The 61,655-nt window shown below is 43.1% G+C and overlaps 1 protein-coding gene across 1 annotated transcript; it reads right to left on the bottom strand.

Moving 5' to 3' along the window:
- Window positions 1-8,621: 8,621 nt before the first annotated feature.
- Window positions 8,622-60,291, bottom strand: shisa9a (shisa family member 9a). The gene is made up of 4 exons (XM_069691293.1): window positions 59,386-60,291; window positions 58,580-58,686; window positions 21,712-21,876; window positions 8,622-10,776 (listed from the first exon to the last, which is right to left on the bottom strand). The coding sequence occupies exons 1-4, from the start codon at window positions 59,898-59,900 to the stop codon at window positions 9,809-9,811; spliced, it is 1,755 nt and encodes a 584-aa protein (XP_069547394.1). The 5' UTR covers window positions 59,901-60,291; the 3' UTR covers window positions 8,622-9,808.
- Window positions 60,292-61,655: the final 1,364 nt, after the last annotated feature.

Consider the following 61,655-nt stretch of genomic DNA (forward strand, 5'->3'; position numbering starts at 1 on the left):
TGCAAAAACACTTTTCTGTTCCTTATATACTGTCAGGACTCGGGAACAAAAGAGGTGAATGTGACCATATTTCACATTTGGTCTTAATTAGTGACACCAATCTTGGTTGTCCACCTTAAAACTGCTGATTGTGTTGATCTTCTGTGCTGTCGGGTGGAAGATGTTTGTGAACCATCCACGTTTGTTCCTTCCTTTGCAGCAACGTCAATATATTTCAATCAGAACCAGCTTTATGGGCACGTACAAGGAATTTTTGTTTTGAATAAATTCACATAAATACTAATAGATTCCAGATCCACTGTCTTTCAGAGTTATTTTAGGGGGTGCCCGTTGCTATTAGGAAGCTTTAGCATGAGCCCAGGCATAGACTGACTAGGTAGTAAAAAGCTTTTACACAGCCTTTCAGAGGATACAAATCTACACCAGGAAAAGCTGAAAATCATTTATGAAGCAATATCTTCCTTCCATTTTTGGCTAGTGGTGCTAAAACTAACGAAGTGACCTCTTAGTGTAATGGAAAACGTTACTTTTACTTTGTTAGGTAACTTGGACACGATCTTACCTTTCTGAAGCACCTTGCTGAAGTCTCAACTTTCCAACAGCTGACTGTTCAGATTTCCAGAGTAGAATCAGACTCTGGTTCATGAAACAATATACGCTACATATGGTCCCGTGTCTCCAGCCATTGCTCGCCTTAAAGATGTGGGGCAAGGAAATCTGTTTTATTCACCAGGTAGTGAAACTGAGGCCACACCTCTTGCCAGTTGGAGCAGGTAATCATGAATAATGCAGATTGTATGTAAATCGGTTCCAAACTGTCGATGCTGGTGGACAGAGGACAATCTGGGCTTTAAAGACAGATGGGTTCAGAGAAATCGAAACAACTTTTAGCAAATAATGTCACAGTTATGTTTGAAAAAGACTCGGTATTTATATAAATAACTCCAAATGAGTCGTGATACCAGATAATTAAATGTCAATTTTGTGTCACATCATCATCCGTCAAATTCTCACTGTGAAAGAAATACAGAAAAACTGCTAATCAAGCAACTTTGAATTGACAGGAAGAGGAAAAACAGATTTGGTATTGTTTTTCAATTGATATCGGTGATACATATAAGTTGTTAACCTCTGAAACAAAGCAGGAAGCAGCTGATGTACACTATGACTGTTGCTTCAACTTTGACTTTGCTGCTATACATAAACATGGTTCCAAAGTTTGTCCAATCCGTCATCGCAACGTCTATTTAACATCAAATGTTTTCTGGGAAGTAGAGAGCCAAGGGAAACAGAGAAGAGGAAAGTGGGAGGGGAGACAGGAATAAAGACGAGCTGAAGGACTGTACAGTATCTCTCCCTGAGGACAAAAGGACAAGGAAAGAAAAGAGAATAATAAGACACACCAAAGGAAGGCAAAAAGACGAGCGCTTTTACAGAAGTCATCTTTTATTGCCACGTAAGAAAGTCGTATATAGAACAATGGTGATATATTGTCAGATGGCAAATCAACAACAAAAGAAGAACAAAAATATCCCTATCATCCCTCCCCAAAATAAGGAAAACAGACAGTCATAGCAACACTATGGTAATATATTTCTCGGACAAAACGTCAGCTATATTTCTTTTTTTGAACAATATTTGAATAGTACCAAAATACACTTTTTTCATAACTTAATCTCACAAATTATAAAGTCAGTAACCAGTAAAGGACGATGGGGGCATCACGGTGCATATTATACGCTACTGTGCAAACAATAGTGAGAAATGGGTTCTACCATAGAAAATATGCTTTACTAGTCACGTATAAATGCAGTGTCTGGGCTATATGTATCCATATACACATATGCATAAATACCACAAACTGGTCTGGACATCAAAAAAATAGAAAAATTGGATCTCCATATAAGTTTGTATGTAATGCATGATTAACACCAAAATGAGTTAATCAATGAGTTATTCTATAAAAGGATATGCTTGCTAATGGATAATAGTTATATCGCAAATAGCTTATTGACTCTTCAAAAGTAATGGGAAATCCCTTGGCCCCGGACCGTAGAGGCCAATAACCAGAGTGCTTTTCACATCCGCTGTGATTGAAACCCTTCCATTAATTATAACAGCAAGTATATTTAATATGGGCTTGTGACAAAAATCATACATATAAAGTACAGCATAGGAGCGAAACCTTATTAGAAACGGATGTTGAGCGTTCCTGGACAACAAACACTGCTTCTCCTCTGCCGCCGTGTGCATAAGTAGACCGCTCCGGATCGGTGGAAACATTGTGCATAAAGATCGATGCTATACAAGGTCGTAAACGAAGCTGATGAGAACACCTTTGATAATATAGTGGTAGAGGGAATTTTTTTTTTTTTTTCATCGTACAGACGCTGCTCTTTATCGGCTGTAACGTTTACAACGCTGTCAAGTGCAGCGAACGGCAACAGGAAAGGACAGAAAAGAAATGAGAGGAGGAAAATCTACAGAAAAATGTAACCTGTGTTTGAGCCCTTTAGTTTCATTCCGATGAGCTGTACGTATCCCATTCTCCAATCACGATAATGCTCTTACTCTGCTCTGTCTTTTCTTCAATGAAAAGAGTATGCTGCCTTTTATCTGTAGTCGTTAAGTGAAAAAGACTCTCACTCCTCGTTCCCCGCCAAGAAATTCATATTTACAGACAACTGCATTTTCCTGACATCCATGCTTCACATCTTGAGCTTAAATAAAAAATACCAATCTGTCTGCTTCAATCAGAATTTGATTTGAGAATTTATTAAACTCCTTTAATAAATATAACCAGTAACCAATAATAACCAGTAGTCTGAGATTCTGCATATTATCATCCCAATATTTTACCAACATGGAATAACTGGACTGAGGAGTGTGCGTGTGTGTGTGTGTGTGTGTGTGTGTGTGTGTGTGTGTGCATGTGCGTGTGCGTGTGCGGGCGTGTGTGCGTGTGCGTGTGTGTGTGTGTGTGTGTGTGTGTGTGTGTGTGTGTGTGTGTGTGTGTGTGTGTGTGTGTGTGTGTGTGTGTGTGCGTGTGCGTGTGTGTTGTGTGTGTGAGCCAACAGTCGTCTCTGATTCACATCTTTCCAAGTGGAGCTGTTCTCGCTCTCGTGTCGCGCACCATCAACACTTTGCAGTATCAATAATTCAAAAACCTCTTCCCAAACGTTGACATGAACTTCCATCTCCGTCTTTGTGCACCACTACGGACTGCGGAGTCCCTGTTGTAACACCAAAGCTGTATTCTCTGGCTTTTGGTGATTAAAAGACCACAGTGAAAACTCATAAAGCCCTCTGGCCACCGGCCCCAGCGCAGCTCCCCGTTTCTGTCTCTAACTGAATATTCCTTGTAGATATTCCACCGTGCAGCTCTTTCCCAAACGGCTCGCTGCTCTTCTGAACAAGAGAGCCTGATTTCAGGGCAACTTTTTTTCTATTAATGGGCCTCTCGGTGCCAAGCCAAGAGAGAGGAAGCCGGGCCGCAATCCCTATTTCCACATCCCACTCTCTCTCTCTCTCTCTCTCTCTCTGTTACCTCTGTTGCCTCTTTCTCTCTCAGTGAAGTTAGTGGGAGTACAAGCTTTTGTAATTCTCAGTTTTGTGAGTGCTTGCACATGCCTGTGTATTTTGTGAGTGGGTAGGTGGGGAGTTTGTTAGGTATTTGCTTTGCAGCTTTTCCTCAGTCTTGTTTAGAGGCTTTTCATTAATGTCAAAATCTCTCTCGCTCATCTGTCACTCATGCTGTTTGCTTTTCCTTGTGCCCTTGTTAATCAGACAGGAGAGACTCAGGCCCACCAAGTGGTCACTAGCTCAACATCAGTTCCATGAATTTATTTCACAATGTTTTACTATGATAATGGCTGTCTGCTTTATACTGCAGTGAGGGATCATGGTTAATGCATTTTTAACTCTTACTCATTGATTGCTCAACCTAGCGAGGTTGTACCACCAAGGGTTTTGGGAGAGGTTTGCCTTCAGGGCTTTCTGCCAGACAGGGTTAGGCTGGAAATATATTTGCTTTCCACGACACATTTGCATGATGGCGGCCTCGCGTATTCTGCATCTGTCTGGAGCATTAGTCGAGCACGTCTTCAGAAATTAGAGCAACACATCTGCAAGATGCATGACCGGTAAGGGCGGCGTCTAAATGGAAACAAGTCCCAGACTGTTGGTCTAAGACTTGTCTGAGTGCGGACGATGCTGATGGTGTTTTGTCCCCCTGTGATCTCCAAATCAGCAAAGTAAGGCCTCCCTCGATTGTAGCCGTGTTGAATATTTACATCTGGGTGTTCTAATGCTATCCTTGTTTCTCTGGCGTGCCCTCTATAGAGTCCTCCAGTAACAAGTGGGTGAGCAATAACACTCACAACACAAACAGATGTCAACGCGAATACGTGGTTCAAAAGCAACTGCTGTATATCTCTGGCCTTAAGGTTTGGGAAGGGATTTGGATTTCAATTGAAAAAAAACCCTGAAGGCCAACCTGTCTTGCATGTGTCAACCAACTATCTGATCTGTAACCTTTCATGGAAAAGTACATCAAACATACAAAGGATGAAACGTATCAAAGCCTGTGTGCTGATTGCAGTTTATCTTTCAATTTGTCTCTTACATTGGATATGCAACGTTTTCATGCCAGACAGCAGAATTTACTTTGATTAAATAAAGTGACAGGAGAGAGAGGCTTTGTTTGTCTTTTTGTGGGGCACCTTGTTAATTCAAATAGAAATAATGGCTCTAAAGATAGACAAAAATAATGCATCTGTAAACAGCATAATATAATATTACTCATGGCCAAAGCATATTCAGCAACACCACATGAGTTGGGGCTGCATGCTCGACTGGCCGGACTCCTGCTGCTGCCTTTGTTGCTGATCAACGCACCAGTGAAGCGCCGCGCCCTCTAACTCCGGGCCCGGTCACTATAATTAGGTCAATCGCAGCTCCACTCCTGAACTGGCTTCCATTCAGCCACGCAGAAGACAAAAATATTAAATAGAATCCTCTGAGCCGTGGCAGGCAGAGAACCCTCGGGACAATCAGGACTTAGGTGGTTTGGAGCAATGAGTTCCCACTTATTGGTCGTCAGGAAATTTGGATCTCATTTGTCAGCATGATAGTTGTTGGATGGTAGTGAGACACTCGCAGGTGAAGGCGATCACTGACACTCTGCAAAATATGTTGTTCTAGAAGTTTAGGAATGCAATGATCACTCTGAAGGCTGGCGAGTAAACTACCATGGCTAGTCAGCTAGAAATATGCTGGTGATGGACAGCCACAATTGCTCTCTAAGCTTCTTACTGTTTTATCTGCATGGGCCTGTTTGCTCCCTTCTGGCAGTTTGTTCTCAGGGCTGTACGTCAATTCAGCGGCGTTATTGAAGGAGCTAATAGCTTGTTGGTAAGCTTGATCGCTGAAGGGATCAGCTCCTGTCATGTACAGTAAATGTCTGCAAACCCTTCCTATTCTGTGGAGCAGTTTGTAGTCCAGCACGAGGTTAAAATAAAAGTCAACAGTTATAATCTACAGTAGTTTCCTCTATTTTGGACTTTACGGATTTAAGGGCTTTGTGTAGGTCTCAAGCGCAAATTCACACGTCGGACTTCTCCAAAGTTAAAGACGGCTTGAAAAATGTGTTTACTTTGCTGCTTGAGTGAATCCACTTGCTGTCTTTATTTTTACATTTCTCCAGTACTGACAGTAAATTCAAACATTTATCACCAAATTATTTGCAGCAAACACACGTCTCACAGAGGATCTTTTCAATAAATGATGAGCAGAAAATGCTCCGTGCTCCAGAGTCCCAGCTAGCTCTGTAACTGTGTCCTTTTCTCTCTGCTGTGGCATTTTCTTTTCAGTCTGCCTGACTCGTCTGATGACAAAATGTCAAACATGGCTGCCTCCTGAACTCAGTCATGTGTGCTCCTGACCCCATCAGCCGTGACACCAGCCAGCGCAGCCAATTCCTCTCTTTCTATCTGGTTTATTTTGGTTGTTATAGTGAGTGAGAAGGTTTTTTGTTTGTTTTGTTGTTTACCTTCTGTCCTGCCTGCTCACCAATTGTTTCAGTGACTGATTTTTCAGGGGGAATGGGCTTTAAGGAAGGGTGTGACAGGGAGGATTCATATTTTCACATTTCCGCCTTGCTGGATTAAGTCAATTGGGTCCGATAATGCACATCCAACAAACATTGACCTGCTTCTCAACTCTTTCAAAAAAACAAAACCACCATCTGTCAGGAAGGAGAAAATAGATAACAGAAGGAGGAACGTGAAAAAAAAAAGTCTGCAAAGGATTTTCATCGCATGCAAATATGGGCGGTTTATGGGATTGTGAATCCCATTTATATATGATTGACTTTGTTTTGTTTGTTTGAGTTTCGACTTCTTCAGAGACAATAATCATACGCTGAGGTCGGATTCACACACACAGACACACACATTTACTGTATAAACAGTGGAAATGCATGCAGTGTTCAAAAGGGCAGACAATGGTACGAAATTGCAAAGTGAATTACACTTTTTTTTTGGGGGGCTGACAGAATCAATGACTTCTATTTCCTGCTAGAACAGTGCACACAGGGAAACCAATCATGTCTTTAGAGGTGGGGATGAATTACTATTATTCACTGTCTCATCATAACTGTACTCTACTATCGCAGAAACGATTCATCACAGCCCCGTTTTTTTGTTTCTCTCAGACACGGAGGGAGCGATGGCGAAGAAAAGGGTGAAAAGAAGTGTAGAAGAATGAAAAGAAATAGATCAACAGCGAAAGGCGCTATGTATATTTATATATATATATATATATATATATATAAAAAGCATAATATCAGTTATCGCTACAAAGGGCCAAGGTCTGGAGTTTCACAGTCTTTCATGTACAACAGGCGCAGGAACAGTACTGACTCTTTGTCTCTCTGCTGTGATGACACCTGCCGCTCGGCACTGTGGGAGCACAAGAAAAGCAAAGTCCACCCTGTAATATATTCTGTGTATGTAAGTGTGTTAGGTGTGGGTGTATTGGTGACACATTTTTAATGCTCTGTTGATTTCCTAAATCCTGTTCCATGCCTTCAATCTGGTCTCCGGGTCCCCAGTCATGTGACCCTAAAGGCAGCAGGGGTTCCACAGCATGAGGGGAAAAATATCCCCCTTATAGACTCCCTTATCTTACACTGAGCTGGATTAGTTGTTTCATCTGGCTTTTGATTTAGGAGCTGTAGTATTAGGCGCCCCTTTGCGCCTCAAATCTACATTCAGCCTGGATTCAAAATGTGTGAAGCTCTGCTGGCACTAGCAAAACAATGTTTCTCTGGCATACGCACTTAAAATCAACGTCCTTTTCTCTCACCAGATTGTCATGTGCACCTCTTCCTCTTATATTCTCATGCTTTAAATGGACTATAAAACACTGAACCACTTTTTTTTTTTTTTGCTAGTTCTTTATCCACAAATGTCCTCACAATCTGTCCTTGTTAGTGTGACGATATCTGAGCCACTCGGTTTGTGCTTCTGTTTGTTCTACACACAAATTTTCTAAGAAATAACTGCATTTACACTGAAATGGTTGTCATTTTTATTACAATCTGATCACTTGAAATGCATCTTAATGCACACTTAATTAATAGAGGAGGAAGCAGTGCTTTATTTGCTAAAAATAATAACAGTGGCTGCACCTGCTAACATCTCTCATTAAAGGAAAAGAAAAACAAGCAAACAGGCTTAGAAGATGTGGCCTATTTGGCAGACTTACGGATTTATTTTTACGTTTGAGTCATGTAACCCAGATTATCTTTTTTCCAGTTGGTTGTGATGTTATTTTTTTCAGCTAGAGCTTTAGTACAGTGAGTTATCTAATCAAGCCCAGTTTCTTGTGGCAGTGTTTTATCACCTTAAAAAAAAAATGGTGTTCTTTATTATTCCTGTTACACCCATGTTTTCACAGCGGTTTCATGTTTTTGGTCACAAACCCCAGAAGTATAACATCCTATGCAAAGTCTGTGGAGAAACAACATGTTGATAAGTCAAAACTTACATTTGGTCCACATAATAATAAAATATAGTCGGCATACAGTATACTTGCACATATCTTATTAGTGCCATTTGTGTTCACCTTAAACTGATAAATATATCAAACACACTTTTGATTAAATGAGTCATTTTGCCCACTTCCAGCATGATCAAACCTCTTTCTAACCACAGCTATGCAGCTTTATTTTTTGCACAATTTATTTAATCTTTAAGAGAGGAATAGTTCAACAGTTTGTTGCCTGGCAACCTTGTGTGAAGTTACTTCACAGTTAGTCTGGCACATAACCCTCTTTAAAGCAACAGGACGTCCTTTGTAAACTTAGCTTTTTGTTCAGATTAAACAAACTAAATATAATATATTAATTATGTACTATTGCACAGAACCAGGTTTACTGTTTCCCTCCTGTTTCCAGTGTTTGTTCTAAACTCAGTAAATGATCTGCTGCCTGTAGCATCATATTTAACCTACAGAGCTGAAGTGGCACCAATCTTCTCATCGAACACTTTGCAAGGAAGCATATATCCCAAAATCAAACAGAGTTTTGAAATTTAAAAGTAGCCATGTATCCCAAACTGTCCTCTGTCAGTGAATGGCTAAGTTCGGCCATTCTGACTTAAGCTGCCATTTTTACAAGTTAAATTTTTTTATGGTCTTGTAAGAGAATTTTACAAGAAATAATTATTTAAATTCACCGACGAGATTAACATTTTGGGGAAACACTCCGCTGAATTTTTGGAGTGCAAACAAATTCCCAAATTATTGGTATCGATCTTCAAAAAACCCTTATCAGTCCGACCCTGGTGGATGGCGTTTCTACAGTATATATTTATCTATGTGTGAGAATGTGTCTGCGTGTGTTTATTTCTGAATGTGTGCATTTGTGTGTGCATGAGCATGACGCTCCGACGTCACCCAGATGCTGTCCCCCCCCCCGTCTTTGCCTCCTTATCCCTCCTCTGGGCCAGCTGTCTCCGCACAGACGATATCAGAACGGAACAATGCCGGTGCGACAGGCTCCATTCTCTGTGCTGGAGCCTCGTAGAGAACGGCGACCTTCAGCTGCACAGCTTATGAAGGCGCTTCTGAATAGCCACAGTACAAAGCCCCTGTGTGTCTGCAGTCCAAAGCCCAGCGCCCTCATCATGTGTGTCTGCTTCAAAGCTCTCGGGAGATCTGGGTGTGAATCAGGAGGGAATGGTATTTCTTCCAAACCATTCACCGCTTTGTTGGGCAGATGAGCGCACCTCGTGTCGCGAGGTTTGTGGGTAAACTTGCTGCGTTTCTCCTTTGTCATGACGCTTCAGTGCTTTACACTTGATCCCTTATATTGCTTCTCAGGTTTGGTTCGTAAAGCCAATCAATTTTATTACCAGCAGTTTCCCACTGCAACATCTGTGTGTAGTCGCACTGCAATACTTACATGTTGTCGTCATTACAGAGTGGATATTAGCTGTGAGACAGCACTCTAATATCACCACACGTGTACAGACATCCCTGCTCGCTAGGCTCTCAGAATGGATTCAGATGCCACCAACTCGGGCGCCATCCTCTTGGCAACAATGGTCTGTTGAGTGATTTGACCGGTGAGCTCTGTTTGTGAAACGAGGACCACTCAGACACATACCAACAAGCCTCATCTTCTTCGCACAAACACACATGTAGATCTGCACCCCAGGAGTTGGTGTCTCCACTCAAGAGATTACTTGTACCACCAGTCCACATGCAACCTTTCACCCTCTTTTTTTCTCCCTTTCTTCCTCTCTCACACAGTCACCTCGGTCTTGCTGTTGGTCACAAAGTAGGGCTGTGTGGGGAGGAAGTGTTGGCTGTGGCTGTGCCCTCTGGTGCTGTGGAGCTGGTTGGTCTCCAGCACGGTACACTGAGGCCTCTTGTGCCCGTAGGTCTTCCTCCGGCCCACTGTCTCAGTCCCGTCCCAGCCCTTCAGCCCCAGCCCCATCGCATGCCCAGCCGCGATTGTATTGGAACTGTACGCCAATGGGCGGCCCATCGTAGCTGAGCTCAGGCCAATGGCGGTCTCGGCAGCCCTGGAGATGCCCAGGGACATGCCACCTGGCATGGTCCCCGCCATGTGTGCCAGGGAGGTAGCCCCGTGTCCTGGCGGCTTGCTACTGTGGCTGTGAGCATGAGTGTGAGAGCTGTGGGAGCTGTGGGAGCTGTGGGCAGCGTGACTGTGGCTGCCTTTGGGTTTCTGGCCATTCGGCCTGAGTCCCCCTCCTCCTCCACCGGCTATGTGCCGTTCTGTCGGGAGGGTCGACACTGAAGAGATGCTGGGCATCTCTGTGATGTAGGTGGCCACCGGCTCTGGAGTCAGTGGACCCAAGGAGGTCATTGGAGTCATAGAGGTCATCTGGGTGAGCGAGGTCATAGGTGTCATAGAGGTCATGGGTGTCATCGACGTCATGGGTGCCATCGACGTCATGGGTGTCATCGACGTCATGGGTGTCATCGACGTCATGGGTGTCATCGACGTCATCTGGGTCATTGAAGTCATCTGGGTCATTGAAGTCATCTGGGTGATGTTGGGGTTCATGGGATTGGAGGTCATATGGTTTGAAGCCATGGGATTGGTGGTCATTGGCGGTGACATTGAAGACATGTTGCCCATGGAGGGTCTGGAGTTGCCCATGGGCTGCAGTGGAAGGCCACCTTTTGTTGGCAGCTCGACCATCAGTCGACGCTTGTTGTAGATTTCACCATTGTATTTGGCAGCTAACAGAAGAAGATGACAGAGAAACAGAAATAAATAAAATGTTAGGTGGACACAATCTGAAATCTTAGATGTTAAACTCTGTATGAATTTCCCTCTACTAATTTGGTTTGTAGAACAGAAAGAAAATACAGCTGTCATTTAGAGTGACTCAATAAATAAGACTTTCAGTAGTTTACAGATCAACTGCAAACTAAGAGTTGCACGTCAGCTCGAACACGCGCGCGCGCACACACAGGGCAGAAATTTAGGATGGGCTATTAAAAAATACCATCCTTTTTCTTTTACTCCCACAATCTGAAAAGGTCATTTAACAAACCCCATATACTTTAACTTTGTTAGTCAGCCTCCCCTCATCGAACTGACCAGGCAGGGTGTCATGGCTACTGTTAACGCCTGCATGAAGAGGCCTTTCGTGCCACTGGAGGAGTGAAATCAAAAGGAAAGCCCAGAATGTCTCCTCCACCTCGCTGCTTCTTCCTCCCTTTTATAAAGCCAAGAAAACATCTTATTTCTGTGTGGTGGGAAGGTGTTCAATATGATGAGAAAAAAAGGGAAGCATTTCTGGGAAAAAGATGTGAGACCGTGAAGCATAAATGACAGTGGTGATTTTGCTATCCTGATCCTTTTTTTTTAATCCCCTGTTATAGAATATAATAAATAGAAGATTTCAAGAAAACCTTGTTGAATCCACCCTAGGGAGTAAATTAAAGATGGTGCAGAGCGAGAATGCCTTCTGATACAAAGTCATGGGTCTATGTGTTTTGGATATTTTCGAATGAGACAAAAAAATGTTGGAAAAAAACCCAATGCAACACGCACCGTAGCGGTGATTCTTTCATGCCTGCTGATTGTCCCTTGTTTATCTAACTGTCCCTAGGTCCAGCAAACAAATACAAATTTCCGGTTTCATATATTCCATATAGGCAAAGACCTTGTGGACTGCGTTTTTTTTTTTTTTTTTTTTTAGACAAGCATGTGGTCTTGTGTGTGTGTGTGTGTGTGTGTGTGTGTGTGTGTGTGTGTGTGTGTGTGTGTGTGTGTGTGTGTGTGTGTGTGTGTGTGTGTGTGTGTGTGTGTGTGTGTGTGTGTGTGTGTGTGTGTGTGTGTGTGTGTGCAACAATGTTTTCCCTCAAATTGTATACACGAAGAGTGCTGTACATTTGGCTCAGGGGTGTCGTCCTCCTGGCGGAAAATAACTGTAATTAACTGTGTAATTACGCCAGTTCATGGGCGACGTACTCCAGGTAAGTTACAGAGCTCAGCGTTCTGTACAAATGCATCAAATTCATATCAAAATGTTCCCCATGTGTCAGCTGTGCGACCCATAAATCAACAAGTGCATACAATGCATTTACAGAGCTGCATCAGTCATATAACATGAAGTAGGGTAGTTAGTAACACCTTTGCCCAAATTAGTGTGACCAATTACTTACAAGGGGCAAAGAGAATAAAGAAATACATGCATCTACAGTACAACCAAACATAGATCTGTCCCTGCAGGATATTGCAATCGCAATAACAAATGCATATTCAAGCAATCTCGGCAATATTTGCAGGAGCTTGCAATTTTGCAAAATTACTGTCCTACGATTTCTCTGCATTCATTGATACTCAATATAAGCTCTGCTGAAGGCATCATGGCACAAAGTAAACCTCTCCAAACAAAATGTCCTTTATCTACAAAAATAACTCCTCATTTACCGTCAGCAAAGCTCTTCAGCATCTTATCATCAAAACAAACCACATGCCGGTTGTCCAGAAAAAAATGGAATAACCGAAAGGGACAATGTTTCTGTTGCACTTCCCTGCGTTCGGTCTCATCACGTTCAATGTTCAATTATAGAGTGTACAGTTGTGTTTTTTACTTTTATTGTGTTTTTGTGTATACAGTTTGTGTTGAATTTATATTTTAAAAGAATTTAAAGCCCTTGGTTTTCATAGTTCTATCTTGCAGTTGGAGACTGTTTTGTAAAGCTACATACATTTTATGACTCAAGAATTCTTTGTAACCTTGAACCTATAGTTCAGATAGAAATCTAACATTTGTCCTGCTATTTCTGTGATGTACAGTTTGCTTACGATTACAGGAAAGGATTTCTAACTGTCAAAAATGGAAGTTTTTGCCAATGGTGGCAATATTTCTGCGAATAAACCCAATAAACTTTGCAAATTGCGTCTCAGTTTTTAGGAACAGCCGCTGCCAAATCAAACATTTGTGATCGCAACCTTCACAAAAACACCTTGAAACCCTGGAGGGACTGATGGAAGTCACCGACATGTAGCTGTCTACTGACTGTGCTGTGTGTTGATGCAAGCATCTTCGCTATCTCTGTATACCTGTGTGTTTGTGTGTGTGTGTCGTCAGCCTGGGAGCAGTCAGCTTTAATGCCTCACATTTATTCCTCACTCTGTCAGTCAGTGTCACCAAGCTACAGTCGCTCTTATCGCTGCAAAATGTGTTCTGTTTTTTTTTCCCCCTCTCTCTCTGTCGGATCCGCGTTCACAGTCGAGTCATTACTCTTTAGCCTCTTGTTGCCTCCGTGTCCTTGAAGATAAAGTTAACACACTCAGCGAGTTTGCTTTGCCGCTGTAACTATAAATCTAGTTTATCGCTCTGTGAATGGTGGAGAGAAATGAGGAAGCGGCCCTGTGAAGGGATGGCGGTGGGGGTGGGGGTGGAGGGGCCTGTCTCACCCGCCAAGTCGCCGCTAGGCCACCCCTGGGGATCAAACTTGCTCAGGCGACAGGTGAATCAATCCGGTGGTAGTCAGCTCGACAGTGCACACATCCAGCGGCGTACGTGAGTGGAAACGGAAAACGCCGCTTTTACGCGGTGTGGGCTCGGCATGCCTCTGCCTGAGAGAGCCAACGTCCCACTGAGACCAACACACATTATGCACCGGGAGAAGAAAAAACTGAGCTCTGCTTGTCTGAAGTCCCTCGGTGATAGTAACATTATTAGGGTTACATCTCTATGTCAGCTTACTTTTTATTAGCCAATCGGGCTGTCTACTCCCTCGGTGCTGCAGGGTTTATTGTTTCCAGAAGTCTTTAAAAAGGTTTGATAGTATTCTTTCCAATTCAAAGACCTAATGTTTTCCTCAGTGTTTTTTAATATCTACTATGAGTGAGTGGATCTCGCTGTTGTATTTCTGCCACCTTAACAAAAACAACCATTAGTCGGGGTTTCAGTGGACAGTTTTATCATCTTATTGCAAAGTAAATGCTATCCAAAGACTCATTACAGCTGCACGGTTGTTTTCTTGGGCAGGAAAATGCTCGACTATAAAGATATTCATTACTGAATCAGGTTAAGAGATGTAATCACAACCTGCTCTCTATAGTAGGTCACCTACTCTCTCTGTTGTGGAAATGTCAGACAGACAGGCTGAGCTGTTGGTGGTGGTAGCACATAAAGGCTGGTAGAGACTCATGAAAAGTACTTTGTTAAAAAATGATAACGAATATCACATTTTATGGTCATATGCATTTCCGCCTTATTGGTTTATCTAAAAAAACCGAATGGATTTCCATGAAATTCTGTTCAAACACTCATGATGCCCAAAACATGTCTCAAACTGACTTTTGTGATACCGTGACTTTCGTTAGTGCCCCATGTGGTTGACATTAGAAGATCTCAAAAGCTTTAAAGTGGATTAATGAAATTTGGCACAAATATGTTTGGTATCCAGACGATGCATCCGAACGTCTCTGGTGATGCCCCGACTCATCTTTTTTGTGTGTGTGTGTGTCACCAGCAGTTTGACTTTGTAATGTATCTTGATTTATGGTGAACATGGTAAACATTTCACCTGCTAAACATCAGTATTACCAAGAGAATGTCGTGACACTAGCAGTAGCATTAAACTCTAACCACAAAGTGGTATAGATGGGACATGATTTTCTAATATTTGAACAGTCGTTAGGATTAAAAAAGACGATTAATATATGCGACTTCGGTTCTTCCTTATTTCCCGTTTTTGTTAGCCGATTAATTATTGTATAGCTCCGAGTGAATTTTGAATAGTATTTTTGCTTGTGATGCTTCTCCCTACTGAGTAAAGCCTCACAGTAATGTGGCTGAAGACGTCAATTTCCTTTTTTCACTAAATTACTAAACCGAAAAGGCTGAACATTCATCCCGTCTTTGTTTTATTTTTTACATTTATTTGCATGCAAAGAGGATTATAGAGGATTAAACCGAGGTGTGAGGATATATGCTTATAATCTACAAGATTATTAGTAATTTCATACGGATTAAGATCTTTTCCTATGAGGTGTTCGAACAACATTAGCTATGTGAAAGCCTAAAATCCCCTCCAAAAATCTGGCCTATAACTTGTTTGTTAGTAGTTTTATTCCCTCATCCAAACGTACTAAAACTCATTCCGCCAAGAGGCCAGCTGAGAGGTGGTATGATTGTGATGTAGAAATTTGCAAGACAAGTTTAAGCATAATAAAAAAAGAAAAAGTAAAATTGAACAATTCCAACCCCAATTACTGAGGACCATGTGTGGAAAACGAACTTATTAACAGGCACGTCGGAACAAGGGCCGCCTCTGCTGGGTTTATGGCTGTTCTTGGATTTAGTGGAGCATTTGTACATGAGACATGGGCCATAATTGGTCATTTGTACTTGTAGAAGACTCCGTCCGCCTCCGTCTGGGCTGTTACAGGTTGGCTTCAAGGGACCTTTATTAGTTGGTTTTTGCCTTAGTTGCTGCTAGAATTCGATAGTGACATTATATAAATGCACAGGGGGACAATGGAGATGGCTATTGATTGACAGAAGTGGGACTTATCAGCTGGATGGTCTACTATTGGGAAAGTGGCAGAGGCAATTAAAAACTGCAAAAAGAGGCAGTCAAAGGGCGCCGGGAAAAAGGTGTTGATCGTAGATTTGGTTTCAAATCTCATGGGGTCGACAGGCAGCGGAAACACCAGACTCTGTAGCAGAGGAGAAGAAAAGGCATCTTGTATGCTGCCATTTATCCCCTCCTTCCCTCCCTCTTCTCTCTCTCTCTCTGACTCCACACACACATTTTTCAAAGCATGTGTGTGATATTGAACTCACAGTAAAGGCAGTTTGCCTCCTGGAATCCCAGGCTCCTACGGTGTGTATCTCTCGACCGGTTTTCAATCATTTCGTAGGTGCCTCTTTGAATACCACTTGTGGAATGGAAATCTGTCAGTCAAGTGTGAGCCAGAGGGCGGGGAGGCCTCCCTTCAATTACAGAAATGGAATCAGATATGGGCTGCTATAAGGGAGGATCGAGATTAGCAGCCCAATGATTCTTTAAGGGGGCGATAGGGAGCGTGATGGATTGAGGTCGGAGGGAGGAGGTGGTCAGGGGCCGATGAGCAGACGGTGCATGTGGGGAGGGCAAGACAAAAGCAGCAAAAAGAAAAGGTGAGTGGAAAATGAAGGCAGGGGGTGGATGATAAATACGAAGGAAGGAAAAAGAGAAAATGGGAAATGGGGAGAGGTGGGAGGGACGGAGCGGAAGAGGAGGTGAGAGGGGATTAAGAAAAGCAGAGAAGGGAGGGACTGGTGGAGGAGGATGAGGGAGGGGGGGGGAAACAAGCCAAGAAATTAAAGGTTAGAGGAGCAAACGGGAGGTAGGAAGACGGTCTTGGGGGAGTTGTGAAAGGGAAGACGAGGACCATTTTAGACATAAAGAGGCAGCGATAACGGAGTTCGAAAGGAGCTGAAGAGAGAAAGAGGAAGAGGGGAAGAATACGTGCCCAAAGGTTTGAATGTAGTTTCTACATCTCTGCCTGGACTCATTTTAATCTTTGTAAGAGGAGCCTTGTAAAAACTCCAAAATCCACATTGGCATCATTGTCAATGAACCACGCTGGTAGTTTTGCACATTTTATCTCATTAACTTCAAATCATGGACACTTTTGATTCCCTCCAGCCTTTTTCAGAGCGTGAGGCCAGTTTTCTGGGTTGGTTTTATGGCCTACAGGCCAACTTGCAGACACAACTTGCAGAGACTTAATACTGCTTCAGAATTACAATCAATCACAGTCACCATTGAGGGTTATATTTTAACAATCTAAGCACATGTCTAAGGTGCGTGACGCAAGTGCATTTAAGATGTTCCCAAATCCACTTTATTGAGTTTAGCTGCGGAAAGCTGAACACGAAGTAACGTGCATTGTTCAAAGGGGATGGACCGAAATTCAATACTTTTGTGGCACCGACCAAACTGGTTCTGTGGTATCTATTATTAAACAGCGCCTCGTCATTTGGTACCAAATTATGATCCCTACATTATATCCACACTAACAGGTTGTTGTTTTTAAAATGCATAACTTTTGCTCTGATTACAAAGGAGTAAATCTCATTAGTGTCAGTCAGCTAATTCAGTGATTTACAATATGCAGGTTCTCCTCTGGTGGCTCTTCTCACGGCGGTAAAATCACTCCGTTTCAACTTTGGTAAATCTTATTAATGCATGAAAACTAAAGATTTGTAATGCAATTTTGATCATTTGCATATTTGTGCACTGCCACATGTCCCTGTTGGTGTAACAAGCACAGTGTATATGAACTGTGCACCCATCTATGTACATGCAAACTTTAAAGGTTGCATCTTAATAATGCGCCCTTTAAAAATAACAGTAACATATTGATTTAAGATCAGGATTTTGTTGGTCAGTCGTGCGGTCGCTTTCTGCCTCCTCAAGATAGCAGAGCTCCAACAATGCACCAGAGCATACCTCACTTAAAGACCCACATGCCTGTGAGCGCCTCATGGGAAATAGATGCTGAAACCAGCAAAGATGCTTGCGTTGCGCTCGGCGCTGCTCTGCATCGGATGTACGGGAACTTCCTCTGGTACATTATTTTGGAAGTCACAGCTGGATAGTTATACGGGGGGAGGAGGGGGGGGTTGTGTGTGTGAAGCAGGTTCACTGTTTATGTGGCACATAAATTTCAAGCCTCCACTCATAGATTTAGATTTTTGTTACCAGGGTGGGAACGTTTGGAAACGTCACTATTGGCTCGGACTCTCGGTGCCAGAATTTGTTCCAGAACTGATTCTAATTCAAAACTACTCGATTCTTGATTCAACAACTAGAAAAAGATTGTTTTAGGTGTTTACTGCATGACTGACAGTTGGGGGCAGCTTTTTTTTAAATTTTATTTGTTTTAAGTTGACTGCATTAATTTGAAAGCTTCCAGCAATGTAATAAAGTCTGATTTACTGACCTACGTCATCGTTCATCGTCTTTTGTAAACTAGGAGTTGGTCTGTGTGCTCTGGATTACTGTAGAAAACAAGAAATCAGTGTGCTCCGCTGTGGTGTCATCAACAACCGTTCGTGCTCCGACAGAAAGAGCCATCGTTATCAACAGAACTGCACCGGCAAATGTCTTTGCAACAAACAAAGTTATTTATTTTGGAGTGAGCGGAGTTGGCTGGAATTTTTTTTTTTTTTTTTAGATGCTGCAGTGTGTGTCGGTCCGCTGGTCGTGTTTGGTGGTTGCGGAATTTGGCGTTCCTCGACTGTTTGTCTCGGGGTGATCGCATTTCATCTCGCAAAGCTGATCATTAATCTGTTGAATCTGAAACAAAGCCAAACACTCGTCTCCCTTGAAGATGATTGATGGAAAAAAATAAGATGTACTTATCTTATCTGCCTGTGGCTCTGGAAAGTTTCTATGTATTCATCTTATTTGCAAGTGGCTCCGGAAAGTTTCTTTCTATTCATCTTATTTGCAAGTGGCTCCGGAAAGTTTCTTTTGTTTTTTATTTTCGGCATCTAATTGACGACTCCCCTGCGTCCTTATCTTGTGACCTACAACCAACTCAGTATTACCACACGAAAGCAGATACAAAGGGAGCGGGGGTGACTGTCAACTGTTTGTCACACTGTATAAAAGCTGCCCTACGGAGGAGTGACGGGGAGCAATGCTGGACATCCTTCTTTGAGTGTACATGTATTTGCTCCTTCTGGCAAGAATAAATGTCCGATATGTTTGATTTTGAATGCAGCCTCTGAGTGATTTTTCTAACACTGATCAACCAGACAACCCAGAAGAGTTCTGTCAACAGAGCTCCATGAACAAAACATGAAAAAAAAAAACTATTCTTGGAATTTGTGAAACTGTTAAGGATAGTAGAAGATAATAATTGCTGTTTTTACATCAATTGATACTCACTGCCTCCTCCACTGTTTGTCACTTCTCTTAGATGTTTGATCTTCACTGTCCATATGGAAGGAATCATTTTTAGTGCATGCAATCACAAAAACGCAAATGTATTTTTTTTTACACCAATCATGTTTGCTTATTGTTTGTCTCTTAATGTTGCATTTACTGACACTATAGTTTTAGAATGAATGCGTTTGAGCACCAAAAAAATATCGTGCTTCAAAGGACAATCTTTGAATACGGCTACAACACGGATTACATTTTCAGTTTGTCTCAGTTGACTAATTTCAGTGACTTTGCTTGAACTTTCTCCCACCTATTACCCATCGACCCGCCTCATCTGTTTTCCCTGCAGATAGAGATTTCATTCGATTCCCAAAATGTCATCCGCAATCCCCAGAGCATGTGTTTCACCCATCTGTTGGGTTTAACATCAGCCAGGTTTTCCAGTTGAGAAACAGTGTGGTTGCATCCCGTTCTCAAATTGCGCAGCGTGTCTCTTGGTTGCTGTACTCTGTTCTATTGAAGCTGCTGTCATCGGGAGAAACTGTCTGCCTCCCCAATGATGGATTTCTTTTCTCCTTGTTGACTATTGGTGCGAGATGTTGAGGGGAAAAAAAGAAGCTTTTGTTCTTTGATCTTCCCGGACTGATGCCAAAATGTCGTCAATTGGCATTTTAGAAAAACTGAACAATCTTCTGCGATCAAACACAACTGCAGCTGTGCTGAGAATATCTTGTCTGATGTCTATATTTGACCAGTTTTCAGGGAATTATAAAAATACACCACCAAAAAAATAAATAAAAATCAAGCTGACGGATTCCAGGACTCGTGGTGACAGTGTTAATCACCATTTTCACTGATGATCTTTTAGGGTGGCATTCCTTGAAGCTCAAAAATGATGTGTCCACTCACCACATGTTATTTATTATTCATTCATCTGTTTCTCTGTTTTCAGTTTTGCTTGCAGTTAGATAAACTGCTACCATAATTGCACAGCTTCGTCTCGCTTTGAGGATACAAAACAGTGCTCAGCTTAAGTAAGGATGATAATCTATCACTCTATCATGTCTCGGGATGACTCAGGTTCCTTCACATGTGGTGTAGGGACTAATATTTATAATAAGGAGGATGTTGGTGCCTGTATTTGTCATCATAATCAGTTTTATTTTCTTTTGTTTGCAGAAAGATACTTGTTTGTACTCTCATTTTTCTAATAACGGGCACAAATGCAGACACGTCACATCTGTTTACACAGAAACCTCGATGTGTTTGTAGGTAATATCTGGCATGAGTGGGCTGAATGCTGAATCAAGCGAGGGCAGGCTACCTGTTAGAGTATAAACACGCTGACAAACACACTTTGAAAAATTCAGGTTACGAAATAGGGATGTCCTTGCCAAATAACATACGGGCACAGTGAGGCAAATTCAAATCAGTTGCCCCCGCGACTGCCTTGATAAATTTGGTGTTTTCAAGCAGGGAATAAACTCGATGAGCAGTTTCTGTCTTCCGGCACGTCCGATTAACAACACATCTCGACTCTGCCCGCGGGACTGCACCGCAGGGGTGAACAATATGGCCTTGAAATAATATCACGACGTATCTGGGTATTTTTGTGATAATGGTTATTTGTGACGATATGAAAAAATGCCGAAAAATATGCGATTATTATTAATTTTGATAACATGCAATTTCAACAAAATAAATGTTATGGTTATGTGTGTGAGCATACAGTATATATTTGACCAGTTTTCAGGGAATTATAAAAATACACCACCAAAAAAAATCAAGCTGACAGATTCCAGGACTCATGGTGACGGTGTTAATCACCATTTTCACTGATGATCTTTTAGGGTAGCGTTCCTTGAAGTGTCCACTCACCACATGTTATTTATTACTCATTCATCTGTTTTTCTGTTTTCAGTTTTGTGCCCGTATGTTATTTGGCAAGGACATCCCTATTTCATAACCTGAATTTTTCAAAGTGTGTTTCTCAGCGTGTTTGTTTTTTTCAAATACTCAACAACAAACTAAATGATTTAATAAAAAAATGTTCTTTAGTTTGTACACAACAACAGTAACTTAGTGAGGGCGGCTATCACGATCAGCAGCAGGGCACTTCTAATGTTTTGACTCGGTTTTATGAAGTTTAGGGTCGACGTTTGTCCATTAATAAATTAGTTTTGGGCTTCTGTTGCACTTTTGTTTTGAGTCGATTGGTTCACCGAGTCTTTCCTTTGCTCTGTATGTGTGGAGCTCCATGAGGGAGCTTCGGGGGCGGAGTCGCCCTTCGTGAAGCACTCGGAGAGGAGCGAGGAGAAATAACGCGGCCGTCAATTAAACTCTGAAACACAGAGTTGAAAATCTACCCGACACAGCGGATTTCAGCGTTTCTTGTTGCAGGATAAGCTGCGAACGCATGTGCTGCGATTACGCTGCCCAACGCTACGACGTCATTACGTCAACAGCGTCTGCGACCTGTTGTGTCTGGGTCAGAACGCATGCAGGAAACTACACTGAAAAAACAAACCCTTCCTCAAAAAACATATTTCCTTTTTCGCCAACGCAGGATGAATCACGGTGACACCGTGAACAAGAATGGGGGCAGCCCCAAGATTAATTGTGAGGATGCTGTCACCAAACACGGAGACACTCACAGCTACCAATAGTACGACATCCAGCACAATGTTTATCTCAAACTGTAAACATATTCTCTGCTCTTGCTCATCTGAAAATGTAAAGATGTCACGATAATCAGACACTCACCTACGGCCTTCAGGGAGGCGTACTTGTTGAGATCCTTGTTCTGCTGCTGCTGCTGTTGCTGCTGCTGCTGTTCGTAGACATGAGACAGCTGGCTGAGGGCAGGGTAAGGGTGCTGCTGGGCCATGTTTGGGCCCGGTCCCATGTTGTTGTTCATCTGGCCAGCCTCTGTGGACACAAGGACACATGACAGGGCGAGGTTACAATCACGTTCAAAAGCTCCAATCTTATTGGACGTTGAGCAGCAGCAGAGGAGCACTCGCTTGTCACATGATTTGCCAAAGGACAGCTTGACAGGACTATCTCTCGTTCACACTCTCCACCATCCACGTCCACACTCTTCTTTTATTGTACGATCTGCTGCATCTCAGGAACCATGAGGACTCACTCGTGGACTCTTGCCATCATTCTACAGCTGCAGCCTATTCAGTGTCTTCCTGCCTGATACACATTTGGACCAGTGTGTATATGTGCCCACTGATAAGCTGCATCTGCTGTCTATTCAATGAGAATCTACCAGCACGTTTACAGCATACATAGTATAACATTAGAGAGGCATTACAGCTAGGATACAAACGTGTTCATATTACTGAGCTCACATGTTTTATGCAAATGTTAACTTATCTGCCTAAATATAGAATTTGAACTAAGTCCTGTCTGTCTGAAGTGCTTTATGTACACTTCCCAAATCCGGTTTTCCAGGTACTGTGGGAGACCTATCTATCTCTAAACTGTGTCCCGAAGCCCCTTTTCCACTGCTGGTACAGACTCCACTCTGCTCGACTAGCTGTCGATAATACCTGGTATCTGGTATATTTTTGTATCGCCGCCGTCACAGCTCCAAGCAAAGTGAAAACACTAAAGACCACTGATTGGTCAGAGGATCATCACATGCTCTGTATCACTGTGTGAGCGGCAGGGTGCATCCTGAACAAATTGTTAACTAGCCAAACAATTTTTAATCACTGGACTACTTGATTCATGGCCACCAACAAAAGGATCCAGTGAAGGTGTGTGCCACATTGAAAATGACATCACGGTAAACAAAATGGAAAACAAAATCCAGAAAAGCACCTGTTACCAACAGTGAGCAGAGTCGAGTGGAGTAGAGCTGCTACCGGCGGTGGAAGAGTGCTTGGTTGAGATTTGAAAACTCTCCAGTGATATTACCTCAAGTGAATATATCAGTCTTTTCACCAGGGCTCTCAGGATTTCTCACCGTAGAGAAAATGTGACATTAGAAACAGAACCGTGTAAATATATTTATTGTTATGTTTTTCTTATTATTTCAGATGTTTGTTTTTTTCATATTTGTAATGTAGTGATATTTTCTTACAGAAACGACTGTACTTTAAAGTTCATATCTTTGATATGGAAAACAATTGAAATAATTCAATCCTCTTTTCTGCATAAACCTTTTAACAGTGTTTTTTTTCCTAGTAGGGACGAATCTGACCGTCATCATAGCGCTGAGCAAAGCTTATTACAAGAGCAGCAGGGAGGAACATGTTTCACATGCAGACATCTCACTGTGGTGTTTTTGTAGAATTGAAGAATTGAGCCATTGTTCTTGGACATACTGTGGAGGTTAACATATAGTTTAGCTTGTACACTCAGCGCTCCGCTTAATTTCTCTTCAGTCAGCCTGTCAAGTTCTAATTATAAATACTATTCTAAACTATCTTGACATGGATTTTGTAAGCAGCTTTGTGAAATCGGGATATTTGAAAAATTCCAACCATTTTTCTATCAGTTCTTCAGATAACTACATGTCTCTTCCCCCCCCCCCATTGCTTTCCCTCCTTCTCTTACCCACGTCCTCAGTTGCAGCCTGTTGTGTTCAGGTGTTATCGCTGACTCAGTATGTGAAGCTACTCCACAGCCTTTTCACATAATAACCGGCAACTGCATAACGCTCGTTAAAACCAGAGAAGTACAGCTTCGTACGATTGCTATATATTAGTCTGTGGCTCCTTTTTTTATTTGCTACCCGCTTACAGCGTAGGAAGTAACAGATGTCTTGTATTAATTACAGTATCGTGGTTGCAAAATTGGCGAACTGTAATGTCTTCCTCTAATTAAATAAGTGATAATTAGATTTCAAAAGATGTGCAGAGGGATGAGCGACGGGGAAGTGCACTAGCAGAGTAGCTGTGCAGTCTTGACATTAAAGCAGAGCTGAATAGAGAGTATATTGTGAGAATTGTTCTCTCGCTGCGCTGGGCCTGAGAGATAATTGCATATTCCTGTAACGGAAATGAAAAAGTATTGCGGCTAAGTGAATACATTCTGCTAAAAGCTCCAAAAAGCTCCCAATCCGGTCACTTGATAGTTTGAGAAGGAAGAAAAAGTTAAGCGAGAGACAAAGAGGAAGAAATGAAAAAAGGGTAATGGAGATGGATGAGGAGAGACTAGTGAGGAGAACGTCATGAAGATGGTTGGCGGAGACACAAAGGTGTGAAGCGCTCAAAAGAAGCTAGCACAAGTCATTAAAGCAGAAAAGACAGGGAGACAGAGAAGAGAAGGACAATCTCAAACAGTCGTATCCAAGCGGTTCCTATTCTCCTTCCTATTTCTTTCAGCCCCTCTTGAAGGTGCACAACGAGATGGCCTTTTATTGCTCCGCAGCGAACAGAGATTCCCTTTTTTTCCCCCGTTTCATCTCAGTGGCTCATTGTTGAGCCATGAGGTGCACTCAAAGGCCTTAAACCTGCACAGCTCAACTGTCAAGGCAAAGCAAGTTGTGTAGTTACTAATTAAACACTTTGCCCTGGCACGATTCAAAGCACACACACACACACACACACACACACACACACACACACACACACACACACACACACACACACACACACACACACACACACACACACACACACACACACACACACACACACACACACATACACTCACCCTGACTGACAAGAGGTAGAGGGAGAGTAGAGTAAATTAAAAAGCGTCGGAGTGAGAGACAGCGTGAAAGAATAAGACTCTAGATTCCCTGATGTGACGGAGCGTCCCGGGATGGAAAGATAGAATGATCTAATTTGGCATAGACAACGGTGCAGTGGAAAAATGGAAAGTTGAGTCATTTGCGGACAGTTTTTTTTGCATTTCAATGCAACTTGCACGACGTCTCTATGACGCACTCGTTGATTTAACAATTGTGATTTACTTTAATGGCTCTGTAGGACTGGCTCACTGAAGGCTGCATGAATTGAGGTAAATTGAAACTGTGACTGTGAGAGTCGGTCAGACAAACACTGTGGAGGCGAGAAAAGAGAAGCAGGGGAAGGAAAGAGGGAATAAGAAAGAAAAGGAGCTGAAGTCATTATGAAGCAGAAGCCCTCCGCCCCTCTCATGAATTTAATGGAAATTCAAATTATAAAAAACAACAACATTCGCTCCAGTCGTGATAAAAGCTGATCCGCTGCTATAGTTTTCATAAGAGGCCAAAATGGCTGGCATGCGGTCACCAATTTTCTCATTTCATAATGGATTTTGTCTGGTTGAGGAGCACATTTGTAAAATGGAATATGCTATCAAAGCACAGGTGCACCTCCTTCTACTGGGGCGTCTGCCATGAACTGGTTCACAGTGAATCCATTAACAGTCTTGCAAAGGGCAGCAGAGAACTGCAAAACCCACAATTAACTAAATAAATAGATACATTTGAGGACATTTCTTTTTATTTACTTGTGCTGTATACTAAATTGTGATTTCAAAGCTTTGTAAAGTTAATAAATAACAATCTGATAAGACAAAGTGTGAGAAGATGGGAGTAGCAGCACAGTAAACCTTGTTTTGAGGCAAACTATACAATTATCGTCATTATGCGCTCATTATAATTCTACCTACCTGTGGCGGCATTATTGAAGCCGCAGAATGACAAATAGTTCAAATTGTTACAAGAGCAATATAAACAATTGTGCTGATTCACAATTTGAATTCAATACCCCTTCCTTTATCAAGCACCTGTTAGAAATGTGGGATTTGCGTCATCCAATTTCAAAAGTAAGCCAACTTTGAACGAGACAGATTGAAAATCAATTCAACACCTCATGTAGAGTGATTCGGACTAAAAAATTGCAGCGGTGCTGTTAAGGTTAGGGCTTGTGGTTGGGTACAAGTAATTTCATTGGACACTCAGTATCCATTTGGAAAGAACATTTTCTGCAGTTTATCCCATTATGTTCCAGATCCACTCTATGGAACTTGCTAGATTGTCCCTTAACAAGCAATTTTGGTCAGTTCATCTCAGTTGCTAATACAGCGTACTGCTTCTCTCTCTCTCTGAATCACCACTACTTTCCTCCAATATTAACCCCAAACTTCATTCCAGTATGAATATGGAAGCTATCAAAGGACTATAATTACAGTAGCTTCATAGAAACACTTTGTAAACTCTTTTGACAGCTCAGTAGCTTGATGAGGGTGACAAAGATGATGGGAATTTGAGCCCCTTTGCCTCATACAGTGTAGAGACAATGAATAAAGAAAGAAAAAACAACTATTACACCAGACTACTATCAGAGATCTCATTATTCCACTGCCCTACTTTATTGTGATCCAAGATCCATCTGAGTTAAAGCCTCTCATCTCTGAGTTATGATCGTCACACACACGGGCACACCCTCGGAGCTCGGAGTGAAAACAAACGGAGTGAAAACAAACGGGGCACAAAGATGACATCATCTCACTATGAACCCATTCACCAGGATGACTGACAGCTGTCACCGGGACGTCTGTCAGCATGACGAAAAAGGGATGCAGTGTGGAAACAGTGCATCAGCAGGCTGAACCAAAACAAACCGATTCTCGGCGGTCACGACGGCCAGCTTTTATTCCTGTGATATTTCACTATGTTTTTAGAACAAGCAGCCAAATATAAAGAAGGGAAAATAAACTGGATGCAGTTGAGAATCAGTAGTGGCAATTGACAGTCTCATTTTATCAGATGTGGAATCAAGCGATATTTAAAATAAATACATGCTCCTCAACACCCGAATCTAAAATGAAGACAATATTACAACCACAGAAAATCTTCATCACATACTGGCACTAACAATGTTTTTACTGAAGCAACTCACGGCTCCTTGAAAAATCCAGTGTTTTAAGACGGAATAAAGTATGAGAATAAAGGCATGTGATGAAATTGCTCAATTCAGCTCAAAAGAAACCTCAACCGAAGTCTAATCATTTCAGTAATTCCAGGCTTTCACAGTCAAGCTGTTCTGGATAAATGAGAAGACATTAGGTCACCAAAATCAACAAGTGTTCTCAAGCTGAAAGCATGTACAGAAGATATTGTTTATAAAAAAAAGACCAGACGACACAGAATGTTTTACTGAAAGATTAAACTGATGGCGGTACCAATGGAAAAAAGCTTTGGGAAAATGTCATGTCACCGAATGCATTGTGAAACTGTTAGTAGTCTGAAAGATAGTGTGTGTTTGTGACGAATGGTTGGACAGAGCTGATTGCATAATATGTTGTTTTTAGTGCAGGTATAGTCATTATTACCACCACCTGCTGTAGGAGATATCACCAAGACATGCCGAATAATTCCATATCACAGTCGACAACGTTTCAACAAGTTGAGCGGTTATTATTGAATTCCTTATTCATACTACTTCTATTCAGAAAATGAAATAAAATAATGAAATTTTGAAAAATCTGCTTTTGAGACTTTGCCAGTACCTTCAAAATAAAAGACTCTTGATGCTCGGGATTCTTAAAGTGGCAACCCACTGAGAAATGAGCACTTTAATTTAATCTTGAACCCCCATTTCTCACTTTTACAGATACTGAACCTGGAGAGGTTTTTAAAACCTGTAAGAAGGCTTTCATTCTCACAACAGCCAAAAAAAACACATTTAATTTCATTGAGGCTGCATTGGTGCAGCAGGGCGTTCGACTGCAGATTGCTCTACGTCGACCACAAATATAGCACTGTAAGTGATGGAACATTTTAGTGGCTACATGGATCTGGGTGCTGATATGTGGGATGTAGAGGGAAAGATACGGGTCACCGACTCCATCATGTATTGTGCATATAATAATGTGCTAAATCAGCTGTTAACAAAGAAAGCTACCGAATCATTCAAAGAGGCACTGGTTCAATTTAAATTATGTTGAATATTTTCCAGCTTGCTTGTTACCATTTTCTGTTAAAGTGTTGTTACAGTTGGCGTGTTTCTCCTTTAAATTCTGCGTTTTCTTTATCGTTGAATGTGGTGCCGATAAAAGTTCATATTCGGACAACGTTGAATTTAGATCAACTTTTGGGGGCAATACCTAGGCGTCTTGTTGTTTAGTCACGTGGACTCATATTCTTACTGAAAGCAATGGCTGTCTTTTGCCTTGCTTGTCTGGGGTAAAAGGTTAAGGAAGGCTAAAGGAGCTGATTGACACCCTTGCACTCTGCTGGCACCACAGGTGACATCATTATTTCTAGTGCACGATGCACTTCAGTTTCCATTTCGCCTGGTCGTGCACCTCCCAGATTTTGTAACTTGTTGCGAGCTGGAAGAGCAGGTCCGTCTCTACAGACATCTTTACGCCCCATCAATGTGGAAGTGTAGGGCTTCCCAGATGCTGCAGGTGGAGGGAGATTGCTGAAATAATTGGAAAGATTGAGTCATTCTGTAGAAAACCACAGTTGCTTTGTACTTCCTGTGCATCACCTCTTTCATTACTCTTCCAGCTGTGTAGATGGTCTCTTTCTCAGTATTGACGTCACAGTTGGCGTCCACAATGGCCAATGCGTCGAGCATAACAGCAGCATTGCTCCAATTTTCTGTGATTAAAGTGGCCCAGTGGGCACACTCCTCTTTGTCTGGTTAGCCATGATGACTGTAACTGCTTGTGATTGCTGAATATTGATCCAACTTATTTAAAAGGACCTACTCTTGCTGTTGTTATATTTCTGCTTGGCTAGATCACAGACTCAACAAGTTCGAGGACATTCAGGCTTTGAGGTCAGATGGTATGTAATCTTAGGCAACAAAGAGCAGCTAGCCAATGATGTTTGGTTTGAAACATTTCGACACTAAACTAAACACTGGTTATATTGTGATTTCATCACGGTGCTTCCATGTAGAACTTCTTCATATAGAAGTCATATAATGAGATGTTCAATTAATGCTGGGTCATGTTTGAGAAAACATGCAGAAATGCTCATGAAAGAACTGTTTCATCGGTTGAAGTTGAATGGTGCTGACTTCTAATCGAATGCAGCCACGTGCATTGTTTCCTTCGGAGGGTGTTTTGTCTCACAGGCAGTTGTTTCAAAGGTCACTTGTTATGATTTTTCCTCAGACCTCTCTGCGTTTGATAAGATGGACATCTGGCTGTTCAAGATTACTGCGTACGAGTCTGAAATATTTATCTTTCCTGTGTTTGCAAAAGTATATCTTAAAAGTGGATGTTATTTGGCTTAAGGTTGAATCATTGCTACGTAACATTAGTCACTGACAGAAAGAAATGCAGGATTTCTGCGTTGCAGAGGACTACTTAAGGAGTTGCATTTGGCTTGAAATATATGCCACAGTTTGAAACGTAATTTTCAGCATTACGGAAGAAGATATTTACATGAATATACGCTGCAGGGCGCAGGAATGTCAGGATTACAGTAAGTGTGACTGCACTGATGAGACAGCATGTGGATGATGAGCTTATGACCGCCAGGTAACAGACAGTGCAGTCAGCAATGCACAACATGCTCTACATAACACACCGCAGAGGCTGAAACACACACACACACGCACGCACACACACGCACGCACGCACGCACACACACACACACACACACACACACACACACACACACACACACACACACACACACACACACACACACACGCACAGAGTGTCTAAAAAACACAGAGTGATTTCAAAAGCGACGTTCCCTCCCTCGTGGGAAGCCAGACATCCAGCATGGAGCCGTGAGGCAATCCTCACGGGGCACAAACGGTATCTGTGCTTTTCTCATGTCGTAGACAACAATATACTCAGTTCTGCTACACACTGAAGGGGTGGAAATAGAATAGACAACATTGTGCATCCCTTGACGTGTGCTGTTTAGTCGTGTGTGTGTGTGTGTGTGTGTGTGTGTGTGTGTGTGTGTGTGTGTGTGTGTGTGTGTGTGTGTGTGTGTGTGTGTGTGTGTGTGTGTGTGTGTGTGTGTGTGTGTGTGTGTGTGTGTGTGTGTGCGCGTGCGCGCAAGAGAAAATGAAGAAGAAAAAACATGAAGACAGACGGAGATATCAAGACCGAGCCAGAGCACATGTATGTAGGAGTGCCTTTCTCTCAGGCTTGGCCTCGCTCCATTGCTACTGGCTGTACAGTGTAATTTCACCGCTTGTTTGATTCGGTGCTGAAAATTGTAAGCAGCTGACTCATCCATTATTCCCTCTTTTTCCTCACTGTGCATGTGGATAAACCCTCTTCTTTTTTCTTCAGCTGCAGCCCTGCTTTCTCTGTCATTACTCATCTCTCTCCATCTCTCCCTCTCTTGTCATGGCAACAGTATTCTCTCGTGTAGTATTTGCTTTGCAGCACACGCCGAGTTCGCATTGTCCCACAGTCACCCGCGCCCACATATCAACAGGCAGGCAGGCCGGCTGTACTCTACTGAAAAAGTCATTGTTATGCAACCTATGTTGTGCTGCCTGCTGCTCCGTCGGTCTCTCTGTTCGACTCTCTCCGCTGATTCTTCACGTGTCTGCTCGCCTCCTCGCAGCTTGTTCTAGGTCACATCCTAACAGCTTTGTGAGGCGTTGTCAAAGAAGCACCCATGTTTTATTGAGGGACCCGCTCTGGGCTGGCAAAAAGGCAATCGCGCGAGTCATCTTAGGGTAAAGCACTTTTGACGGTGAATAGATGTTGACACAAAAGTCTGCACCGACGTTGAAAACCAGTGTAAATAAAGCCTCGGAATGAAAGCCGAGACGTGCGCAGTTGTCCGAAGCTGCTTGCCTGTATTGTTTTGCGTAATCAGGACCGACAGTAAACATCTTTGTGATATTAGTTCGGAGGAGTTGCATTAAAACTTGTGCCGTGCACTTCCCGGGACAACAAAGAAGCATTCTCTAAAGTGTCAAGTCTCGTGTACTTATTATGTAGTTGAGAATTCTTGACTTGTTGGAAATCATTCTCCCTTGTGCGACAGCGTACACACATCCTTCGCGTTTGAGTAGGAGTGTGTGGGGTCCTCTCTGTTTCTCTGCATATGCATATTTAGTCTCACTGAAAATGGTAAGCAGGTTACGTGTGAGCCTGTGAGTCAAGAGCTGCCTCTTTATTTGCCCTGCTATCTGTTTGCAGCACATAAGACGCTGCATCTGTCTTGACCTCATCCCTTCGGCCCGTATCTCTCCCCTGCAGCACGGAGGACGGCGAGGATCACACAGTGAGCAGAGGCCTCGCTGGGCGGCCGCTGAGCTCGCGGGAATTTCTGGCTGTAAAATCCCCTTTGTGTGGCAGGCGGTGAGGTGGGGGAGTTCATGTGGGAGCTTGAGCGAGGAAGTTTTTTTTTTTTTTTTTTGGGGGGGGGGGGGGGGATGGGGCACAACGAGGGAAGAAAAATTCATCTGATGTTCGCAATCCACAAACAGGAAAGTTTGCTGGAATGAGAGACAGACAGCGATAGAAGAACAGATGTCCGAGGCTCCGTGGGTCTCGCTACCTGCTGGCGCTGTCAGCAGCGGGGGGCGAGTTTAAAGGTTTAAGGGCCAAAAAGCCCACGGATAGAAACTATTTGACATCGACGCTTGCACTTTGAAAGACTGCCAGCTTTAGGAGAGTCGAGCAAACAGCATACAGCTTTTAGAGGTGCTTCAAAAAGTCACTGAGTACTCTAAGATAGTGATTCCCAACCAGCTGCTTGTCTCCCAGGGACACTGGATGGGTGGACTGTACATGGAAAGACTCTAATCAAATCAAGTCGAGCACAAGGTGCATACATACATTAGGTCAGCTATAATACTTGAACACATGTTAAAACGATGAGCGAACAAGCAGTGGAAAAGAAAATACAAGGCGTCGTAGTGTCAGGTGAATGATGCCATCGTCATGCATTTGTTATCATTTGTAACAGGGACAGACACAGGTGTGACATGATGCCGAGGAAAAACATATTTTTCAACCAAAATCAAATTATAGAACAATAAGTTAATAAGCCTAATTTTTATGATTGAATTTTTTTTTTTTTACCACATGCTTGTTCTTGCTACGTCCGACTGTGGCTGCTCACAGCTTTGCTCTTTTCTATGATTATAGTGTGAAAAAACGGTTCGATGGTTCAGTTTTAGTCCACAACATATGGTGGTCAATGCTGATTGGTTAAAAACTGCTCCAGCAGTTTCAAAATGAACCCGTGGTCTACGCCCATTAGGATGCAATGACTGGGACCGAATGCAGTGTGGCCACACCCATATATTCTCACTGTAAATTTGGGTCTTGGAACTCCAGGTTAGCAGTTTTGATGCATGCATCCAACGTTCATTGCACACGCATGTACAGTATGTCATTCACTCGTCTGTCCTGCTGCATCCCAACGCAGCTTAGACCTTCAATCAACTCAACTTAGCTAGTAAGTGATGTTTTGTGGCTGTGTGGGTTTTATTTTGAAAGCACATCGTAGCCGGGCCTCATAGGCATCCATTAGACTTTAATCAACTGACAAAAAGAAAAACTTAAACACTGACAATTGAATTGTAATAAAGAATTAGTGTAACCATATCCACTTTATAGTGTTAATTGTTTTAAATATAATCTGGTTTAAAATCTCTTCGTCCCCACACATTCGAAACTTGCCTGGTTGTGTTAACGAAGCAGTACTCGGGTATGTGTAAAAGAAAATAAGGTTGGGAACCTCCCTTTAGATCTGAGGACTGTGTTTTTACAACAACGCATTAACTTTCAAGCAACAAAATGATAAGTTGCATGATCGCCCAGCAGCAAGTGCGACCTATGTGCAAAATGATAAAAGGATCTTGCCATATAAAAGACATATCACTGGCATCACCGGCCATTTATTTGCCCAGAAACTGTGCTTTGGGGACTTGGGCATGCACGGTCATGAATAATATATATCATATAGCTTCGCCTTAAGGCTGCTGTACAGGATTCAGCGCACAACACTGTCTGTCTGCTCCCCAGCAATGTGTCAGATCCTCAGTCTTATATACGGCCTTGTTTTCCAAACATTGTTCATCTCATTATCATCACCATATGCTGCTAGCTTTGTCTTCACTCATTAGCGCATCAGTACACTCCCATTTAGGAAGACATAGTGAGAGGGATCTCAGAGAGAGGGGGGGGGTGGGAACGACGGAGAGTGTGTCGTGAAATGCTCGAGGGATGCGGAGAAACGTGTGCAGCCAACTCTGTTTCAAACCTGATCGCACATCTCAGAGTGACTCCCGTGAGGACTGACCATTTAAGAGATAGCAGGGTGACACAGAAACTGTATTATTGAAAAGTCTGTCATGGGAAATGGCGGAGGGGAAATGATAGCAGAGAATGGGTTATCTCGTCTTAATTGTTCCTCCCAGAGCCTTTCAAAGCACAATGACTTCCGCTGCTCCCCTTTGTGATTAGAGCTTTCCATCATTCCTCCCTCATTTTTGAGTGCTATCGATTTCTGTTGTTCCGCTCTCTCTTAATTTTTTTTGCCCCTTTCTGTTGGTGGAACATTTGCGGCAGGATTCAACAGCTGTCTCCCTCTTGCATTGTCTTGTCAGAGGACAATGCATCGACTCGGGCCTCACAGGGCATTATTACAGCCAGTCACTGAATCCATAGTAAGATATCACTCCGATAGCTGTTGAAGCGAGAAATATCTCAGGCCAAGGGAGTTGTGTTTTAAAGGTTATCTACATGGGAGCAGGTTACCAAACAGTTCTGATAATGACCATCCCCCTCCTGTGAGGCGCATTGTTTCCTGTCCCTTCTGCTTGTGACACTCAGTGTAAACAGGGAAACTTTTCATCCATCTTTATCCACCTCTTAAACCAGTAAGAAGACGGGGCAGCCGCTCATAACGACATGATAACGTGTCTTTGCGACTGACTTCCCACTTAAAGGTAGAGGCTTCTACCTCGTGGCGTCTACGCTGCACGAGTGGATGGAGACAGCTCACGCGTGAAGGGTGTTCGAGCAGATGAAATGCAAAATAACACCTCCAGGTAAAAAAGACCTGTATATTAGGCGCTTCAAACCCCAGTCTTGTGCACTGCTGAGCACTGACAGATGTGTGGGTGAACCCGGGCAGAAAACAGAAAGTACGAGCAAGTTGTTTGGAAAGAAAAGCTGCAGAGTACCGTCCAATAACGTCAATTTCATATCAACAAGAAATCAATCACGACATTAACCTCGTGTCTCATTGTGTAGAGAGCAACACGTTGTTATGCTTTGATTGGCAGCATGACAGGTGACTAGTTGTAAGAGTTGCAAAGGTTGGGTGTATCAGATCCCAGGTATCTTTACTAGGGGACTGCCCTGTTGAGATTTATCCCATTAAATATATTTTCTTTATCTGTGTCATAAAAATCTGTGTTTGCACTATTAGTTATTCAGTCATGCTGATGATTTAGATTTAGCGGAATAGCAATCCCGTGCCTCATATTATCTGATTTAAAAAGGATGTCAATAAGGTCTATGCAGTGAGCTGTACAGATTTTGAAGTTTGAGAAAAGCTCATATACCTGGAGAACAGGCAACAGGAATTGAATCTTTCCTTTCTCAGGGTACTTTCACACAACAGGTGCGAAAGGTGCCTCGGACCACCAAAACACCCAAATTTTGTCCGACCGCAGGAGGTCGTCCTGGTCTGGATAAACCTGAACCGTGGTTTGGTTTGTGTAAAGTATGAAAAAAACACTTTCTAGATTGTTTGGACTTTCAGACAAATTATAGAAAGGTGAAGCAGCCTAAAGTCACCCTTTACACAATAGAAGAAGAAGAAGAGAATGAACCTCGGTAGCACATGGAGAGAGAAGAAGAACAAGTATTCAACTGTAAATCAATCCGACGAAGAAAAGTAGCGGGACTTTTTCTGTTTTTCTGTGTTGGCCCTGTGATGGACCTGTTCAGAGTGGACTGCATCTCCCAAATTCAGCTGGGATAGGCTCCGCCCTCTATGACTCTATCATGTCAACTTAGTACAATGGTAACGAAATGAATCGGTTCATTCATTTTTCTCCTTACAAACGGAAAAGGCTACACGCCAAAATCAAGCGCAGGCCTGTCTAGAAACCAATCAATGTCAAGGATAGGCAGACGGAAACCGCGGAAGTGACGGAGACAAGATGTATGTATGTCATGCAAAATTATTTACTGCCTTGCGAAATTGCAGCGAAAATAGTCTGCACTTACATAACCCTTTATCACCTTAGCGGTCTCAAAACTCCCATTCACCTGCTAATGTTGCAGAGCCAAGGTACTTGCATGGCAGCAATTCAGGGTTCAGTGTCTTGCCCAAGGGCACTTTGGCATGTGGATAGGAGAAACCAGGGAATGAACTGACAAAATGTTTTAACAAAAACATGAACCTCGGTTTGGACCTTTGCTCACAAAAAGATTTCAAAGAAATGTCCTCCTCGTTGTAATTCAAAATATCCGAATTCAGGTCGCCGACACACTATTGTATCGGTAAGAGCTCTGGGCAGTCATCTTCAGTGGCTACAGACTGGGTGTTCCTCCCTGTGACAGAGCTCATCCATCAGTCACCGGGGCGAGAGAATGAGAGAGAGGGAGGAGGGGGTGGTGGTGGTGGTGGGGGAGGGGGGGGCACTGAGTGGAAACAGAGAAATAAATACCTGCTCCACTAAAGCACATGATTGACAAAGAGGAGCCCTTATTCATCATGATGATGGAGCACCACTCAAGGAAACAGTGCATCCATTATAACATCCGGTCCTATTGTTTCTCTCAACGATCTCTTGTCTCTTTCACAGAAAAATTGTCCATTTTTCAGTCATGACCTGATTAGTAGATTTCTTTTGGGTTGTTTTTTTAACCAGAAAAAGAGGACGGTTTCTAAAAAGTTCAGTTAATTATGTTTTTCTCCTTCAAACTTCTTTTTTCTTCTTTGGAGTGTACTTTCTTCAAGAGCTTATGCAGAGCGTCCCCGTTTGGCCCGATGCAACAGTGCCACCTTGACTTACTGGTTGCCCCCTCCCAGTGGGACTGCTGCTCTTATCAACTGAGGGGCAACATGCTGTCAGAGACAAAGCGAGACAGACAGATTGGAAAGGAGGCAGTGGGAGATGGTGATGATAATGATGTGTGTCTCCGTGGGGGGGATGACACCTCTGACAACATGTCAGCAGTGCCGACCCAGATACCACCGCAGAGAGACAGGCAGGGCGCTGCTCTCAAACGGTTGCCTGTGAGAGCCTGTCAGGTACATGTGTGTTTTTTTTACAAAGACAAAAGTAAATCAAAACTGAAAGAATGTGATACGAAGCAGGGATTCGTTTTTTTTTTTATAATTATAACAAAAGTCCAATGTGTTTTATCGAGTATCCTTCAGTTTGAGCAGAATTAAAGGGCCCTCCATCGATTTCGCAGACAATGTTCATTTTACTTGTCATAAGGAGTGATATCCAGCCTTTGGCTTTCCAAAGCTTGAAAAAACAACCCTGATGATGTCATCAGGGTTATCTTGGCCTGGGCTTGAGCCTTAAATTTACCCTTAAAGCCTGCATTACGAATTAGAGGTGTAAAGTTTGAAAGGAATAGATATGTTGGAGGCAAGGAAGGTCTAATAAATGCAAGCGGCAACCAACAGTGACATCATTCATTGGTTTGTGAAATGCGGTTATGAAGCCTTGAGTTCGGATTTGGGCCGTTGTATTCTTCCTATTTTGGGACCATATTTGATGAGCTAAGAATGAGTGAATCTATTTGACTCAATCCGACTGGAAAACCTAGGACAGTACGCCCCGCCCACTGGTAGCAGAAACCTTTCTTCACCGCAGGCCTGTCAATCAAACGGACACACCTTCAAAAATGGTGCTCCTTGAGGCCTAATATCTAATTTAAAAAAATTGGATTTATTTTCTGATTGACCGCCATGAAACTAATAAAAATGAGTGACTTTAGCAAATGACACCACAAGGACTCGTGAAAAAAATGCATTGACTTTGTATTTCATGAGAAGGTGAATGGGGAGCCAGAGCCTTTTTGGAGCCAACCCCTCGCAGCCAGAGCCCCCACATTGGCCTCATTTTTTAGACCCGAAGGCTACGTCCACTTTTATATACAGTCTATGGATAAAAGGTACTATCCAGTTGCATTGTGGGAAATGTTTTAATCAGTCTCGGGCAACCCCCTCAAAGTTAGAAATCCCGATAGTAACTTATTTATGTTTTCTCTTGAAAGAAAAGCCTCTAAAATGTCCCTAATGAAGCCCATTAGATGTGGTGGAAAGCTACAAAAGCATGTAAACAGACCTACGAGTTTAACTTATTTATAAAAGCCTCATTCAGTTGTTACATTTTTATCTAAATATGTATTTTAAGTTGTGGTCTGTGGAAAACAGCTGGTATTATGAGGTTAGCTGGGCTAAATTGAGACACCATTCTCACCTAGTACTTAATCCAGAAGCATGACTGAAGGCAAGATTATGATAGGTGAAAGTGTAGCCTGTTCCCCCAGCAGTCTGTGACCCACGGTCTGCTCCACTGGTTCTGCTGAAGAGACGCTTTATGTTTAAAAGCTTTAGCCCGCTGCACCTGGCCCTGGGGCCGAATCCCTGGCAGGTTTAAGCATCGGAGCACAGCTGTGAGGGGCTTTTCTTGGCCTGTGAAGCCGGAGGCAGGACAGTCGGCAGACCCCCCTTTCTCCCCCCCCCCCCCACACACACACCTTATACTCATCCCCCTGCAGCCAGTCAGCAGCAGGATAGGAGATGCACGGCAGTAAATGCTGAACTCAAGGCAGAAAAAAGGAGAGTTAAATGTGAGCGGCTTAAGATGCGCACAACATCAGAACAACCTGATCAATCCAGAACTGCAATTAAAAGCTTTTTTTTGTGTTTGTTTGTGGGTGTGGGTCCAGGGAGGTACAGTACAAATAACGCCTCGTAAAATACTTTCTGCAACTGGCTCAGAGCACAACAGCTCGATAACATAATCTGGAGACGTTATTTGTTTTGCACGGACTCGTGAATTTATGGCATTTAGGCGTTTCCCCAGCAACGACATTCCTTTATTCTCTTTAGTGAGTCCTGCATAAAAACCACAGCACAACACATCACCGATGAAGTGAGTGAAGGCGAGGGTGCAGAATAGCTTCGCATCCTGCTCACCGCTTCCATCTGTGTGGTGTTTAATCTCTCTCAGGCTCCGTCCCTCCTTTAGCTAAAAACACTAGTTTTGCCTTCTGCTCGCTCGCTGGGGGGAATCTGACGGGAGGTTTTTACTTCGCTGCGGCTGCAGTATGTTTTAGGTTTTGTATGTGTGTGTGTGTGTGTGTGTGTGTGTGTGTGTGTGTGTGTGTGTGTGTGTGTGTGTGTGTGTGTGTGTGTGTGTGTGTGTGTGTGTGTGTGCGCACGCTGAACTGGGCAGTCATTGTGCTCCAGTGTGAATGGGTGCTTTATTGTAGATAGTTCTACCAAAGGATGAGAGGCTACCGCTGGGCCAGATTGAGAGGCTCAGTGTTTAAAGTGATCTCTCCTCTGCCGCTGTGTTGCTGCCATATGCCCGTCTGATATCAGCACATGGTAGGCAACACACTCTTATCCGTGTGCCTGTTTGTTTGTATACCTGTTTATCTGTCTTCTCTTTCTCTCTGTGCCGCCTCCTCCTCCTCCTCCTCCTCTTCCTCCTCTCTCAATCCCCTGCTCCCTCAGTCCATCTGTTGTCAAAAGCATCCTGCATATCTATCCGCCTGTCTCTCCATTTTTTGGGGGGGCGGTTTTGGTGTCTAGCTGGAGCTCAAAAAGAGAGAGGACAGGTCACCCCACCTCCTCTGCACCACTGTACGCTCATGCTTTCCTCCAGTTTATGAAGGATGTCATATATAGGAGGGGAGAGGCTTATTATTTCAGGGAGCTTGAAGTGCTCCCTGAGGGATCTCCGTACTAAGAGGGACAGATTAGCCCGCGAGTGAGTCCCACACTCCACCGCAGGACCTGCCTATTCATCCACAAAGACGCCTCGGTGACATGCTATTATTAGAAATACAAACTAAACACGGCGCTTGTTGATGGCCGAGCTGCAGGGATCGACTGAAGCAAGACATCCATACTCCCTCGGAGAGTTAGGGATGCGAGTGGAAAGAAGGATAGGGGAGAGAGTAAAAGTAGGTTACAGAAGAAACACCGGCTGCCTCGCTCCATTTGTAAGCAAGAGAACACAAGCAATGGCAGGGAGCAGAGTGTACAGTGTATGTGTGTGTCATTGTGTTTCTGTGTGAATGTGTCGTCGAGAGAAAGACGGCAGCTGAAAGAATTGTTCAAAGAAGAACAGGAATTGCAGCATATTGTGATGCTTGCGAGTAGATGTACTGTAAGAGTGCACATGCTATTGCACGACTGCTCTAACGAATGGATTCTCAGGCAGGTGTTTGCACTCAGGAGTGTCTGTGTGCAACAGTTTAGAGCTGGTTCTTTTCCCCTGTGAACACCCTTTTGTTCTTCCATGTGCCTTTGTTTCATGCAAACGTCTGCTGAATGGTATGCGATGGCATTCATGTGAGGGTCCTCTGCACAAGGCAGTGGTCCTGCAGAGTGGCAGTGGAGCTGTCGGCTCTTCTCCATCGCTCCGTGTCTCGACAACAAGGGAGGGCGAGGGAACCGGTGCAGGCAGGCAAAGACACCTCCATCTGCCTGACGAATGCTGCAGAGCAGGCGGGCAGGCAGACCTGGCGAGGGATGGTTTCTGTGCTTCAGCGTGGGGGATAGAATTGGGTCATAAGGAAATCCCCATATGGACAACCCTCCTCCTCCTCCTCCTCCACCCCCCGCCCCACCCCTCCCCCGCCACCAACCCCGCTGGGCACTGCCTGCACTGCCAGGAGCCCTTAAAAACTAACCCAGAGCCCAGAGCGAGAAGCACATAGGGGACAAAGCGCTTGGCATATAAATACACTAGGAGTGTATGATTCTGTATAAAATCATTTTTGACAAACAAAATTTCCATATAAATGTTTAGTGCACTCATTTGCCTTATTCAAAGGAAAACTTATTCAGAAATCTAACTGCCTGACACAGGACCTGCAAGATGTACCTCATATTTTGGGCTGTTTGTTTTAACAGTGTGAATTTCACGCATTTTATAATGACTTAAGTTAAAATAACAGAGGATGCATTACTGAGCAGCTACAATCAGTTCTGCTAAAATGTGCATGAAGCCCTTATCACTCATTAATGAACCCCGAAATCAAAGTTTGACAGGAGGCAAATGGTTTCATCAGCACAAGTTATCATCACTGGTGAACCTGACAAAGAAGATGACATCATTTTTTTAAACAGTAGTCCTACTACTTTACCAAACCATTACAATGTCTGGCAGTTTTCTTTTTGCTGTGCGCGGTCCTGCGAGGTGCATGCGGTTCTCAGCGGGCAGGCAGAACCAGGCATGACACTGGTACATCATCTTTGGACAACAGAAAGGAAAGGCTCCTGTTTTTATCTTTAATGCAGCAGCTTCATGAATCAAGTCTTCTTTTATTAATCTCTCTCACTGCATTGCTTTTTCTTCTTGCCGGTTTCTGCTGCTCTTCATCACATTGTGAAACACCACATTGTTATTGGTTGAGGGAGTGAGTAGGAGCCCTTGTTTCAATTCAGCCAATTTCCCGAATGAAAATGCGGCAAAAAATAGAGCAGGTGTCTCCATTCTTTTTTCCTCTGGAAGCTACTTTAACAAAATAAGCGCGTCAGAGAGCTACGAATGTTTAGTGACATTCATTCACATAGCTGGGCTCCACCCAAACCAGCTGAATAAGCGTCTTTCATGTGAAAAATAACAAATTGTTTCTCTTCACACACATTTTGTATCACAACAGCTTAAATTCAACAGTAGGTGCATGGTTTTTTTTTTTTCTGTATGCTTTTAATTTGAAAAGTCGCGGCATTCAGCTGACCAGCATCTAACTTTGATCTCTCACTCACTCAATGATATAATAGCTCTGGCCCCGCAGTTGTAGTCCAGCTGAAAATATTGTATTTATGTTATTCACCTTACTTATGAGGTGTGTTTCTGTCCTCTGATATCTGTGTGTTTTATGAAGCTCAACATGACATGTGAAGCAGAAAACAGGTGAAGAGATATCGGGCAGATTGTTCAATCTTTAATCGATCGCGTTGATAGCGTCGTTCTTGACATTGATAGTGTCATTGATAAAATCGCGAAGTATACTTTTGCAGCCGTCAATATACCTGGGCAACCCAAGTAAGCCTATGTATGGGAAACACTGCATATTGTACAAACCTTCAGTGCGCTACACAGAAACAGGGAATGAAGTATTGGTAGCTCGTGACCGAAGTGTTGGAGATTCCTGATATAGAGTCAAGAATGGAGATTTTAAAAAGGTTAACTGTGCCGCCCAAATGAACTTGTTCAGTTGTTTGTAGGGGACGATGTCCGCCTTGAAACGGATCGTACACTCCAAAAGGTTAGATGACCACGTGGAAGATGCTGTTAGTGTAACTGGATCAGTCAATGTAACTGAATGTTAGAGAGGCTTGCTGCTTCTACCATCCTCTAAACACTTTGTTTTTTTAAAGTACAACTGTTTCACAGATATACTGAGAGCGGTGTGAACAAATATGCTACAACTTATAGATCAAAGGAGAACGTAATGAATCCTGCAAAGCGACAGCCAGACAAATCATCAGGCTTCCAGACATACCTGCATCCTGTGCATCTCTCTGACATATTCTTTCACTTATTCTTCTTCTTTCACACATGCACACACGTTTCCACCCACTACCTCCTACTCATGTCTTCCCAAATGAACTAAATCTAAACTGGTTAATTATGAGATTCGTCGCTGTTAGCACCTGTTAGGTAATTAATGCCAATCACTGCCTTCTGGGGAGGAAAATGATCCTCCATAAAAACACGGTTTAGCTATCATCACTCCCTGCCTCGCTCTCTCCCTCCTTCTCTGCAGCTTCCTCTTTCCTTTCTCTCTCCCCTGCTTATTAGCCTCCATCAACCTGTGTGCCCAGTGCCTGCTGTTAGCAAATCGTCCCAGAAAGAATAGAAAATAAACACTGCTGCAAACAAATGCTGCAGCCATGGCCACGCTCGTGGAGAAAGCAGCCGCGGAATACCGTCAGCCGCAGATGGATAGACGGTGTGGGAGTCCGGAGAAAACCTGAGATGTCAATTGGCAAATGCAATCAACAAACAATAAATAATTGAGGACTGAGCTAATGCAGGGACGGTAATGGTGCTTCTGACCAGGGTGGTGGATAGCAAGGCAAGGTATCAATTTCATGACTGTATATTGATCTTCAAACCAATAGTATTCTATGAAATTTTAAGACATGTTGCAAGTTTAATCACAAGTCGGCCACTCGATATTGAACCCTTCACTCCAGAGTTGCTGCAGCTGAAGCATTGGAGGCAGGAAAGGATTCATCAGCATGTGTTTGAGTGCCTCCTCCGAAGTGATATTGATATATATATCTGCCAGGTTGCAGATGTGCGGGATGCGAAAGGTTTTGTGAAGACAACGATGATAATCTTGCTTTGAAACAGCAGCTTAAACAAAAGCTGCAAACTGCTGGCAATTGAGCTTTTAAAGGTATTTTCTAACCCATTAATGTGAACAAGACATAAACACAGATTAACACTGCTGGGCCTTACTGTTTTAGGCTTATGGCTTCACAGCACACATGCTTATGCGTTTCATAGCAATGCTAAAATGTAATCAGAGTGAAGCTACAACTGTAAATTGCAGCTGTAGCCAGCTAGCTAATTAAGCCCAAATCTTAAGGGATCTTAAAGACACTCTTGATGGCTCTTGCATGATTTTTGCTGCCTTTAAATGGGGTTGTGTTTCAAGTGTTCATGAGAAAAGTCCATATGAACACTCGTAATATTTCTGAAAGCTTAGAGTTCATGAATTGTAAAGCTAGTTAGTCCTCGTAGGATACTTGGGTCGAGCATAACACCGTTTGGCTGCTTAGTTTATACTTAAACAAAAATGAATGGCACTTTTAATGTTACAAAAGAAAATGCTTTTAGGATGAGGACCGATAGATGTGTTTGACAAATGTTCCATTATCTCTTGTGACAGGCTGGTTTTAAGTTTCCGAAATCCAACAAAGAGCAAGACTAAGACGTTAATGTCGGCTTAGGCCTCGATAGCATTCGGGACCAGCTTTGATAGAGTGAGGAAAGAAGTGTGGATGTGGTGGTTTTTTGGTTGTTGTTTTTTCTACCTTTTTCGGGGCATTTTTGCTGTTATCTGATGGAAGGAAGACAGGAAAACATGGTTTATGACTGTAAACTCGTTAGCCAGACATCATAACACCTTCGCACATGTGCTTTTGTTTTTTTAAAGATTAAAAAAAAAAAAAAAGGACATTGACCTCCAACCTCTTTAAATACAATGCATCTCTTTCTACAGAGGTGGCCGTGGCTCAGATGGTAGAGCAAGTTGTTTATTAATTGCAGGGTTGGCAGTTTAATCCCCCCTCTACTCCAGTCCACATGCTGAAGTGTCCTTGGGCAAGACCCAGAACCCCAAGTGGCTCATGATGGCACAGCCATCATGGGTCGCCTCGTGTGTGTGTGTGTGTGTGTGTGTGTGTGTGTGTGTGTGTGTGTGTGTGTGTGTGTGTGTGTGTGTGTGTGTGTGTGTGTGTGTGTGTGTGTGTGTGTGTGTGTGTGTGTGTGTGTGTGTGTGTGTGTGTGTGTGGAAATGGTTGAATGCGGGGCTTTGTAAAGCTTTATAAGGCAAAAAGTCGCTGTATGATTGCAGAACATTTACCATTTACAGTCCCATACACACTTCAACATGTGGAGAAATCAAAAAGCTTGACATGGCCTGATGTTTCATAGTTATGACTGTTTAGATATGATAATGGGTTACCAGGGTATGGGGTTTAGTCAACTTTCCTAGTCATATGAATTACATATAGTTTAACAAATTATATATTCATGTTTTAAAATTTGATCAAACTGTTTAAATGGTAAAAACTGGTTTAATCAGAGAGTGACTTAGGCTTAGCTGAACTTTTTTATCAACAAATTAAATGTAGAAAAGTATCTTAATTTCACATTCACAGAGCCTGGAATGATGTGAGGCATTATAATTTAACGAGGTACCAGGAAATTGATATTGTGGGTCAAGGGAGGCACTCGTCCACAAATCTGAGCTGTTACGTGGGAATCGCTGTGTGGAATGACTGCAAATGTACATAATTTATGGCTTTTAAATGTTTATCGTGTGGCATCGCAGAGCCTGTAGGAACAATGTACACAAATGTACACAGAGAGGAGGAAAGGGTGAGAAGTGTGAGATGGGTGATGGCAGGGATGCGTTGAGGGAGCAGATTAAAATCAATACAAACATATAGCCGTACTAAATGACTCAGAGACAGCAGGATGGAATTCAATATGGTGCTGAAATAACACGAGGCACCAACTTGTAGGTGAAATGCTTCAGGCCCTCACGTGTAAAATGTCGCATAGGTCTACTTTATAAAGAAAATAAAGACACATGAACACACTTTTGCATGCATGTATGCCTTGAACAACCAGAAACCAGCGGGGCACTAGAGACTGAGGTGGACTTAGGTACAAAATGAGGACTTGAGACGCGACTGCCTGAAGACTTAATTTGAATCAAGTTTTGGCCCTTCAAAATCCCAGAGCAGTGAAAAATTAATAAGATTGTCAGGTGGGTTTTGCAAAGCCACAGACTTTGAATATTTAATTATTAGGCCTGTGCATTGAAAGGACCTTGGTCTCGTGTATGTGTGAAGCACTATTAATAGTTCAGATGGGATGTTTGTTTTAATGGGCAGTATTAAGAAGCCTAGTAATCTCGCATATTGACTTGTAACTACAACATCTCTACAAAGTCTGCTGGGTGATAAAGCCTAGTGTCGCAAGACATGTTGGACAATAAGTAGGCCACCAGTCTAAATACATTATCTAAACGCTAACGTGAGCTCACCTGAAATGTTGGTGATAATCTCTCATCACACTGGAAAGATATATGAACAAATAAGGCAAGTAGGTCAAAGTGTAACCAGGCAGTTGTGTCTCCCAAATCCTCCCACAATTCTTAGCCTCATTCCTTTTCTTATATTAACATTTCAGCCTGACTAATAAAGGATTTTTGGGGCTGATACTGACGATATTAGGCAGTAAAAAAAAAAATCCGACATTGATGTAAATTTGATTCCAATCGGAACTGGTTTCAAAGCGGCGCATCAGCATCGTATCAATAAGAGGCGACATAAACGATTCTGCTGTCAATACTTCATCAATTAAATCGGTGTCAGTATCTGTATCTATAAGATCCTAACAATACCCATTTCTATCTGTGATAGGCCAATATCGGCTCCAAAAATTGGTCGGTCCATATATCTGTCGGACTGTACATTGTTACATTTAATGTGAAGTCTCATGTCGTGTTTTTTTTTTTTCAATTGTAAAACTTGCAACATAAACCGAAGTTGACATTATAATTAGATTTGAGAGATTAAAAATTCAGAATTTCTGACAGGCATGTTTGTACCAATTACTACATTCACATTCATACCAGCATAGACAATCTCTGTCACTCAGTCTGCCCGTTGTGCACTGCTTTCTCACTGTCCACCAGCAGAAACAAGAAATCACCGTCTCTCGTCAGCTACCTGCAAACTATGCAAGACAGATGCACCTGCCACACTCGCATCAATACTGTTTGTTCACACGTGACGTGCAACCGGATCGCCGATGCAACAGCAAATGGGGACTTTGTACTCAAGGGAGCGTTTGACCAATTCAGGACTAAATGAATGTCGAAGCACCGCGGCCACATAGTCACAACAGAAGAATGTTGCCATTGTGTTCCTGAAGGCGGAGCGCATCAGGGGGCTTTTGTCTGAATCTTATCTGCTGTGTCTTTCCGCTTTCATACCAGGAGAGGCCTGAAAGATCGATGGTCTCGGACATAGATTTCCTCGCACGTCAAGAGGCCTCAACTCCATTCTTCTTTTTCCACAATCGTTCTCGTCTCTTCTTCTCTGCTTGCTTCTCTTCCTCATCTCATTTTTTGACCCTGCACTTTATTTCACTCTATCTTTCAGACTCGGCGTGTACGACTGCTCTCCATCAGGCGCCGTATATCAGAGTAGGAGGGGAAGGAAGGCACTTTCAGATCCCCTCTGCTTCCATTTCCCAAGATTCCTGAGGGGGACTGATTCAATCGCTGCTCGCTGCTGAGGTTGACAGTGACATCTAAAGGTACCTCTCCCTCTGGATGCCTGTCTCTCAGGCTTCTCTAGAATTCCAACTCCTCCATTCAGCGCAGCACTCACTGCAATTGCCACCTCTGTTTGGTGGAAAATGTACCTTTCTTGTGTGATTGGAGACCGTTATCATATGTGCAAAGGCATAGCAGAGTTGTATGAGTAGGGGCTGGTGGATAGACACTCAAGGGAATTATTACATTTGCATGAATTTCTACTCACGATAACAAAGCTAAATAAAAGTTGAATGCTTCATCACGGGCGGAGTCGTATTTAGTTTGCATTAGTGGGCAGCCACCTAAATGGATGTGCTCGCTGATTTTCCAATAAGGTAAGGCCCGTTGGGATTATGAAGCTCATTAAGTTGCTTTGTGTGCAGACAGTGTCATGCCGCTGCCTGTGATCTGAAGAGAAGATACTGAAATGGTGCATTTGCATATATGGATGAGACGAAACATGGTGGCCAATGAAAGGGCAGGAAAACAATCCAAATTTCCATATCAGGCCTGAAGGTTCACCAAACCCCAAAGTGTACTGTTGACAAGAACGAATCTAAACCTTCAGCTTTGAAATTGATAATGCACATAAATATCATTAATTTATTTCAGGAAAGATTGGTGCAGATTAACACAACCTTATGCTTCCACTTTCACAGTGCCTTACATACAGGGAATGTTTTTCTTCCCAAATTACAAACATAAAAAGATAACTGTCGATAGCAATATTTAGCCATATTGTTGTGCAAGTTAATACAGATGGACAGCTGATAGGTGGTTTATACTGCAAGACTGGTCTAACAAGTTTCTTTGGATGTTTAGATACCCATTAAAGGAATAAGGTCACATTTAAGGTACATGCTTATCTACTTTTTTTTAAGGAGAATCTATGAATAAAGACACACCAAGGGAAGCAGCTGACATGCTTCTGTACCATAGACTATATATATACACATTGACAGTAGGTTAAAGTGCAATACCACTGAGGGCCACTAGGGGCTGCCTTCAATAGACTCCTATTTAGAAAATTGTCACCTTGAAATACTAAGTTGATACATTTTTCATCAATCATCATTGTGTCATACGTGAAAGTGACTCCTTCTGATCAGTGTTCTGCTGGTCCTTCTGAAAATAATGCCATCATTATTAGTTATTAGGCCTCAAAGAGTGGTATGTCTGTGGGCGTGTCGTCACAATAAGTTTGCCAGTTCTTATGCTAAGCTAAGCTAACAGGCTAGTTAATATCAGTCATCAGAATGCTAACACATCTCTCATTGTCTCTTGGAACAAAAGACAATTTTGGAACATTTCCTATAATTATGTAAAACTGGATCGACATTGCAATCCCCCGTGTCAGTTGTGAATTCCTTTTTTTTTTCCTCTGCAAAGAAGGCAGCAACATACTTTTCAGAGCCATCTTTAATGCTCACAGCCCTGGTTTTCAGTAGATGTGGGTTGGTTATGAGGATGGTTGTATTCTGTAGTCTATCGGCGTGCTCTCCTTGACTCTCTTCTTTGACACTGAGGTGATTCTGGCTGTGTGATGCTTTCTCTAACAGCGTCAGATGGACGGAATAAATAAAGACAACATCTGACCTTTCCAGAAAGAAATGCTCCTAAAGTAGAAAAAAAAGCAGTTTGATCTCCTACTTTAAACCCTCCAAGGAGAGAAAACTGTTGCTCAGTTGTAGAATCTACTCATTCGCATTCACACGGCACAAAATATATGCAATGTGACAACCTGGACATGTTTATCAGTGCCTTCTAACCCTGTTGCATACACAAACACTCACTTCTGCTTCTCTTTGTCAGAATGTCATCGAGAAAAACGACAACACAAACAACACCGGGAGTGGAAAGGAGGAGCGCCATAGGAGGCAAGAAATGCCAGGAGAAAAAGGCAACGGTGGCCAGAAGCCGAGCGGAGCTGAGAGCAGGGCGATTGCTGCAATCAGAAGGGTGGAAAACAAAACTCCTCTGTTTTTGTGAAGTGTTCCAGGCTGGTAATTTGCAGGCAGGCAGACAGGCACAAGATCTGTCGGAGTGAGAGCCCAGGATCGTGACGCATTTTGGCCCAGCCACATGTCACCTATCCATGGGCCAATGCCCAGCGGGAAAGGGGGGCCAGTGAGAGCGGAGGCTGTAAGCCAGTAACCGAGTTTGTGTGTTTTTACCGTTTGTGCGTGTCCATATGTATGTATGAGGACGGGAGGGTGAGCCACGGGAAGGCTGCCAATGTGTGCTGACCTCCTCGGGGCAGGGTGGTGAGCCAGCCAGGCCATACTGAAGCCCGTGGGCGAAAAAGAGAGAGAGAACAAGGAGCAGCTCGCTCTCCCAAGACTGCAACCCTGAGTTTGGTGATGGGTATATGTGTGTGGCATGGATGGTGCGGGTAGGCTTTCGCAAATGTGCTCTCAGCATGAGCTGTCCCTGCCTGTGACGCTGGTGGCATCAGTCAGCTAGCCAAGTAAATCTGCTGCCTGCCCCTAGGCCGTGTGAAACACAAGCCTGGAACAGAATGATTGTGTGTATATGGAGACGGTACATGTGTGGGCACCTCTTGGTGTCCATATGCATGTGTGTACATAAGAAAAGAAATAGGGAAAAAAAAGAGCCTTCTGTACTTTGGGGACATGGAAAGTGATCTGTGGCTTTGGCCCATTCATCCAAAACAGACTGTTCACTTTCAAAGGCAAAGGCTTTCAAAATACACACAGGGAGAAGCGAGCGGCCAGCTTAGCTCCTACAATACTGTAAGTATTAAAGGATGTACTCCAGTGGTACCAACCTGTTTTATTCAGATGGACCGTACAGACCTACCAGATGAACTGAAGCGACCCTCCAACACCACCAGTCACAGTAATTGCAAGCCGGATGTTGTTTTTAACACTATTAACTGTATAAAAACTGGTATCGTTACACTATGTTTATGTACAACTAAAGGGTTTATGTTTAGGCTGTTTATTCAACATCAAAAGCACTCCAGTACACCGCTGTAGACTGTAAAAAAAAAATGGTCGTAGTCTCCCGGTCTGGAAAGAGATGCAAATGTTGAAGTGCCGTAAGCTGAAATACCACTGAGAGCAACTAGGGGCTGACTCCAAAAAAAAGTCAAATAGAGTCCCTTTCAAAAAGCATAACTTTTTCTCATGAAATTGTAGACTGTATATAAAAATGGACGAAGCTTCCAGGTCTGAAAAATGAGGCCAATGCAGAAGTGCCTTAAGCTGCAATACCTGCAGTAACTTCTCTCATGAAATTCAAAGTTATTTCAGAACTGTTAGCTACAGTCGCTCTGTTTTATAGGTTTTCTGGTGGTCCACCTGAAAATAATCCTGTTGTTAAGAAAATAAGCATCAAAAAGCTGTGTTTTTGGGGGCGTGTCTGTTTGATTGACAGGCCTGTACAGTCGGTTTACGGCTATCAGTGGCGGGACGTAGTATCAGCGGGTTTCCAATCAGATGGAGTCAGATTAAGTTTGCCTGTATAGGTGGGCGGGGCATAGTGTCCTTGGGTTCTCAGTCAGATCCACCCCTCTCTCCTCCCCAGCTCGTCCAAATATGGTCACTTCTGGCCGCACTAAAAAAAGAATGGCAACGGCCGAAACTTCACCAACTACAACCTCAAAAATGGGCATTAAGTACCACCTTCCAGGCAATTTCAACAAAAACTGAAAATGTATGAGCTCATTAGCTTTATATGTGTATATATACAAACAGCATTTATACTTATATATCCCCCCACAGTGAGTACTGTGAGAACACAGCTAGAACATTGATAAGAAGCTGCAGCACAGAAGATTAGCGCTATATTTTTCTATTAGAAACAGTAGGAGAAGGAAAAGTGTGTGAAAATAGCTGCAGATTACAGAGGATTTTCACGCAGCGTAACACAGTTACATGTTAGGGAGGCCTAAACACACTTATAATGCCACCGTGCGATTCAGCTTGCTGTGTATATCTGACAGACGGTAAGCTTGTTATTGTTAGAAGGAACATAGCTGTTTTCTCAATAGCTCCTCTACTGCATTGACATAATGTAAAGATGCATCCATCGATCCAAATGCCTCTTAAAGTTAAACACACAGCCAGAATTATAAATAAACCCGCTTGACTTGAAAACTGCGTTCAAAAAGCTATCTTTATTGATAATACATTTTTCGCATGAATTCACACAACAGAACAGGATCGCAGTATTTGCAAAAGGCCTGAGTCGTGAATAAGAACAGTTGATTAAGAGGAGTCAGTGTAGCAGTTAATTAGAAACCAGTGATGAAAACCACCTGTTCAAACATACAGATGGGAAGTCTGTCTGTTTACCCCCTGACTGCCTGCGAGTGCTGTATCATTACATATAGTCAAACGTAAATGAGAGTGAACGAGATGAAGACGGATGGATGTAACATTCTCTGTCACTCTCAGGATTTGACTGAAGCGCACCACAGGTTATGACACGCACACGGCGCACACACGGGCGATATATGAAGCGAACGTAGACTCGAACACGTGCACACCCGCAAATACACAGACGTAATTACCTGTCAGATGCGAGATGTGACTTCCTGGGAGTAAATGAACTGATTAATATTCGTGAGGAGGAGTTGGAGGGGTGTTGGGATGATGAGAAGTTAAGATATTCTCCGTCCCAAAGCTTCTTTTTATTACTTCGCACCAAAATGAAAAGGAAAATTACACACTAGAACATCCAAAGAAAAAAAGAAAAGGAAGTCAGACCACTTTCACTGCCTTTCAAAATACTGTTTGCTTTCTTCTACATGTCGGCAGAATGAGGGCTCGGTCCAATTACGTTTTCTAAAATAAGCTAATGCTCAGTAACAGGAGGGTGATGCAGCTCGGGGTAACCTGCTACTTCTTTAGGATTTCAAACAGGAAGTTAAAAAGACACTTTTGTTCTCTGGATTCCTTATTTCTAAAACCTTTTGGCCTTTTTTTTTTGTTCTCCCTTCAGTCCCAGTCTCCCTCCCTCCCCGGGCTGTGTTGACACCTCCTTGGCTGGCCTCCCTCTGCGCCTAAACTGAGTGGATGTCTGCTGTCGGTCGATGCTTGCCGGCTGTGCGGCCCCAGAGCCCTAATAAGCAGGAGTATAATGGCATCCCAGGGCTTCCGAAGGGCCTCACATTTAGATAATTAGGCAGGGAGACGGTACAGGAATGAGGCCCTGGAGAGGAGGAGGAGACACTTCTGCACTTTCTGAGAATCTGAGCCTGTGACTTACTGTCTCTTTTCTTTGTTGCTCTCTGAAGTCTGATTTAATCCTAGTGAGGCTCCAAAAGACCCAGAAAGATGGGATTTTTTTTTTTAGGCGTGATGAGGTTTTTAAACCAGCTAAATCACCCTAAGTGCAAGGTGTCACGAGGAGACAGATGCTGATGTCTGACAGATACCAGAATAGGATTTGCGCCAAAGAAGGGAGAAAATATGTCTGATACACCAACGACCTTTTCATTTCTACATCTGTAAATCAACACGTCATACAATAAAATGACACAATCGGTTGATTTCCACGCGTATGTAACAACATATATGAACGTTCAAAGCGCCCTCTATAGGACCAACAGGTCTTCACACCTAAACAACAAAATAGGTCATTTGACTGTACAAGAGTAGCAGTGACATGCATACCCGACTGCCGTTGTCATGGTAAAAATGATAAACACGTGGTTAATGTTGTGAAATGTTCGCAATTTGGTTACGTTTCGGGAAAGATCCAAATTTGGGTCGAAATAACTATGTTTGTTACGTATGGTACTTTACGTGCATGATGTACGTTAAATACATTACATAAGTTAAAAAAAAAAAAAAAAAGGTCAATGCTGACTTTTGGTTTCACGCAGGACACAAACAGCGGTTTGATCCGTCCGTCCACCACCAACCTTCTGCCACTCTTTACACATCATCCTCTACTGCTTCCATCATAATTGCAACGACCACAACAGGTCGCGGTAAACGTTAATCTCGGCCGTATGTAACCCCCTTTATGCAAATGCAAATGCCGAGCACCACGGCTGAATGCTGGATCCAAATGGACCTGAAGATGCAGTTCCTCTAATGACCATCGTAGGCTGTGCAGGGGCCTCAGCAGCTAATTGGTTTTCTTCTAATCTGTTTGGTGGAAATGTTGATAACTTTATGGTCCATTAAGAAGATATTCATATTTATAAAGATGTTTATATTAACGGCAAAGCATCTGTTAATAGATGTCATCAGGTTCAAAATCGGGGGTAGAAATGAATTTCAAGAAGGTGGCAGTTGCTTAAATCAAAGCGTTTTAATAATCTCAACACTGTTCTGTGTGAAAACTGCATATAAAACTAGAACAGGAGACACTTACTAGCACCAAAATAGAAAGAATTGTTTACTAAACAATACTTTGTCTTACTAAATCCATTAAAAAAAAGTGAAGTGGGTCATGTGTGCATTTTGCTTGTCATGTTCAGCGCTGAAATATACATTATATAACCCCCATGTTAAACAACAACTTGTTGACTTTACAGTTTGTTTTTTTGCACAGATTAAACCAATAGGACATGGTTTAATTAATAATGAGGTTAGATGTGCTACTTGTCAATTTTCTTCTGTGAACAGAGCCAGACAGGCTGTGTCTGTGTCCTGTTTCTATGTTAAGTTAGCCATTTGCTGCTTGTAGCTTCATATTTTTCTGCGTCAATCTTCTTAACTGAGAAAGTAAATAACCGTATTACCCAAATTCCTGAACTCCACCTTGAAGTGTATGCATAAATAATCTCCAGTAAATATGTTTGTGTGTGAATGTACTCGCACTACTAAGTAACCCGAATTAAGAAACGGAGAGAACGTTTTCCTCAATGGTTTGGATCAAAGTGAACTCGCTGTAGATATAGTGGAAGCTTTACTGTCACTCCAGCGGGCTGCGAGCCTGAAAGACAAACTCGGGGAATGGAACCTCGACTGTGCTTTTGCCCGTTTGAACACAAGGACAGAAGCTGAGCTTCAAACGGAGCCGGAGCCGGAGTGACGCTTCACAGATAACTACCTCCAGCTCTGTCATTTTCTCTTTCACAGCATCCCTTTTCTTGTTTCTGTGGCCCGCGTGTGGGTTCACTCGCTGAGGCTCCTCTTTCCGCTCTGACACTCAGCAATCAGATGTGACATGCTGAAGGCTCCGATGACAGCCGGGAAGACAAGGTCACACAGTCACCTACTTTTAACGAAGGTTGTGCACAACTCCTTTTGACAGGACTGTGCTGTGCAAAAAAAAACAAAAAAACACCCACATTCATGCACTGAGCGCACGCATACACCTTCATTCACACACACACACACACACACACACACACACACACACACACACACACACACACACACACGCAGTCAGGAGGCGGAGCTGGAGAATTTTGCAGACGGGGCCTTTTCTCGTGTCTGTGCAATCTCAGAAGCAATTACCTCTTAAAATTTCATCCTTCCCATCTCAGAATGTTTAGGAAAAGATTATAACTACTGGGGAGGTAATTAAGCCTGCAAATGGTGAATTGAGTTGTGAATACAGAGTGCTGCGCATGTTGTGCGAGTGTGTATGTGTGTCAGTGTGTGTTCTGCTAATAAAACCGACAGTGCTGCCCGCTGAAAGCTCTTTAGTGTGATATCCAAAATGACAATTATAGAACTCAGAAGTACATTCTTGCTGTGGAGGACGTTTTCACTGTAAAAATTCATAAGGATAGCTACTTTTTTCCCCCAATTAAATGTCACAACTAATGTATTCATTAGATTATGTAAGAGATTAGCTGATACCTTGTCCATTAGACTTAAGAGGAAGATTTGTAGTTTATTGTGCTTAAACTTTGGTGAAAGTCACCCTGGCTGAAATGACTTAAGATGATGATGTAACGTTTCCATGTCAATTCATGGAAGAGTTTAGCTTTAATATAAAACATAAAACACAAAGCCCTGTCCCAGTGATGTGGTGGTGGTTAGCACGGTGCAGGTTATTTTCTACCATTACACCAATGTTCCTGAAATACATACTGTAGTATGTATTTCAGGAACATTGCATGCAACTCTTGTGTTGCCAACTTGGTGGCTAAGTTTAAATAAAGTTTTCTGATATAAAATTAATCTCAGAAAATCCAGTATTTCCTCTTTGATTAGGTCCATCCTACCTCCCCTGAAAGAAACGTCTAAACCTAGTAGATGGCCGGACCGTGTGAAACTAGAGGGCTTTCGATTCAAATGGAATTCGATCAGCGGTGTAAATTTGATACCTCAGTCAGTAACAGAGACTTGCTTTACAGTTCTGGCCCTGCTGTTGCTTTCCAGCCAAAAATATATTGTATTTACCTAATTTATTAGCACCTCTTTCTTTTCAGCTGAGTTTGAGAGTCTGTGCTGTGTTTGGCAGACACTGACGGTCGCACTGGTTTCTGTTCTCTGATCTCTGTGCGTTTAATGAAGGGCAGAGCTCAACATGCCTGTCCTCCCTCCGTTGCATTAACATGGTGCGGTGCAGACACAGGTGGAGGACGGCGACAGGAGATTTTCCACTCGTTAATCAATCTCGTTGATGGGGTCGTTCTCTCGGACAGATTCAAAATAAATAAATAAAAAATGCAAATTGGGTCGCCAAATACACCTGGGCGGCCCGCCAAGCAACGCCTATGTGTGAGAAACACTGCCTGTCCTTCAACAGTGATCGCCACCGTCTGACTGGATGCAGCCACTTCCATCATTTGACTCATCTCTTTGTGTTTCCTTGCCCCGTTCTCTCTTTCCAAATCTTTCTGTTTCCTCTCCACCCGTCTTTGTCTGGTCTCCTCTTTGATGCTCAAAGTGGAGAGACACGGGACTTTGAGCCTTTTACGAATTCAAACAAAGTCTCCGGGTTTCGGAGATGACATAAAAGCCTGCCTGCCTGACTGGCCGTCCCGACTGGGGAATTCGTGTGCCGACTGGTTCTGGGTCACAAAGCAACCACAGTGTCCGTTTTTAATATGCAGCAGGTTGCGGTGGACCCCCGACATAACAAACACAAACCTCGGGCTTGTGGTTAACTAATTGATACGATTCGTTTCTCACTTGAGTGGTACATGCAACAATGATTATGAATAATAAAGACACAGCAAATCATGAATTAGGAATAGAGGTTTGCTTCCTCCGTTGACAAATACACCAAATAAAACCCTTATAAATAATAAAGCAGCATCATTAATTCCTTTACAGACAAATAACATTCTGACAGTCACACAAGACGCCCCCCCTATATAAGCAGCAGAGACCTGCCAGACCAGATTCATTGATGTCAGTAATAGGCCAATCTGGCCATCAGCTATAATCAATGTCGTTTGCACTAAAAATAGATTTTCTTGCAAAGTCCCGCTTTACTTCCATACAGACTTCCCTTTGTGTGCACGAGCATGTGCACAACTGGTCCCTTTCACCCGTGCACTTATCTTTACATTGCAATTACCACACTCTTCACTCTTCACCCCCCCCCACACCCACCCCCGTCCTCCTCCTCCTCCTGTCCACTGCATCCAGTGACACTCTTAATGAGAAAACGGCCTCGACCTTTTCAGTCTATTTATCTCCTGTTAATCACTTAAAATAAGAATACCACGTCCGCATGCAGCGAAGCCGTATCTAATTCCTTTCCGCTCCTACAACCGCGACAAATCGCCTCCTTCGCCGACAGAGGGGAGCCGCCGACCAATCAGGTGGCTGTCGGCGAGGATCCTGCCAGATCGCAGAGGTTAATAACATTCCACATGATTACCCACAAGCCCCCAGGATTAGAACATTCAGGGGAGCAGGTTCCACATTGAAAATAATAATCGCTATTTCACAGCCGTGTCCTCCTGCCCACTTAGGTGATAGGCCATCCCGCTATCTCATCTCTCCCACAGTGAGGAGAGGAAAAAGACTTGAGTGGACCCTGACACCTACTGAAAGTGTTATTCATCTCTTTTCGTCTTTTTTTTTTTTTGTTTCCCCTTTTCTTTTTTTTTTTTTTGAGACGAGGACCACCTAAAAAAAAAAACCCACAAACCTTTTCTTTTTTCGAAAAAAAAATGAATACAACCTTTCTGTCCCCATTTTCCGTGAGCTGCGCTCTCATCATGATGTTGATGGTGTCTGTGGGTGTAGCGCTTCATGCTGAGTAGGGTTATGTCACCTTGTCGTAAGCCAGGGGAGCTGTTGTAGGATCGCATATTTATCTCATTCTCACAAATAGAAGTAGTTATTCAACCCCACCCCCCACCCCCGCCCTCCCACACACACACACACACACACACACACACACACACACACACCACCACCACCACCTACTTCCTTACATGTACACTTCCTGATTCAACAGTAGTGGCTTGAAACTGTGGATTGTGTGGTGTTTCCAGACACACTCCGTGGCCTGAGAAGAAACAAATTAGGAATTTGGGGATGCAGTTGGCGCCATACGAGGTGCAATCAACAAGTTCTGAGACTGTTCCTGTTGCACACAAACAGAGAACAACACAGTACAGCAGTGGTCATGGAGCAGGGGGAAGAAATACATTGAATAAGTATTCTTCAACAGTAGCACCTGGCTTACATGTGATTTTGTGACCACTGGTATGTTTGCATTCACGATTTCTCTGTTGACAGCGCACATCAATATTTGTGTCAAATTTTTGGCCAACAGAAGGACATCTCGGGGCCAAGTCCAGCAAATTAGGACGATGGGGAGCAATGATTGTGTTGTTATGGATGAGAAGAGTGGGCGTGTTGTCATCTTGGAGAACCAAAGTGTTTACAGCGAATGTTTTCCCTCAGACATCTCAGAACGTCAAAGGTGAACTCGGCGTTGACAGGCTCTCGCTGGGGGACGAATTCTTAGTGCACAACCTCGCGAATGTCAAAGAAAAACCTGGTTGTACTCTTGACGCATCGTTTTTAGTCTTAGACAGTGATGTTCTGCCCATTTTGGAATATGAATGTCACTTAAAACACCTCACCCGGCTCATTGCTCCAATTGCTGTAAGCTTTTTGAAGCCAATATCCCGAGTTTGACACAAAGTTTCAGTTCGATGGTGAAATCACAAATGTGCACGTACTAGTGGTCACAAAAATGTGTGTAAATCAGGTGCAGGTGTTGATCAAGTGACATAACTTGGAATACTTACTCAAGAGTCCCCCTGCTCAGTGTACATTACTGTGCTGCGCTCAGTTTGTACGCAATAAGAACAGCCTCTGAACTTTTTGATGGCATCTTGTGTGGTCAAACTTTTTGCTGGCTCTGTATGGAGATGATCTCATCCAGCTATAAAATATGTTCACTTTTCATCAAAGTATAACTTTCGAACTCATTATTAGACAAAGAAACTTTGGTGAGATCATTTTTTTTTCTTTTTGCTATTGACCAAAGTGATGAAATGCCCTCCAAAAGGCAAGAGGCTGTTTTTCTGATGTGTGTGAATTTCAGCTGCAGTCACTTTGAATGCTACAAGATGCCATTCATGTACACCTCGATAGGAACATCTGAAATGAGGCGAGACAGCCCTCTGAGTCTCAAACACATCGTTTATGGTGAATATCAGCACAGATTGGCTTTTTGTTTTTGGTACCAGAAATACAGGCTGGTGATGCAATGTAGAGGGAATGTGAACGTACTGACTTGTTTCCCTGTGTGTGTATCATACTGTATGCGCATGTGCTGTATACACTTCGGGTCTGCACATATTTGTGTGTTTCATCTTTTTGATTTTCGGTGTTGGAAACAAAAAGAAGCCCGGTACTGTAGCAGCCCACGGGACAAAGCAGAAATAGATGGCATTCATACGCTTTGTATTATCCCACCCTCACCACCACCACCACCACCACCCCAAACCCCCTACACACTCACCACCACCACCACCACCACCACCACTTCCTCGCCGACTCACACACACACACTCCCACTTTCCTCTTTCTCTCCCTCTCATTATATCATGTGGGCATGAACCAAAATAAAACGGTGAATAACGGCTGCATTTGAAAAGGCAGGCAGATCTTCTCTTTCTAGTGCGTTATGAAATGGATGGATATCTGGCCAGTGCCCGATAAAACAAAACCCATAGCTGTCATTTGAAACAAAATAGGAACAAGCCCACGGGAATGTGTGTGTGTTTTCTCCCTGCGCTCATACTATATCTTTGAGGATTTTCTTATGATACCAGAGTTTTCTGGTTTAACGCATTTGAGTCCAGCTGATCTCCAAACATCACTTACGTCACTCTGAAAGGACCTCATGGAGGCCTCTCAAAGCCAACCTGGACAGACTCGCTTTCAAATAAGCAGCTTTTTTTTTTGCTGACACACACCCCACCCACACTTCTGTATGCTGCCCTAAGTTATGCACACAATTCACAACAGCCAGAACTAAGCTGTCCAAAAACTTCTAGAAAAAGTGGAAAAAAATTTTAACTCACGGAGGTTTGTGGCCCTGGAAACAAAGTGCTGTGAATGCATCCCAAGGGCCTCCTCCCCCCGATACTGCTCACCTGGACACCCGCCCTGCAGCACGCTGGCAACGGCCCTGTCAGATAGAAAGAAAAAGGAAAAAAAGGATTGTGATTGATGCAAGGTGGTGCTGACATGGAGGAACTGTGCACAACATGGCTAATGGAATTATACAGTTGAGCTGCACCAGTCGTTTTCATGGAAACTATGAGGTGCAGCCGACTGTAACAAAAAAAAGAAAAAGAAAATTCCTCCATGATTTGCTTTCATTTGTCCTGTTTTTTTGTTTTTTTTGTTTTTTTTTTCTGCAATCATAGCGCATAAATCAGACTGGAGAAAAGCATTTCACTGATCTCCAACCAGCACAATGGAGCGCAATGCTGCCTTACTCTACAGTGAAAGAAACCGCCCCCGCCAGATGAGAGAAGAGTAGCTCACGTAATGTTATGCTACACCACAATGGATAGCTAGACTGGAGTGGGAAGAGCATGCAGCATCCACTCCTGTTCATAAAGATGGCATAAGTTGATGTGGTTGCCCGGTAACCGCAGCCAGTGTGTGAAATATAACAGGTTTAATGCTTTAAAAGGAAGTGGCAGAATATTTGTGTTGTTGTTTTATTCTCATGATATACTTCTGATGTGCACAGAGCCAAAGGAAGCGAAGACGGACACGTTGCGCGGTCCAGATCAGTGCGTGCGTAGGCTACTATACTGCAAGTCTCTTTGTAAACAAGCGCACCGAGAGAGGCAGGCAGAGAAGCAGGGAGACTCACCTGGACATGTTCTCTCTCTGCGGTCGGTGCGCCTTTTCCAGCCCCAGTTTGGTGAAAATCCCCACAAGAGCCATAATGGCCACTACGCCACATATGATGTAAACAATTAAGTTCGTCTTGTCTTTGGTGCTGTCGTGCAGCTTGTTCTTTTTTTTGTAGGGAGTCTGCCCGGTCTTCATCCACACCGGAGTGTCGTAGTTTTTACAGGTGCTCTGGTCCAGCCGCGAGTGCCTGTAGGAGCAGCAGAAGCGGAAGCCACAGGTGCCGCAGCAGTACAGATAATTGCCCGTTTTGCAGATGAACGGTGGGTCCCACTGGCCCATAACGTCATAGTAACCCCGGCATTTGTCCTCCGTGTGCGGGGTCTCCTCGGACACGCTCTCCTCCTCCCGGGAGCCGTTGGAGGTGGCGATCATTACGAATCCTCCAAGCAGTCCGGGCTCCCCGTCAGCCTTGCACACGAGAGCCATAAGTTTGAGCAACAAGAAGCCGAGGAGAAAGTATTTCCCTCTCATGATGCTTTCTCCTCCGTTCAACTTCACGCGGAAACGAAAAGACTTGGAGAGAGGAAAAAGGGCGCGCGGTCATGATATGCTGAAAAGTCCAGAAACATACATCCGAATAGCAACGCACCGTCATCCGCGCTGATGAACATCTTTACTAACATATCATCATCCAAAAGAACCCGCGCAGAATCGCATAAAAAGCTCCGCAGACTGAACTAGACTTTAAGTAACTGTTCTCCAACGCGCGCTCTCTGCTGCTCATAGATAGCATACGTGCTTCTAGAGAGGCTTTTGCGGGCTTCGATTTCGCGTTGTCAGGAGTGCATCACTTTACATAGCCATCGGTGCGCTCTTACGCACGGGAGTAGGCAGAGACACAAGCCGCACCGAGGATGTGAGCGAATAGAGGAGCTGAGGGTGGGAGAGCCTGGTGCGCAAAAGGAGAGGAGGAGGAAAACAGGGGGAGGGAGTGAGACTGCGAGGGCTGAGGACAACGAGAGAGCCTTTATTGTGAATGATAAAAGCCCCGAAATACGCACATCACTATTCTGTTTTTGCGAGGAAAGACGTGGGAGCCCCCCTCTTTTTTTTTTTTTTTTTTTTTTTTTACCACTTTGTGCATTTCCAGTCGTAGGTTGTCATTGTTTGAGAAATCCTGAAATCACAAGTAGCTTAATGTGTTACAATAGGCAGCGGCTGGCAGAGCTTCTAAGAACAGGGGACACATTTTTTAAAGAAGAGCCCCTCACCAAAGACGTGATTCCCAGAACAAAATGCCTTTATGTCCCAGGGAGCTACCAAACAGTATAGGCTCTCAGGTATTAATGCCAATTTATATATATCATGACGACAACAACAACAATAACCACATAATAAGACAAGTAATATTCTGCCAGATATTGATAATACAGGCTCCGATTGGAACATTTTTTTCTCCTAAAATGAATCCTTCAAAAGCAGTGATAATCTGTGGCAAACACAACACTGTGCACGCCCGGGCACCGGCCTACCGCCTGGCTTGCAAAGAATCCCACCCATTCATTTACCGTTGCAGGTGGTGCGCCCACAGGATGGAGGCTCCATGTTGGTTTTTCAGGCTGTGCCAGACTGGGCCTCATTGGCCAAGGCCTGGTAACCCAGCTGTGATGGGTGCCTTCCATCAGGGTGCTTTGAATCCCTCTTAGTCTGGCTCTTCCCCTGAGGCAAACCGACCCTGTGTAAGATGCAGAAAATGGATGGAACACATTTTTAACTGTCTCCAACAGAAACTTTAAATCGTTACCTCCCACACATTTTATAGAAGTTTGATAATCATTCAACGTCTGAAGTTCTTCAAATGCAGTTGTTTTTATCAAACTAGAGCCATGAATTAAAACTTTTTTTTTTTTTTTACTTGAGCTGAACTGCAGTGAAAAATCCTAAAAATTAAACACCTAATTTCACCTCCAAATCATACTAAACATGTGATGATTAATCTTGTGATTGCAAAACAGTCTGTGAGGTACTTTAAACTGTCTGGGAGCATTGGAAACCCACAACTAGTCCCCCCTGAAATATTACAAAGCCAGATAAACAGTATAGACCATAAAGAGGATGGAGGTATGATGACCTCTGTCCATGTTGCTGAAAGGCTTCAGTCTCTGTCCAAGGTCCTTCTCTGTGTTAACAAGAAGCTGTGGGTGACAACAACAAGCAGGATGACGTGGACTGTACTGTAAATTTATTCTTGGGAGCTGCATATGTTTGGTCATGATTATAAACAGT

This window comes from Brachyistius frenatus, unplaced genomic scaffold (assembly GCF_029030835.1).
Source record: "Brachyistius frenatus isolate BFR_SWC_R1_liver_20210118 unplaced genomic scaffold, ASM2903083v1 Contig_11, whole genome shotgun sequence".
NCBI lineage: Eukaryota > Metazoa > Chordata > Actinopteri > Embiotocidae > Brachyistius > Brachyistius frenatus.

Bases quoted from the DNA above. Each gene is read 5' to 3' on its own strand.
- shisa9a (XM_069691293.1), bottom strand. From the start codon at position 59,900: ATGAGAGGGAAATACTTTCTCCTCGGCTTCTTGTTGCTCAAACTTATG. The intron at 21,877-58,579 runs GTGAGTTAAAAT...TTGTGTCCACAG, and splicing joins TTCCAGGGCCACAAACCTCC to AGGCTGGCCAGATGAACAAC. The intron at 10,777-21,711 runs GTGAGTGTCTGA...TTCTTCTGTTAG, and splicing joins CGCCTCCCTGAAGGCCGTAG to CTGCCAAATACAATGGTGAA.